Source organism: Antrostomus carolinensis, unplaced genomic scaffold (assembly GCF_000700745.2).
Source record: "Antrostomus carolinensis isolate BGI_N321 unplaced genomic scaffold, ASM70074v2 scaffold2944, whole genome shotgun sequence".
NCBI lineage: Eukaryota > Metazoa > Chordata > Aves > Caprimulgiformes > Caprimulgidae > Antrostomus > Antrostomus carolinensis.
The window spans coordinates 82,925-139,454 of NW_010310315.1; the positions used below are offsets into that span (position 1 = coordinate 82,925).

Below are 56,530 nucleotides of genomic sequence, written 5' to 3' on the forward strand. Positions count from 1 at the left end.
AAAAATTCAACTATTTCTTCTTTCAAAAGCTCTTCTTCCTTTAGGGTTCTACTCCTCCTTTTCTGTGTGCAGTCTTCTTTATTCCCTTTCCTTTCCTCAGCTAAAGCCAGGATAGTAGTCTCAGATGGGCTACTTTTAATTTAGCTGTTTTAATTGCAAACCCCATTCACTCCAATACTCTGAAATATATTACCTATTATAATCTTCAAAAGATGCTGCACTTTCTTAGCTTCGTCAAGCTTGTCTGCTTCATAGCATCAGTTAACACACAAAATATAAAGAAGTACTTCCAAGATATTTGCAGCCTTTTGAGCTTAAGAAGAAACATCAGAATCAGACACGTAGTTGAACATGTACGTTCGCACATGAAAGATGTTTGGGTAATATTTTGTCCTAGTTTTTTCATCCCTATATTCATGTTGAAGTCTACTCTTTGTGTTTATTCTTCTGTTCTTTGAAAATACCCTAGCTCAAGGATTTTGTTTTGAGGAACTTGAGATAAAGGTTAGAGAGAAAACATATCAATAGATTATATTATGCAGATCTATTTGACAGATTGCCAGTCACAAATACATTCAGTTAAATTACCTACAGGAGAAATTATTTTGTAACTCAGAAAGGTCAATAATAAAAAAATTAGCGCAAGCTATCCAAAACAATGAGCACAAAAAAGTGTTCCTAAGACTGTCATCTTTGGGGGAAAGATCAAAGGCCATTGTCATGGAAGGGAAAGATCACCCTTACTGTCACAGCAACAAATGCCTCCTTCACATATATGGGAAAAAAGGAGCTCACAAGTTTTCTTCCCTTTCCAAGATTTCTAAGGATTAGAAAAATGTATGGTATTTACCTACATCTGGGTCCAGATCCATACTTCTGTCCTATGTATGGATCTGTCCTGTGCTGTATCCTCTACCTAACAATGTCTGGAACTGTCTATCAGGAAATGGTTAAAGCAAAAAATAGCATGCCTGGTGGATTATCCAGGGCTCCAGAAGTAGGGAATAATGCTTGCTGCCATTTGGTAACCACCTGGCCCTCTGGAGCATGCTAGTCATCTCCCGGCACGAGGGCTGTTGTGGTGTGGTACACGCTGGCCAAGGAGCCCTAAAAGGAGTTAGAGATGGTTCATTTTCTAGTGTTGCTGGAGATCAGTTAGAGATTAACAAAGAAAGCTTTGCCTTGCCAGTTTATTCATTCCTATCAAGAAGGCAAGCTGTTATTTTGAAAGGAGCTAGCGACACGATGGCGAAAACCATATAAGCCGAACAGAAACTTCCCCTGCATTCTCCAGCCAACTGTAAAGTCAGCCAGCAGAAATCTTGGAAATGGTACAAGTCCTCCTGCATTGAGAGCACTCAGGTTTGGATGCCAAGAATAAATCTCACTCTGAGGGAAACCTCTGAAGTAACTGCTGTTGACTGAGCTGTTACTGGCTGCGAAGGCAGAGCTGAGTGTGGCAGACAGTGTCATGCCATACCAGATGCTGTGTTCCTCTGGCCCCATTTACACCAGATTTTGACTTACTTGTCAATGTGGGAAGAGAAGGTGATGGTACAGTTCCCTTTCCTTTGCCTTAGACTGGTACTCTGGACCTCTCTTTTGGTTCACTCCAGCTACTCTGTGATGCCCCAGAAAGCTGAGACAGTCATAAACACCATTTAACTGGTTCATTAAGTCAGATCACAGCTGCTTTCCATCACCAGAAGTTTGCAAAGCAACCATTGGGTCTAGGCCATTATTTTAAGTCCCTTTACCAGGACAAAGCACTCAGTAGCACAAAGACAGCTTTGGGACTTACTGGCATCTTAAAGAAGGGCACAGCACTGGGAAGGTTGGTGCAATAACCAGGAAAGCTCTGATTTGCAAATAATGCTCGGTAGTGATATCTATCAGCTGTAAGAGAGGAGAATAGATTCTGTAATGCTTTCTGCATGCTTCATACCTGATTTTCACTAAACAAAATGGTCCTTAAGATATATCATACCTTGAGTCTGAAATTTAGTTACTGGAAAAGAGCGGGAAATATACAATTCATGAAAGAACCAGAGTTTTAGTCAAGACAATTCATGATAAAATACATTGAGTCTTGTGCAATGTCATAAACTCCTCAGCTAACACACACATCATCTAATAATTCCTATCCTCAGATATTAGGAAAGATCCAGCAAGTATTTCCTTGAAGACATATTAAATTGCAGCCCCGTCCAATGTACTCCCTTTCTTGGTTTCTTAAGCCAGATTCTTGGTGAAAACTCCCACTGACGTTAGTGGCTCAGCATGGATGAGTGAGGGCTGAATAAGGCCTGTGGGATTTGGCTTTCTGAGAATCATGCTCAGCCTCCTTTTGCCTGTGTCCAAGGCCTTCTGCATTTGGGATCTTTCTCACCACCTGATTGTGGGTGCTCTATATCTTCTCTTCATAAATTAATTCTAGGTCACTGAGAAAAACACTTATTTTCTGTTTCTATTTATTTTCGGTTACTATGGCTATAGTAACCATATACAAAGTCAGAATATTGCAAACACACAGTAATGAGAAATTATACATAGGTATATTTTAAAAAATAAATAACCAGAGAAAAATAAACTCAGTAATATTAAGAAAAAATCAAAACCAAAATCAGAATTAAATAATCCCCTACAGTTTCTGGCATTATGGAGTAAAAGAGAAATTAAAATGCACCCCACTGTTGATTTTATTTGATGAATCTCAGTCATAACTGTTACAATTTCATTCCTCTCCATCATCTCCATACCCCAAACCACTCAGATCCCCAAATAACTAGATTATTTCCTCCACACTGAATAATAACTAAGACAGCTAAACAGTTTCTTCTTCTTCTTCACTGGAGGTCCTCTCTTGTAGAAAGAACTATATTTTTTCAGGAGTGGATGCAGCCTTAAACCAAACCCTGACTGTCCTGTAACTGTGCTGTTTAGTCCACCAACTATACCGAAAAAATTGATTGCAAGTTTGATTATAAGTGACTGTCAGGGCCTGTTTGCTGACTTGAAGTTGCCTTTGAAGTTGACTAGATGGTGCTAAAATACACTTCTGCATTGCATTAATGAGCATATGGCTCATATTCTCCTTACTGTTGATCAGAGAGTACTTAAAACTTGGTTTTACAGTGTGCCTCCACACTCAAAAATTGTAAAATGAGTCAATTCTACAGTCCAGCCCTGGACCTGAAACTATTAACAGTGCCCCCATTAACTAAATATTGAGTTGATTTTAAGAATACAAATTTAAAAAATGTAAATTTAACAAAACTCTTCCATTGTCATAGGGTACAGTTGCTTGGCAGTATACTGGTGCTTTGCATCTCTGAAGGTTATTTGTCTTCCTTAACATAGGAATTTGTTTCATTTTCATTGCTGCTACAAATCTCGACCCTTCTTCACCCTAGCTATCTTTGCAGGATGGTTCTTTGTTTTTATTTGTTTATTTGTTTGTAACTCATTTGGGTCCACCACTGGAAGAAACATGTGATGTAATTAATATAGTAGAGCTGCAGAGACAGTTGAGCACAGCCTGGATTTATAGTTTCATTTGGCTGGTCAGAAAATTGGTTGCAATTCAAAATGAATGTGTCATCCCAGATCTCACACTCCGTTCTGTGGACAGCTACACATGCACAGCAACAGCTGAAATGAAAACATAAGTCTCAGAGGATATTTAACCTCCAATATTTTCAACTTCTCTTATCACCACTGACCTCAAATTGCATACTGGGCTTTTCACAAAGATTAAAAAAGGGTTTGAACTTCTGAAAAATAAGTTATAGCAAATAAACACAACGTGTACCAACACGGTCCTCATACGCTGATTGTAAGTAAACAGTTGCCGGTACTTTATAACTAATCTTAGGAAGATGAGTTGCACCTTTGCAGATATGTGCTAGCTGACTGCTGTAAAGCCTGCAGGAGCTGCATGCCTACCACCGCACAGCAACTTCCAGCAACACAAGAAAGCTGATCACAGCTCAGCCATTGCCATGAAGGTGGTTTCATGTTTGCAAAATAGCAGGAAGTTCCCTTTCCCCTCCAATTTGAAAACTGAAGAAACAAAGAAATGTTTTTTTGCAGGCCACAGTCTGGAAAAAAAGGAAAAAAAAAAAAAAAACCAACCACAAAAAAGAAGGGAACTGATACACCGAAAACAATTTTCTGTTAAGGTAAATATTGATGCAGCTGTTTATTACCCTTTCTACTGAGAAAAACAGTACATCTACAAGGTCAAAGGGCTTTCAAATAAACATTAACACACTTTCTGGCATAGTAAGTTTCAAATTAGAAGGACCTGTAAAGTGAATCCAGAACTTATTGATTCATTCATACAGGTTTTGCTTCTGTCAGTCATCCTTCTTGAGCAAAAGTGATGTTGAGCAAGTCTCAGACCATAACTTTGGGCTGCTCCCTGTGGTAGGAACTAGACAGAGGCTCTAGGCTGGACTTTCAGTGTAATCTGTACAAAAGGGAGATTTTTATGCTTAAAGAGAGCAGAGTGTTGGTTCCTCCACCAGGTGACAGTCCTGAGCACTGCACTATTGAGGTTTGTGAGATTTTTTTTTTTCCTTTCTTCTCTTTTCCATGCAAAACCAACCAATGTCAGCAAGAGGGCCTTAGATATCCCTGTCCACAATATAACGAGGGAGCTAGCCTCAAGTTGGTTGAGGGAAGTAGATTAACATGTCTTCTGGTTGGGGAAGAGATTGGCATTTGAGCTAGCCCCATGACCTGTGACAGAAAAGGGAAGAGGGCGGGAGTCTGTCTCTGGATGTGTTTAACTGTGGCTGTACATAGTCAGAACAACTACAGACTCGTGCTTTGTAATTGGAATAATATCTGCTGTGGAAATCCTCAAAAATTCTAAAAGCTTAGGTAACTAATGTGCTCACATGTGGGCAGATGAAGCTTAGCTGGTTGTGGCCAGGAGGTATCACTTAGGTCAGGTGAGAGTTTTGATTTAGGCATCCAGAGCAAGACACAACATATGGTAGAGGCAGTTCCCCTGAAGCTAGATCCCATGGCATACATAACAACTTGAAAATTAATTCCAACATAAAACCCCAAACCTTCTTTATAGTGCTGGGCAGCCCAAAATGCATCAAATATCATGAGGGGAGGCATTCATATAAGCTACTTGTTTCAATTCCTTGGTCAAAGGGTTAGAAATAAGCCTTTGTCATTTGTGGTATTTCACATCACAAGCCTTAAGCACAGAGGAATCATGACTCACAAATGCCTCTTTTTGTCCATTAACTAGGGTGCAATGTGCTCATATAATATCTATGGTAAGGACACTCGACAATAGATGAGATAAGCCTCAGCATAGCTGCCTCCTGGGATGACTGAAGAGTCAGGCACTGGAAGGGAGGAAGAGCAGAGACAGCAACACCATGGATCAGCTGAAAGACTTCATACATGCCAGCTCACTCAGGGGGCATGCAATGGGATGTGTGCACAGCAAGTGCCCTGGGTTCATTCCCCTCTTCCCTTGGCTTTGGGTGAAAGGCAACGTACTCTAACTGAAGCATCAACCTCCTCCATATTGCATTGTAAGAGTGCTTAGAGGCCTCAGGCCAGAGCAGTGGTATTTTTCTCTTGGCCTTGTTCAAATACATAAGTGACAGCTTATGTCTAGGTCAACAAGGCAGACAAGAGGCAGAAGGAGTCACAGGGAAGGACAGTTGAAAGGCTACAGTGAGGACTGAGTTGTTTGACTCTGGTGGATATACCTGGATGATCATCGACCTCTTGATGCTGCTGGGGAGCTGCTTCCAGGAACTGCCTCCTCCACCCTTTCCAGCTTCCAGACCACTACAAGCAGAAAAGATGTACAACCCCAATATTCTTTCTGACAGAGTAACTCAGACTGCCCAGCACACACCTCTATGACCACAGCAACCCACCTGATCTAACTTGATCTTAAATTATCTAATTTGATTGTAGGAAATGGCCTTTGGCCTTCTGCTTTTAAAAGGATTGCTTCAGCTCCACTCATTATATTTATGCATGAACCACCCACTTTGATATGGAAATTGTTGCAGCCCAAGGGGATTTAATTAAGTAATTAGGGAGGAGGGCATATAATGTCATTTGCTGTAACTGGATCTACAGAGGCAATCAATAAATGACCATATGTGCATGAGCCAGGAACATTTCAATACCCTTAGCATCCCTGTGAAAAAAACAATACAAGTGGACGCTCCTTTAACTGTGACACAATCTTGTGGTCTCAGGCGTATTTTCATTGCTTAAAAGAATCGCACGAGCCATGCTGTCATATCAAACTGCACAAAGCAGGCAGATTTATCGTCTGCCTGGAAAAGCATGGCAACCAAAGAGCTTTGCAGTTCCAAGCTGAGGGTTTGACAAGCACTGTAAGAATAAAACCTGCTTTATATCAGAGCTTTCATAATCAGGTCATGTTTTGCATTTATATTCCAAGTTTGCTACTCTTAAAGGTCAGTTTTGTTCTGAGTCTGAAAGAAATTCACGATATTAAGTGCTAATGCAGCTGTAAATACAGCTTTCTATCTTATTTTATTTTATTTTATTTTTTTCCTCCTGTTCTGTTGGCTAAAACCTTAAACAGCTGGTGTTTGCTAGATTGCATTCTTAGGGTGAAGAGTTTGTCCTACACACACAGAATGTGTTCATTCCTCAGGAATCAAGTGACCACACCAGAGCTAAACAATATGTATAGCATATGATTTATTTTGGACTATGATTTCTCCAGATGCTGAAAGCTGGTACGTTTATTAATTTTTGACTACAAACCATTTTTCAATAGAAAAATGCATACAAAAAAGAATAAAAACTGTTACTGAAAGGCATTATTTGCAACTTTGATAAGTGTTTACTGTTTTCATACCTTCTGGTTTGCAACACAATCTCTGAACACAGAAATGAGACAAAGCAGATGAGTTTTTATTTGCAAGAAACCTTTTATTAAGGCAAAATGTCTTGAACCAACACTGACTGCACTAATGGAAAGATTTCCATTGTATTTGTGGGAGCTGGGGTGGACCACCTATTTGAAGGCAGACTAGGTCATCATTTGCAGTAGCTCACGCATGGCTTGCAATCCGAACCTGTACTGTTTAAATGGCATCCATTATAGTCTAACTTTGGGTTATATTTATCAGTTGCTGGTTTTGGTTAGGTGGGTATTGATAGGCTTTGTGATCGATCACCCTGGGGTCACATTTTCAGAGCTCTTTCCAACCAGAGCAACCTAAGCCTTGGGCCCAGGGTCCAGGGGTAGCTGACTAATTGTTATTTGAGACTCACTGAAATTAATGGAAGTCGTAAGTAAAAGCAATACTTCAGTGATCAGCTCTCTTTGAACATTTGGGTTTTAAATGCCCTATATGTGAAGGTTTAAGCTCTGGAAGACAGGACTGCTGCCTGAGGGAAGTGCAGGTCTGAGGCCCTCCTGTGACCACCAAGAGATGGGACGGTGGCCTGGAAAATGAGTAAAAGGTTTTTATCCTGTGATATTACAGTTATTAAAATGCCTAAATCCTGCCAAGATATCTGTGACTCTTTTCACATCCTTTTCCTAATCCTGTAAATCTCAGGAATCGATGGCACCTGAAAAAGCCTGTGCCCTTCTCCAACGGAGGGCTTGGTCCTAGCAGGCTAACAGCACATGGAGGCCACCCGGCCTCAAGCTCTGCAGCTCTCTGTGCTGACATGTTGCTCTGTGCTCTGAGCAAGATGCTGGCACACACTGAGTAAATCACTATTACTCAATGTATGTGGAAAAGACCTGGACATGCATTTTTGAAACAATGGAGTTCTCAAGCAAAGAGGCTGGCGGGTACTTAGAGACATTATCAGTCTTATATACAGAGCTGAGTTACACAAGAAAAAAAGACAGAGTATCTCCAACATGTGTTTGTACATCCTTTCTCATATTGTGCTCACGCTCACTTTGTTATGATGGGAAAGTTTGTCGAGTGTGGGGCTGTGACCAGCTGAAGGGTCATGGTACATGTTATGTTCTCAAATGCATTTCTGTTGCCTCACTGCCAGTTATCTGACTTTACCACCCCAGTAGCTGGGGATTTCAGGTGTGGGTTGCACACGGAGTGGTAAAACTGTCATTATCAAAAAAAATGGATGGTTATCAAAGCAGAATAAATGGGTAAGGTGGGTGTGATGCAGTGTATAATGCAATGATGCATTTTACAGTTTATAGAATCACAGAATGTTGTGAGTTGGATGGGACCCACAATGATCATCGAGTCCAACTCTTGCCCTAGCACAGGACAGTCACAAGATTCAGACTATGTGTCTGAGGGCACATGTTGTCCCAATGCTTCTTGAATATTGTCAGGCTTGGTGCCATGATCGCCTCCCTGGGGAGCCTGTTCCAGTGCTCCACCGCCCTCTGCCTGAAGAATCTTCTCCTAATGTCCAACCTAAACTTGCCCTGGCACATCTTCCTGACATTTCCCCTGATCCTATCATTGGTTATCAGAGAGAAGGGATCAGCACCTGCCCCTCCTCTTCCCCTTGTGAAGAAGTTATAGACTGTGATGAGATCTCCTCTCAGTCTCCTCTGTAATGAAGAGTTCTAGCCTTATCAGGTGGTGCAATTTTACTTTTTGTTCTTATTTATGTAGGTATGCAGTAATGATGTAAAGTATGCAGCAACTATCTGCTTCACAATACAGCTTTCTGCTTGTTTGCTAGTTGACAAAGCCTGTCTGGAGGAATCATCAGCAGCCACTGCTGAGGGCTGGAGGAAGCAGACCAATGGGGACAGAAGTAGCAAAAGGCAGTATTTTAGATATCAGCAGCTGCATGTGCTCCATGGTGATCAGCAGCTGGAGATGAATTCATGCTATAGCAGCTGCCTATGAAATCTTCTTTGGCAAAGCTAGTAATGGAGAAAGTTTAATAGACGTTGCATATCTGTCATTTTAATACGCCTCCGCCACTTCCTCAGACCTGGAAATGCTCTCCCTGCCCTTCAGGCACTCAGCATGAGGGCTTAGTCTTCAGCAGGGACACCAACCTACCATGCGCCAAGCTTCAATCAGGCAAGACTTGCTGCAAAGTTCATTTAAAGAGCTAATTTGAAAAATGGATACAAGTTTCTAATTCAGCATTTAAAACACAACAACACAAAAGCCTTCACTACGGTACCAGCTCCCCGCGGGATCATCTTTGTGCCAAGTTCAGTTTGTATGGGTAGAGCTATTTAAAAATCATTTTTCTTCAGTGAAAGGCAAGTGTGCCAAAAAATAATTGCAGTCAGTAGTCGAAGGTACAGATTTCTTATTTGAAATATATTAAAAGACCAATTTGGTAATTATATATATGAAAAGGCCACAAGAGAAATTTTATACAAGATTACTGTAAAATTTATGATGAAATCCTCATCCTAAAATTCTTACCAGAAACTTCCATAACATAGTGATGACTGGACACACTTAAATCCAATATCCTCCTCACACCAGATGTAGACCAGTCAACAGAAACTGTATCTTCAGGACATCCACACATGCGTGTTGCAAATAGAAACAAAGCAGGAAACTTGAACAAGCCCAGCATTTGGCACCTTGTCTGTTTAGCAACACAGATAACATCCGATGTAACATCTTGATCCTTATTTCTCTGAGGAATAACTTAGCGTCTAGTTCTGACTCTGTCCATATAATTCAAGCTGTTTGATTTTGAAAAATAAACTGATCATCCATCATTGTAAGGGATCTCTTGAGTGTTATGAGAAGTGCTTTCCCCTAGGTATTAGCATGTCATCTCACTGGAATGAGAGATCATAGACTCATCAGGCACAGACTCCAACAGGTCTCTTTTGGTCGGTAACTGTATATAAAAACATACATATATATACATATCTCACTCCTTCGGCACATCGCACATCCACATCCACATCCACATCACATCCACATTCCATCCTGGAAAAAGATGTGATCAAACCCAACAAAACCTTATTTTTCCTTCTTTGATGACATCCTAAATTTTAATGTGATTGAATTTCAGAGGGAAGTCAGAATTTCTCATCTCTTCCCTGAATTATATCAATACTAAAAAGTTATTTCAAATTATTTAAAAAATCTTTTGAGGAAAACCTATTTTTGATAAATCATTTCAATAGTCTTCTCAAATACCTTTTATATTTTTAATATTTTTAGCTTTAAAAACACGATTGTGTAAGGAAAAACATACAACACTTTTTATAAGTTTGATTTTGTAGATGAATAAAGACAGCTATCCAATCTTCATAACTCCAGGAAGTATACATATGTCATGATTAAAGACTATAAACACTCACAGATGGGTAAATACTTTATTTCCATAAATAATTGCCAAAGGTGAATAGTAGGCTAACCGTAATTTCAACTAGACCTGACCTACCCGTCATCTAACTTTTAAAAGCTTGCTGAGGTGTTGGTTCTCATCTGGGCTTGTACAATTAGATTGACAATGGGGATCAGAAATGGATCATATCCTGCTCACTCAGTAAACTCTACAGAGCACCTTATAAACTTGTTTTTTAAGATGGGTTACAAAGTCAAGTCTGCAGTTTAGATTTTTCTCCTTTTTTTAGTTCTTGGCACTCAGGATTGCTATCATGGGCACTTTATTAGTTGGATACTATTATTATTGGTGCAAATAATAACAACTGTCTATCAAGCCAGTAATTTCATTGTAATATGTATGTCCTTCCTAAATACAAAAAATAGAAACATGACCTCCGTTCTCTACAACCAAAACATGTTCTGCAATAAAGGCAGTATATCGATTAATGGTTAGAGCCTTGATAATGGTTAGAGCCTTGATTTACAACAGAAAATCTGGGAGAGATGCTTTAACCATATTTGAGCAAATATTTTAAATAAAAAAATACACAAATACATACAGAACCATTTCTAGACATGTCAACATTGTAAGTAAAACTGAGCTCAAATGCTCGAGCTGGTCATGGTCAGAGGTCCTCATAGCCACAGGAAGCAGAGAGAATCAGAGAAGGTGAGTTTTCTGGGTGGAGAATGGGGATAATAAAAAGGAGAAGTCTTGGAAAGTGGGAGTTGTTGCTCTGACGGTACGGTAAAGGGAAGCATTTGGGTTTGTGGAGCATGAAGGTCTTGCATTCACTCTCACATTCTTCATGGGTCTCCAATCAGGCACCATGGTCTGCAGCAGCTGGTAAACAGCAAGTGGACTATCTTCTATGTTGTTCAGAGGCCTGAGAGCATGTGATCTCTCCGAGTTCAAACATTTCACCATTCCTTCACAAGCTGAAACACAGCTTTGTAAAAAATCCGTTCTCTACAATGTCTATTTCTTGTGGAAGCCATACAGTAATATATATGAAGGAATTAGGTAACTATTGCAACACCACTGAGCTGTCTGAGGCGGTGTTGCAATGCTTATTTTATGCTCCAGATTAATGTGGGGGGAAAAAAAAAAAAAAAAAAAAAGAGGCCTCAGCTGAAGTCTGACAACGTCCAAGTGTATCCACCCAAACCCCGGTGCAGGGTGAGCCGCCCTGGAGAGGAGATTTGGAGAACTTGGGACCGTCAGCCTAGATATTGCATTGCCATCTAGTGTGCATCGCAGACACTGCATGACGAGGCCTGGAAGTCAAGACGCACAGCACTAAACATGTATAAAAATCAGGAGGGTTTTAAAAAAATGTTCATTTGGAAGGTTACTATGTAATGGCAATAGGAAATTCTTTATAGAAATCTCCAGTGTCATCCCTCCTTTTCCAAAGGAACAAGAATCAACGTTTTGAGGGAACAGCAAGAGAAATTTGAAGCTCTCACCCCCTCCATTTTCTTCTTCTGGGTGTAGAAGAACCCAGGGAAGAGCTCTCTGTGCCCTGTAAATACAGAAAGGACAAGCTGCAGGTAAGCCTTACACAGCATTTCCTCTTTCAGCTCAGTATTTGCTTGCAAATAAAATGCAAATATGTAAGTCTCATTTCTCATTCAAAATTATTCACTGTTTGCCTTTGGGATTGCTCCATGGTTTGCACATTACTCCTACACTGTAAACAGTGACTCAATGAGTTGTAAAGCATTGATCTCTGCTGATTCTGGCAGGTGTGTTGCATTCCCAAGTTTTACTTCATGAGCACATGTGAATCAAAAAATTAAATATTGTCAAAATTGTAAAATACACATTTTTATAGTTGAACGTACCATTCAGGGTTTTAGGCTGCAAAAGAACATTTCTTCCTAAACACTGTTTTTGAACATCTAAGAAGTGACTGTAAAAAAAAGTTTAGAAGAGATTAGCAAGAGGAGTTAGTAGAAATCTGCTTATGAATTATTTAGCTGGATATTATTTTCATTCATTTCTCTCTTCTGTCTACAAAGTGCTTTAGGGGAGGTTCTGTGCTTATGTGTGAATCAAGAGCAGCAAAGGATTTAAGTCTCTTATCTATGAATAAGGTAACTTGGTTGCTCTGCAAGGGAGAATTGGATCCCTGACTTGGGGATGTGCAAAGGCCATCTGTCTCAGAGGAACTCTGCTGAAGCTAGCCAAAATATCTTGGTGAGTAGCCTCTTGCATTATGTTTGTGGCCTCCTGTACTCATTACCTCTCTTTCTGTCTTGTTTTCAGCCCAGCAGCTGTGTTAAAGAGCCCAGTCCTAAAAAATGTGGCTGTGGAAAGAGATTATAGAATGATCTGGCAAGATTTCTCATATGACATACTCCGGAACATTTGAGGTATCCATGAGGGATATGCAAGTGGTATGATACTAACTCTATGAGAGATCCAGGCCTTCCTAAACTATCTGCTAATAAAAAAAATAGGTGTCCCAAGATATATTGCACGTATATGGTTAGATAACTAAGACTGTTCACAGCTTTCTTGCTTTCCCTGTTTTGCTTACACGTGTGTGTGTCACACCCACACCCTTGGTAGGGCATCAGCAGCGAACAGTTTGCGGGCTGGTGTCAGCAAACTCACTAGTGAGATGATGTTCCTGATGCCCCAGCCTGTGCAATGCCCAGGTCCTGCTGTGTTCAGCCTTGTAGTCCTTCTTGTGGAGCACTGCAGCCTGCCTTTCACTTTATAGCCATCTGCCTGCACAACACACCTGCATCTGTGGCTGTTCTCCCTGTCCTGGTCTTCCAGAGTGTTCATATCCTCATCACCTTGCATGGGGGCACTCAGAAATTGCTGTTATGGCTGCTCAGTTGTGTTTTGTCAAAAGTCATTGCCAGCACCATGTCAGTTGCCCTTCCTTCCTCCCTCCCTCTACATTTCATTACCCATTTCATAATTTTTACTTTAAAGCCTTTTAAGAGACTTTAGGGTGAAAGTAGAGCATAGTAGATAAGAGTTATTCAGCTAGACAATTGACATTTCCCAGTAATGTATACCCAAAAGGCTCAGCAGCCAATTAGAGCTGCAAAATCTGTTCCTGATTGAAGCATGTGTCTGTCAACTCTATAGCGCAATGAGGGAGGCAATGCTTCGCTGGAGAGGATGCCCTGAAGAGGATGCTCATTTGGAGCATCCAGGCTGGCCACTGATGGTGTATTCCCTTTTTTTTTTCCCCTTCTCTCTTTTTGCCTTCCTTCCCTTCTCTACTTGTTTGGTGGGTTTTTTTGCTCAAGTGGAATAGTTACTGTTAGAGTTGATGTAAACTATGAGTTATGGACTCCACAAATAAATCTTTGTGCCTGTAAACTTATTTCATCATCCTTTATGCAATAGTGAGAACTTCTGGTCTCTTTCGTATGAAGACCAAATAGGTGAATTTAACGACTTTTCAAGGATTTAAACATTTATAATACTATTTAACAGGTTTCAGCTCTGATCTAATTGATCAGATGTAGTTGCTTAAACTGTCTGCTGTGTGTACTACATCAGAGAGGTTGAAATGCAAAGTCAAATCTATTAGCTTAAGGGAGTGCTGCCACAATTGTTTTAAATTCATCTGTTGGACTTGTTCTGTCTCAGTCAAATGTGAGAATTTTAAGAAGATTCAACTATTAGTGAATAAGCAGCTACTAGATGTTACTGAATAACAGATATCACTTGCTATCTGGGATGCTTTGATGTGGTGTGATCTACCCTCTGCCACTGCATCCAGGCCCACTGACCACTCTCATGTTTGTGGAGTCATACAAAAGAGCACACACATGGCTATATGTAAGTTCTCATTTGTCCACAAATCCTTGGTGTTACACATGTGATGCTGGACAAAAAAGAGAGTCCTGAAAAATATGGATGCGCCTGGTTACTTCAAGCACAGATTTCATGAAACACCAGGTCACAGAGCTCTAGGGAAATCCTGGTTTTAACAAAACACTCCAGAATATTAATGAGCATCAAAATTTCTGTTTTAGTGCTGCATTCAACAATATGTCATTCGGCAGACGCTTAGGATGAGTTTTTTCTCGCACTGCTTTTAAAATGATGTAATTATTTCTGGTGATGTCAACTGGCAGAGGAAGCAACAAGGAATTTTAGCCAGCACTATTTTTGACTGCCTATGCCAAAATGAAGCAGGAGAACTTGTGAAAAACCGTATGTCCTTTGGGTGGCGCCTACTGCAAAGCATTTGGTTTCTTTTCTCAACACAGTAGAGCTGAGAAAGGTCCCGGCCTGGCGCTAGCTGGGTGGGATTTAAATCCCTGATTCTTTTGGATACTGCTGGGAGAGAGTGTGACCACAGAGCATCAGGGATATCTGGTATGCAGAGAGGGAACAGAGAACAGAAAATTAATAGCATCTATTCATAAATGCAACTTGCATTTGGTAAGTGTGAGTCATTTGCTTCTTTGGTTTTTGGTTTTATATGGCTACTGAAAAAAAAAAAAAAAAGTGCTGTAAACATATTTTATTAGTTATTAAATTTATTATTTTTTTAAAAACCCTTGATATATACACCCATGAATAAAACAAGTCCTTGCCTAGTCTGACAGTTGAAATAACAGAGAAAACAACAATTTTCTTTCTTTTTCAGGGTATAGTAGCATGTTTACACTACCTTAACAGACAGTGGTAGGCTAGGTGGGAAGAACAGATTTTAAGAAAGGCTTTGAAAGCATAATTACAGTTAGAGATCAAGAGCTGACTCACCTGCTGTGGAGTGTAAGTATGTGGGCTGTTAGATCTTGGGTCAGATCTGATTTTCACCACTGTATTTCACCCATAAGGACCTGGAGTGGGTGGAGAACATGAAGCGTGAGCGTAGCCAGACTCCTCTCCCACCCAACCTGCCAGGCCAGCAGAGCCAGCAAAGGATGTTGTAATGTGCTCTGGATGTGCTAACACCATCCTGCCAACACCTCCAGCTCAAGGGAATTGAAAGCAGGTCTCTCTCTGAGCTTGGTTTCCTTGGATTGTTTTGGAATTGCTTCAGTTTAGACATGCTGGTGCTCAGCTCTGTCCGTAAAGTCTCCTTTTTGCAGTCCAGAGCATAGATGTTGTATGTCACTGGTATTCATAATACATCATGTGGCAACATGAAACATGATATGCACTTCTAAGCATCTGTGATGTGCCAGAGTACAATGACATAACAAAGTTATCCATAAACTCACTTATTCATCAATTTATAAAATCAGTCTCTAGGAAAACACACCCAAAATACCAAGAAAAGAAATGAGGAGTTCATTATCCAACACAGAAGACTTTATTTACAATTAGACATACGGATTTCAGAAAGAAGAGTTTGAGTTTTATTTCATTTATATTAAGTTCATTAACATTTCTAATAAATGTTTATCCTGCACTGTTTGAACAGATGTAAATACTTAACATTAGCCTTAATAACATGAATTGACAATAACTGTAACCAATGCTTTGGAAAAAATAACTATTAATTATAATTCAAGTGTAGACTAGGTGATGAACATAGTTTAAAATTCCAAACCTGCACTAAGATAAATGAGATTATACATATGAACAAATGTATTTGTGTGCATGCAAAATTGGGCCCTGAGACATTTAATGGCCTGACTCGCTGGATGACTGATGCTGGACAACTACAAAGCACCAAACACTAATAGAGCAAACGCTAACTTGCTGACAATTGACTTGAAGCCAAAGAAAATGAAGCTGAAATGCTAGTGTATCAAAAACGATAGGAGCATTGCTGTTATTTCTTTGGTGAAAATATCTCACTTTTAGATTCTGGCAAAAAGGCTAGTTTTATTATAAAAACTTGGTGTCAGATCTTGAACCACAACAGATCTGTGCATGTTTCAGAGGAGAAGGTGACTTAATGACTTCACTGGTCTTTATACTTTTTTGACCAGGCCACTAGGGGTGCCTTCATTTGTGCCAAACTGTCCTCAGACTAATATGAGAACAGAACATCACATATGACACATACTGTTGTGACAATAATGTAGAGATGAGAAAAAGGTCTTATTTTTCATTAACTATCAAGCATCACGAGCAATCAAATGCATTGGGTCTCTAAGTGAGAGCAGAGCTTTCCTTGAGGGTCGTGCCTTCTTTAGATCTCCTGCCCTATTACTTTGCATTTCCAGCTCACCACTGGAAAAAGAGATTGTAGCCATGTACCACATAGATCTTGCCTTAAGAAATCTCTTGGGATTTCTTTGATTCATCAGCTCTATTGATAGCAACTTTGTCCACAAGGAACATGGATTAAAACAACAGCTTGTTTGGTTTTTTCCTTTTATTTCCAAAGGATGAAAACACCTTACAGAAGATACCTGGTGAAAGATATTGTTCTTTACTTGCAAGGTAAATCTTTCTGGTTTAAAGTCCATTGTAGCACTATTTCCAAACACCAGGCTGTGAGAGGCTGACCATTTTGATCTTCCTTTTTCTTTGCAGCTCTTATTGAAGGGAACAAAAGGTCCAAGAAGAAGTCTTCGAAAATAATGAATTTGGGCTCTTGTTCTGAATTCAGTGAGTCCATGGGAAAAGGAGAGACCCCACAACACTCAGTAACTGCCCCATTGACTCTCATTTCTAAGATATAGCATTCAGATTAAATTAAAAAGTAAACCACTTATGCAGATGGCAGTGGTTGCTACCTGTTTACAGGCTGATTCACCTCATTAAACAAATGGTTGCACAAATTTCCTTGTGGCAGATGGTTTATCAGTAAGGAATTGAAGCTACCTGTTTTCATTTATAGTCTTCTATAGCAAGGAAGTGGAACCTTCTGATGTTTGATCAAACTCATTATCTCACTCCTTCCTGTGTCTGAAGCATCCTGGAATATTTTCTCTTGACCTTAAAGGTGACATATGAGATCATTCCTTAAGGGAGGCCTTGGGCAAAGTGAAGTTAGGGCAGAGCAGGGGCTAGAGCTCAAGCAACAGCCAGAAAGAAAAGCACACAAGGGGCAACAGGAAGAGCAGTGGAGCAGGTTGGGGGTTAGGAAGTAGTTCAAGTTGCTAAACAGCTGTGGAGTCAAATGTTGATGTGAATGACTAGTGTATGAGCCTTGTCCATATATAATGTATAAACCACATATTTTAGTAAGTCTTTTATTAACTTCATGTATTACAGTTAGTAACTTTACATAATAAACTTCACATTCAACGCAATTCACATCCCTGAATAGAGGACAGGGAGCAGTTCTATTGCAGCAGCTTCCATTCCTTAAAGGAACAGAAAGAAACATTGCAATGAGAGCATCTAGAGCACAGCATGAGCTCAAAGGTGTTGTCATTCCCAGTCTGTGCTCGGAGACAGAACATCAGCAAATGGCATTCATTTGTCTTGAAAATCCCAGAAGAAAAAAAAGTAGCAAGTTGCATAAATGGCAGAAGGTGGACTAAAATCCAGCTGCACCTGAACTTCAGTGTGCCTGAATGTCATTTAAAAATTGTAACAAGGTTCAAATAATCAAAGTTATTTGAAAGCCTAGTTTCCATGGTAGCCTCTTTAGTGATGTCAGTAGTGTGGACCTTCAGAAACATCAGCTTATTTGGGTTAGTGAGTTGGTCTTCTCAAAATGGAAAAGCATGTTGAATTCCATAGCATATGGACTGACTGTTCCTTGAATCATACCTTTTGTCTCTGAAGTTTAACAGGCTGCTTGGCTGAAATTTCAATAAAACATTGACTACCTCTGAAGTCTTCTGTTACCTGTAGTGAAAGAAAATCAGAATTCAGCATGTGATGAGGTAAGTCTTCATCTTAAAAATGTCTGTTTACTACAGCATACTTTTTACCATAACATTCATGTTTCTATACTTCTTTTAAATCACCCCAAAAATTTATTTGTTTCCCTAGATGTCTGTCCACTAATCCACCACTTGGTTATTCTGCCCATTATGGGAGTATATTCAGTCTTGGTGGGTTAGGTATGTTCATGAGATGTTTAGACTAACCTGACAGTGATGCAAAACTGAGAGAAAGAAGTGAGAAACCCTATCTAACACTCAATAAAAAATATATACAGTGGGTTCTCTGAACCCTGGATGGGTATGTCCTGGAAAAGCACAGGAATCTGCAGCTGTGTGGCCTCTGTCCCAGAGAATTACCAGAGGGCACTCCTAAACAGTTTAGCAGTCTTGGATAAAATGTCCATTTTCATAAACTCACAACAATCATGTTGTGTTTTGGAATAAAAAAAATGTTGGTCTCCTGATATAGTTCCCAATACTCTCTCCTCAGTGTGTTAAGAGGTTAAGAGTGTCAGAAAAGATTAAGGCTGGGAAGAGAATTTGAAAACATTAACTAAATTATCTTCATGATTTCCCACAGAACAACTGCTGAATTTACTAGCACTTAAAAAATCAGAGCAGCTAAATAGGTAATGATTCTGAACTTCTAGAAAACTTGAGGAAAAGTTGCTGCTGAGGACTGAGCTATTAGTGCTTACTTACTTATTTTAATTTCTTTGATCTGCATATGAAAAAGGAGCCCATGAATGCGAGGAACAGCACAGAACCTGCAATCATTAACGCCAACTGCAGCACACTCAGCATCTGAACTCGACCGGTGACTTTATTTCTGAACATTTCTGCTTTGTCATCCCCAATAACAGCAGACTGAAACAGTGCAAGAAAAATGTCAGTAAAAGGTAAGTATGCAAGCTCTTACTTTCTGAACATATTTTGGTGTGTGTAAATCACAACATGACTTTAATTGCCCAGTTTCAGGACATCAGGGCTGAAAAAGCTACAGGGTTTTTTGTTTGGTTGTTTTGTTGTTGAGATTTTTTTGTTTGTTTGTTTTTTTAACAGTGAAGATTAATAGATAGAAGATATACTAACCTCATTTAGCCAAAGAATAGGAAAAACATAAGGTTTTTTAACTTTCGATAAAGCTCTGAAATGAGAAAATAAGTACAGCATGTTACCTTTAGTTTGGTGCATACGCACAGTCTCTACTTGAACATTCTCCTCTAACTATATTTCTACCTTTCAGATGGACCTTTTTAGCATAGTTTTGGACTGAATAAAAAAACAAGCCTCCAATTAATAACAGCTGTTTTACATATCAGGGAACCATCTCTTTCTGTCTTCCACATGTGGGTAGTCAGAAACAAGAAAGGCTGGACACAGCTATGTGTTGGTGTGAGGGTCTACAGATCTGTGTAGTGTTCACCTACTAGATGCACAGTATCCCAAAATGCTCGTCTGTACATGTATATTTGTGCCAATGAAGAGAAAAGAAACAGCTAGAGACTAGTCAACCTTTATGATAAAATCCATCTAGTGACAGAGCACATGTAAATTCACTCTCTCATTGGATTTATTATAGAAAATACATTTTGCCTTCTAGTTCGTCCTCATGGCCCCTATTTGGGTTTTGTAAGAATATTGTTTTTAAGAACATGTTGCCTTGTAAGCTTCTGTGGGAAAATTAAATGTGTATTAAAATACTTCTGCAGTGCCTTGCTCAAGAAACCTTGCTCTGTTGCTGAAATTTATGTTCTCTGAAAAGTCATGGCTGAAATTTTTGCAAGAAAGATGAAAAAGGTTTGGGAAAGTGCTTTTAGTCCTTCTTTTCCCAGCCATTTCTACTAACATTCCCATAGACCAATTAGCCCTCTTGAAAAAAAGTCTTTAAAAACAAAATAAAGAAGTAGTACTTACTCAATTTTTGGTGCAGGCCTCACAAGGAGGTTTACTTGCAGCCTTTTCGCAAATTGTAGTGTAAAACCAGTGATCTAAAACCAGAAAAAAAAACCAAAACACAAAAAAAACCACAAAAAAACCCAACAACATTAATTTAGATTTTAAAATTGAATGCCTAAGTCTGGCATATGGACTGTGTCAAAAAGCACTTTGGTATTATTTTATCCTTATGTTTTGAAGTATTCCACTTTTATGAAATTTTAATGTTTGTAAGAGTCTCTCATTTCTCATAGAAGTTCTGATTTTGTGGCTTTATCAAAGTTACTTTTGTAATTTGCAATTAAATCTGAAGGCAGAAATAGGTTAAAAAATACTAAATCAGCTATGAAATGCTTCATATAAAAACATGATTTAGGGCTTTTTTCCATGAGAAATTGTTTAAATTTTATTTTTTCAGTAAGAAAGATATTTAACTTGCATAGGGCTGAAAACAAACTTTTCATATCAAAACAAAGGTCAGAACTTTTCTTCATTTCTTTTTTTCCCCTCTCTCCTCCACAAAAATAAAGTAGGGTGTGATTCTTGAAAACTTCATATCAGATTTAGGAAATTCCAGTTGATGTCTCTATTCCAAATAAGATGAAATAAAGACTTAACTTTAGATCTTCTCATTAAAGTTACACAGATTAACTGTCATATTACACAATTAAAAATATTTTAATGAAAAGTACTGATTTTTACATTTTCATCCAAATTCAGAGCAAAATTAAATTTTGGAATATTAGAATTGATCACACAGTTCAGAAAACTTTGTTAAGACTCTGAATCACCGGAACAGAAATAGAGGTAAAACTGGAGGTAATCCAAAACAGAGCTGTCATAAATCCATTCGGTTTGGGAGCTCTGTTGGGTAATCCAAGTCACAAAAATTATATTAGATCTAGTCTAGACTAGTCTGTTCAGATTTCTAGATATTTTCTTGGAAATAAACTGATCTATATTTATTTAATTTCAGTTGTGATAGTAATTATACAGAAAAAGGCTAGTTATAGAAAATAAAAAAAATAAGTATAGAAGGAACAGACCTTTCATAGAAAAGAGTTTTTTCAAAGTAATGGAAGGTCATAGAAAAGCTACAGCATACTTCAAAGTTTGCAGAATCTATTTAATCCCACATTCCCAATGAAAAAAATAATAGAAGGAACAGACCTTTCATAGAAAAGAGTTTTTTCAAAGTAATGGAAGGTCATAGAAAAGCTACAGCATACTTCAAAGTTTGCAGAATCTATTTAATCCCACATTCCCAATAAGGAAATATCAAAACTTATTTTCCAAACTTTGAAGGTCAGAATGAGACAAAGTTCAGCTCTAAATTTCCCCTGCTAAAACCATAACATTTTTGTGAGAAGAGACTGCAATAGCAAGCATGAAAATATTATATCATCTGCTCATCCCTCTGGTAAAAGTCCTACTCTACTGCAATTAAATTTAAACATCACAAGTTTACTGGGTTACAATTATTAAATATTTGGACTTACAGGCTCTATATCTAGATACGTCTCGTGCTCCTTCTCATTTGGGCTCAGGCCTTCAACATTATGCAATATAGAATCACTTGCATGAAGAAAATGTGGAAGAGAGATAAATACTGGTCTTCCTATTTGAAAAAAACAAACTCATTTGAATCATCAAGCCTTGTTTCAGTGTTCATCTTTTGATGTTTTTTTCCATGCAAACAGTTTTTTATATAGGCACACAATGCTGACAAAAACATTAATAGTCCCATCCCCCCCCCAAAAATTGAGCATATCTGTGCCTCTACTGTTGTGAGGAAAATGTACCTGTTAAAATAAATTGCAGTTACAAATCCTGCTTATCTGTGTCTACACGGTGGAGCTGGAAGTGCTCCCAGTTTCATGCTGAGGTGAGGACCTGACTGTCACTGTTTGCCCCCACCTTATTGATCATTTTTTAGTAGAAAGCAAGCCCGAAGGGAGCCCATGCTGTTCACTCTGCACCAACTGCAGACTTTGTATATATATTTATTTTATTATACCTATGTTAAATCAAGCCAGTAGTGTCTCTCAATCTCTGCATGTGTATATAGTTGTATACACACAGACACATACTGTGTGTGTGAATTACCACAAATCCAAGAACTGTTACTACTTCTGGCTTTTATACAGTGCCCCTTCCTTTCCTTTTTGTACATGCATTCTTACAGTTTCAGTACACAATCTATAGTATGATTTTGCATAGCACTGTGCAAAATACAGAACTATTACATTTTGAGAAATGATGCTGCAGCATTGTGAAAGGTCTCATAGACAATCTGTTGAAGAATTCACAAACACGAATGTCCTGGATCTTAGAGGAACATCTCAGCTACAGGACACTCCCTAGTTAAATGGCAATACCATGTCACTACCATACCTGCTTTGCAGGCACTAATGTCTAGGACTCCAGCTAATGTGCAATTCTGTGATATGACTTCATCTGTGCAGAAGCAATAATTATCTCCGACTTCAGTAGGCGATGCAAATGCTTCACGAGGAACTGCGAAACGATAAAGTGAGATTCCCTTCACTTCCTGCTTGCCCTGGAAAACTCCATAGATAGATCTGAATGTAAAAGAGGAGAAACATGCTTCAGTCATTTGGATTAAAAAATCTGAATTCATGGCAATACTCCTTAAGGATTCCCCAGCTGTGTCTCTCTCTCAAAAGAAAAAAGTACTCCAGGAAACCAGTGTCCAGGCTCCCTTCACACTGTTCAGCAGTTTGTAGTGATGTTCCTCTCTAATGGAGGATATTCTGCACTTTCACAAAGTGATATACAAGCTCAGAGGTTAGCACAATACACAAAAAGACAAACAAAAATACTAATACTACTAATAAACAATATACACAAAACTAGCAAATTAATTAAGAGCTCTTTTCCCTATGCACTTCTACATCCAATGTTATGAAATTTTTGGCAGTTTTTGGACAACAGCAGAGTTACTTATCAATATAAAGCAGCTCTGCTACAGGTTTTTGCTGACCTGATGGTACTAATCTAAGCTTTATAATGCAGGCAACATTCTGCATGTAATTTTATTCCATTGGATATAAATCAGGATAACATTCAAGCTTCTTTTTGCCAATACACTATCAACTGCTGATACAGAAATTTGGTTGTTACACAGTAATGTGACCAGGGCAGCAACACTTTGTGTTGCAGCCAAACAAAAGAAGGGTTCTGGGTTTTGCAACCTGGACAGAACCATTTTGCATGACCCCATTTCAGCATGACCTTTGGGCAATTTTTGCTGTCCTTCATTGTTCATTAATTGTGAGAATTAAGTGGCCAGGCAGATCTCTAAAACTGCATGCAACTGATCCAAAGAATTTTATCATTTCTCCTCTTCATAGAATTCCCTTTTCCATTACTTGAAATGTTTTCCAGTTTGAGGATACAATTACTTCCCAAAAAAAGAACTTTGACTTCATATAAAAACACTGCTCTTTAAAAACAAGCAGTCTGCAAAGCAAATGGCCCACTTTAAACCTAGTTAAAAGGAAGAAGCTGTTTCCAGGCAGCACAATAAATAAAGAGGTCAAAGCTCCCAAAGTAAATACGCTGTGATGCACTTTAAATCTTTTAACATTGCTTTCAGCAATCCCACTGGAGAACTCAGGAACACTGGATAGCCACAACAGAAAAAGCAGGCTTAAAAGCCATCAGTATGGGATGTATTAAGCAAGTTTGTTTGTTTGTAAATACATAAAAATAAAATACATAAAAATATCCTGTGAGAAAACATTTTTGAGTATCTAGTGGATGACAGTAAATCCTGTTCTGCATAGATGATGTTCTGCAGAAATACCAAAGACAGGCTTAACTGTCCCCTGCTGCACCTATGGCCTTCTCAGACCAAATAAGGCAGGTTATAGGCTGCATCCTGATCTTAGAAGAAGATCAAGACTTTGAACCCTGTGACTCAATGTCTTTAATAGATCTGTAACAGCTCACAACAGTGTTAGATATTGCTGAATTACACACCTGCAACTGGCTGAAATAAAGTACACCGTAAATAGCTTGCTACTTGACATAAATAAAAGTAGTAGAATCAGGTTCTGAATTATGAGCACATCCCACGAGTTTACTTGTGATTAGAAGAAATGTTTATGTTGAATTGCCTCAGTAACCTGAGCCCAAGCAGAGCCACTGCAGCTGTCCTCTGAAATGAAAGAGCATTCGGGTGGCACACACAGGTGTGCACACACACCAGGAAGGGACCAGCCTACCTGCAAATGTCGGAGGAGAAGAAGCGCAGTACCTCATCCTTCTTAACAAACGGTGGGAATGATGCCCCATCTGCAAATAAAATAAGAATTTGAAAGCAACTCTACTTAGAAGACTTGATTTGAGTTCTAGCTGAATAATCAGCTGTTACTTTCCTATAAAGCTGTGAAAAAGGTAAACAAAATGAGTCATTTATGGGGAAAATGTTTATGGAAGTTATTGCACGGTGACAGGCACTCCACAGATAAGATTGTATTGTTTTTGAAAGCAAGCCAAATTATGACAGCTTTTTTTTTTTTTTCACAGATGTGAAGCTACATGATCAAGTCCATTAAAAACAGAAGATATGAAAACAATTCCTGCTTTAATATGAATCACAATAACTGTTGCCATTGCTTCAAGGTTTTTGCAATCTAAAGACCTAAACCTTTCTAGAGGTTGGTTCTCCTGCACATATGGCACTCAACACGACTGAAGAAATATGACTTTAGACTTCAAAACCACTTATTTAGTAATCAGTGCTAAACTTTTTTTCACCAAAGACTGCTCAAGTGGACCTCTTCTTTGTAAGCTAAGATCCTGTCTATAGCTAATGGAGAGAAGGTAGCACTCTAAGGCACAACTCATCTCACTCCATGGCAGACATGCAAAATCGATCAGAAGAATAGCACTTTGATGATGTCTTTTTCTCCACTCATTATAAAAAGAACACAGTCAGCCAGATCAGATACATATTTCTGCACTGCAAACATCCAAAGTTAAGTAAGAGAGCTCTGCCTTTTTCCCGAACAAGGTGTTGTAACAAACCTTTAACCAGTACATTTATTACTTCTTGCTACAATTTCTGTTTAGGTTCTTAGTCAGCAGCCATAACCAAGGGATGGAAAACATCTGTGATATCTTTGAATATAGTTGGCAAGAGCGAGGAAGCTAAATTACATACTGCCACTTGCCCACTGCTGAGAGAAGCACTTTTTCTTAAAGAAGATCCAAGATCACCCTAGACCCACAGTCTATTTCTAAATCTTGGCAGTCTTGGAGAGTTTGCAAACATGGACTCATTTCAACCCCACACAAGAATACTGCTTAATATTTATATCTAGATATTTACTTATACTATACATGCTGCACTTTGATGTGAAAGCTTACAGGATAAGAAGGGATTCTCAGACTTACTTACAAGACTTTCTAAACCACCTGCTTCTCTAAACACATGGTCTTTCCTGAGCATTCACACTGCTCTTGTAAACTGTTTGATAACCTTTGCTAACAAGAAAAAGCTCCATATTTTCACTGTTTTGGAGCACTTAGTCTAGTTGTTTATTCCATCAGCTGTGGAAGAAGAAAAAACAAAAAGCTGACCATGGGGGAAAAAAGTATTCAGGCTTCAAAAGAAAGAAGATATGTCCCAAAACCTAAGAAAATGTTGCGTCTTATAAAATTAATTATGTAGTTTAAAAAGGAATAAATCCTTCCTGATTGACAGACCTTTGGAAAGTCTCATCCGTGTGCTGTATTTGAAATACTTCAAAATATCTTGCCATGTGCTCTGAGTTAGAATACTAATTATCTATTTCAGGTAAAGCAGCACAGAAAAGGAAAAAAAAAGCCAACCCAAAAACCTGCTTGTTTTGATACTCACTCACTGAAGGCCTACAGCTCTCTGCAAGAGCCTCCACCATGACATCTGCCAGCCTCAGCAAAACAGATTCTGGTGTCCTTACAGCAATGCTTTCACTCATCAAGAAGAAAAATACCATCTTGAGCAAATGTATTTTAAACAACTCAACTGTTTTCATATGCATTCCTAAAGCAAATTCAGAAATATTCCTCTCTAATTTATTCATCCCAAACTTCTTTTTCTGCTTCTCTTCTTCATCCCTTTCCACTTGCTAGTGGCCTCCAAACCACCTGTCTGACAGCCTTTGTCAGTTCAATTTCTTTTCATATCTCAGTAAGAAATATTTCTATCTGTTCTGATGCATTTATTTTTATTTTCCGACACTGTAAATGAATATACATTATTAGAATGCAAAGATAATTTTCAACTACTATAGCAAAACAAACAAACAAAAAAGATTCTTAGTTATATTATACCATAAATATAACTAGTAGAAACAGAAAGCTGGATGCTTTCGTTGTCTCTTCCACATCTACTCTAGCTGAAGAAGGTGTTTGTACATATATATATAAAATGGCATACAATATTATTATACATATCTATGTTATAATAGATACACATATATGCATGTATAAAATTAGCAGTATATATACATTCATATTTATAGAGATATTTAATATAGAGAATACAGAACTGTCAAAGCCCAGGGGAATTAATTAATGTGTCTCATTACTCCCTTGCAATATTGAGAAATGTGTTGAAGTTTTCAAAAGCTTTAACAGACTCACCTGTGCCATTAACCAAATCGCAGTGACCTTCCCAGTATGAAAGATTCCTTTAAGATAAAAAAATAAGTCATGCTGCATGTAGTATATCTTGTAATCCATTGCATTACCTGTATTACTAAATATAACTGCTCCAGTATAAACCTGATCCATTAGCAAAGTCAGAGAATAGAGGTGTTCATTCATTTATTCAGATAAACTATGTGATGCATTACAATAGGATAAATGGGATCTAGCTACTTAAGTATGCAAAACAGAAGTAACTGCTTGTATCAAAGCATCAATAACTGTCTTAAATCCGAAGGCCTAACAGAATCATTAATAGATTGAAAAGAAAGGAAGAGATGGTTTTGCTAAGCCCAGGGCTAGATCCAGCTTCCTTTGAACTGTTAAAGATTTTTCCATTTATCTATAGCTCTTAGTGAATCAAACCTGAAAAGCTATAACCTGAAAATATGTATGTTTTTTAGTTATACAATGCTGTGATACCTTTTGTTTTTATAGCTTTCAATTATTGCTGTTTTTTTAATATCTTCTTTCCCAGTATAGACTTTGTAAAGTCCATCGAAGGTCCCATTATACTGTAACAGACACAAGAAGTAATAAGTTAAAAACACCGAATCAGATTGTAGCATTGTCACAATTCCTTCCTCACAGCAGCTGCCTTAATTTTTATTCACAGAATGGTAACTGAAGGATTTGCCTCCTCATTGGTTTCACTTACTGGGTAGAAGACTCCCAGAACTGGGTCCAAGGGGAAGGGAACCTTGTTTAAGAAGGGATCTTTGTATCCCCACAGTAATTCTTTCACTGTTCTGTTCTGCAGCATGGATGACTTAGAAGATTTAATCCAAGTATTTAATAGTAGTTGTATAAAAGTGTTTGTATACAAAGCAGGCGCAGCCTACAACAGAAATAAAAATAATGTTTAGCATAAAATTCTGCATATGCTTTGGATCAAAAACACAGAGACCAACTCCAAGAAACCTCTGGCAAAGCCAGTTTCCAGAGTTGCCGCTCACTGTTAAGTTTCTACTTAAAACTGACACTCCTTAACAGAATAATAACTTACACAAAGGCAGGTAATTTGTCTTTACTGCCTACATGAGTTCACTAGATCATCCCTAATCACAGAATCACAGAATAACTGAGGTGGGAAGGGACCTCTGGAGGTCATCTGGTCCAAACCCCTTGGCTCAAGCAGTGCCACCAAGAGCCAGTTGCCCAGGACCACTGCCAGATGGCTTTTGAATATCTCCACATAATAATCTCAAATCGCTATTTGTGTAACATGGGTTGTACCACTTTCAGCTTTATACCTCTTTTCTGTCATTTCCATATATCATATACTTCAGATTCACTTGCACTATAAAGATGTAAGTAAAAATATACAAGCTTTGTTACTTACGGGCTTAGATGAGCAGTTTAGATTTGCTGTTACGCTAGCAGCAATACAACTGTATCCTGCATAAAACTGATCAAATGCTGAGTCTCTGTTATTTCTCTACTTAGAAGGAATACATATTTGCAACAAATAAGTCCTTCTTTTTGAACAGCTTTAATTCTAAATAATGGATAACTTTTCCTAATTCAATGAAGAATAAAGTAGATTTAGCAGCAGTAAGTGTAATGAACATTCCCAGAGGCATAAACACAAAGTCAGGTCCCTAAAGGCACCGAATACCTTGTAGAAAGCAAACAGAAATGATCTATGTTGGCCTGTCTGGTGAAGTAGGAAATTGTAATAATTTTGATAAGTGAATCTGTGTAAAAACAAGTTATTCTCTTAGAGCAAGCACTCAGCTGTTTAGTAGAATATCTCTTTGTACTTAGTGCTATGGGTATAGCAACGGAAGATTCTCTTTTGCTCTCATTTCCTGCCCTTCTCAACCCCATGAATCTTTCACTCTTGTCTGAACTTGAACACAGAGGAAGCAGGAAGCATGGATATCACAAGATTATAAAACAGAGTAGATGTGAGTTCAGTCCCCTCAGGGCTAAGAAAGTGTGAAAAACATCTCTCTGAATTCCCTTGTGAGTATTCTGACAACAGGGTTATGATATAAAAGGTGGGCTCTACTAGATTGAAGTCAGTTCTGTCAGACAAAATGGTAAGAGTCTCTCTGGGACGTTGGCTTACACCAGTTTGTTTCTGAACAGCAAAATGGGGCTTGGATCCTCTGTTCCCATTTCCCCTGACAAAGCTGCTTCCAGGCATGAGCCTAGGCTTAGACCCATAAAGAGCTACATGGTCCAAAGTGTGAGAGCTGAGCAGTGATAGTTAATAGCGTGACATGAAGAACTGAGTACAGGAAACAATAATAGTTTTCCAAAAGAGAGATGCTGGCCTAAATTAGGACACAGGCAGAATATATCTGGTCTGAATAAGGTCATTTGCCTTTATTTATTAGGTCTTTTCTCCCTAGAGAAAAGAAAACTCAGGCCGACTTCATCACAATATTCCAGTACTTAAAGGGCAGCTAGAAAGGAGGTGGAGACTTTCTTCACAAGGAACCACATGGAGAAGACAAGAGACAGCAGGTACAAGTTGCACCAGGAAAAGTTTCATCTTTATAGAAGAAATATTTTTTTTACAGTGAGAACAGTCGATCACAGGAATGTCGTAGAGTCCCTGCCTCTAGAGGTTTTCAAAGAGCAATTGGACAGGGTTCTAGAAAATCTCATCTGGGCTCCCTTTCTCAGAAAAAGATTGGATCAGATGATCTTTTGAGGTCCCTTCCAGCACAAGTTCTTCTATGACTCTCTGATTGATTCTATGTTTCTGTATCATGTTAGCACCAAGCATCTCTTCACTCTGCCCCTAGCACCCACCCTCTCATAGTGATCCTTATCACTCACATGCAGACACCCCAAAGTTAATGCAAGTCAATTATGCAACACAACCAGGGCTAAATATAAATATGAAAACTGTAAACATCAATCAAGGGCAAACAATCTCAGCCTGTGACAACACAAAAACATCTGGACTGAAAAGGCTCTAGCACTACTCTATGTGGAGACCCTTGTGCTTTTCTTTGAAGGACTAAGGTCACAGTAGGATGGAAGAGCCCAGGGCTTGCCATTGCAGTGGTGTTCAGGGGCACCATGGGGAGCAAGTACTGAGGCAGTGAGGCCACGCATGGACCAAGCATGGTATTTAGTACAGACTCCTCTGCAAAGCAGGACTGAAGATATTATGGAAATAGTATGGTAAATCTGTCTTGTATTGTTCATGTTGTACTTCACACAGAAAGGGAATCCATCCACAAACTCTTGATTCATTTGCACAGTAAAGTTGACTAGAAGGATGCTTTTTGATATATCCCATCCAAACTGATGACTTTGCTTCCATTGACAGGAACAAGTCAATTTTAATTTACTGTTAAGATTACCCTGGGAATATAAGGGAACTTTAACATATATGCAATACGCCCACAGTTTTGGTTTGGTTTTTTTTTTAAACAGTAACGCAGCTGTCCTCAGTGCAGCTGACACTCGTGTCATCTGAGTTCATAGAAAGAAAACCTATCCTGTGGCAGTTTCAGTTTTACTAATGTTAACTTCTCCTCTATTTTCTCCAGTATCTCATTTGAATGTGGACATTATGGTTTTGTTTCTATACTTACAACAACAGCAAGGTTGAGACACGTGATGGTATCATTTTCTGACCCAACAGACATATCAGGTTCAAAACGAGCAACGTTAGGCAGCATGTAGGATATTGTGCCATCAGAGTTTTCAGTTATATTTTCTTTGGGTAAATACCGCACCCTTAAAGAAAAAAATAAAAACACAGAGTGTTTTTAACATTTGATTTTTGAGACAACATATAACCATGCCTGGCTGAAGTTTTTTGAAGTGTTGATGAACATTTTTGTAAATTAATGTTGAACATTTTATAGCCACTGAAAGCATTCTAAACTTTTCATGTGAATATATATAAAAATACCATTTTCTATAACTTATTTTTCTTTTGGAAATATTTCTTAGTGCCCAATGGATTTTTTTTTTTCTTGATACTAAAATGAAAAGAAATATTTCTTTTAAATTTTTATTGCAATAATGGACCTTGTGTCTTTTTATATTTTCTTTTAAATTAATTATATTTTGTCACATTTTTTCTAAGCTTTCTTATGGTTGCATGTAATTAGAAGGGGGTGACTCAGAATGGTTAGTAAACACTCATAAGGTTTGTTTCGATAGGCCTGTGTTGCAACAAAACAGATTACAGGTTAAATTAGATCACCAAAGCAAAAATCTCTGAGCTGCTGCAGTTGTAGCTTTAGCTCAACTCTTCAAGTCCCCATCCTCTTGCTGACCCCTCTGTGGGGTCATCCAGCAGGTACCATATAACAGTGGGTCCACAAAGCTTGTCCAAGCTCCATCCCAGAAGGGATCTTCAGGATACTTCATCAGATCTTCCAGCCTGGGCATGGGAGGACCAAAAGGTTCAGAGAGCATTTCCCCGTGGTACAGATGTAGCCAGTGAAGGTGGGCCTTACCCCAAAAGCAGATGGATCTTGGCTTCTCAAGATTGTTTTCTGTGCATGCTATTTTAATTAATAGCCTAATGTGTAGAGTACCTCCCTGAAAGCTGGGAGATGTGTTTTCCAATTAGTGTTCCTTTTAACAGAAAACAAAAGGCTTAAAACAAGGTTTCCCAGTTCCCAACACAATCTTGGGGACAGCTGCATTTTCAAGGCCAAAGATGACTGAGAGAGAGAGACCCAGTGTCACAGTGATGCAGGTAGACCAAATATCCCAGGTGAGCATGACTGAACCATTGAGAAGATCAATAGTCATCATCTCTTACACAGACTCATCTAAACTTCTGCCAGAGATCTGATCCCGAGAAAACAGGCTGTTTGCTGATTCCTGTGTAACCATTTCCTATGTCTCCCCAGCCAACGTATTCCAATGAGAAATAAAAAATCTTTTTGGCATCTTTTTGGCTTTGCCCCTAGGTTTTAGATGCTGCAATTCAATACTAACTTGCAAATACAATAGGCATTCCCAAAGGTATATAAAAAAGAAATAACTCTTAATTTTAGGAAAGCAATTTCATAACAAGGGTGCCAGTGATATCTGGGTATTGGGCTTAATGACTCAGGAAGTATCAAATAGTCCTATGTCAATACCACATTAAAATAAAGCAACTGATTAAAAGCATCTCAGAATGGAGATGGACTGCTGTATCTAGGTCCTAGTTAGTACATTCAGAAAAAACAATGCTTTTCGGAGGGAAAAATTGATAAAGGAAAAGCTATAGATTAAAATAAGCTGTAAAGGGGTGAAGAAAGAAAACATTATTAAAATCAGTATGAGAGATACATGGGTGATAAAATAATCTCTTGGTTTGAGGGCATCTGGCATATTTTATTCTACATTAAAAAGTTGGCAAGCACTGAACGTGCCTCTGTGTTATTATGGCAAACACCTTGCTAATGAGGAAATATTTTTAACAAGAGCAAACAGCTTCACACCCAATTACCTATTTGTCTATGTGTTTCCCCAGTGTGAGGCCCAAGAAAGAAACTGTGATTGCTGTGTGTAGCTGCAATTTAGGCATCTTTGTCAAGTCTCACTAAAATATGATGATGGAATTTCAAAAATAAATTTTTATGCAGCAAAACTTTATCTGACTTTAACAACATTTCTGATAGGACATGTCACTTATTCAGGGGGCTTTTCTTACCTGTATGTGTAAGGTCCTCTCTGTTCAAGTTTTGGACGTGCTCCTTGCTCTAATACCTCTGAAGGATTTTGCACATGGAAAACCCAAAATTCTCTGTAAACTGAACTTCCGGGCACAAGCCAATTTTCAAAAGCAATGGTACCATTTGAAATGACAGCTTCCTAAAAGGACGAAAATCAAAGCTAAAATTAACCACAAAAAAAATGAGTGACAAGCTGCATTTACTTTCCAGATGATTGTAGAAGACTCTTAAACTAACAGGAAAAAAACCTATTTTATCATCATTATAAGGTATACAGCACACATTTTTGGCCAACGTTTGGAGGCAGCCTGACATTCTTGCTCTGTGAGAGCAAAAGTGAGTCCCCCTAAAATAAATGACCACAAAGCTGATATAATCCCTGCTGTAGCCAATAGCAGAAGTTTCCTAGTGCTGTGGTCAGGCATTACCTTAGTTCCCAAATACTTTTCAAATCCACTAATTTTTTTGTAAAAAGGATATGTTTAAATGAATAAATGATACCCAGCAGTTTTTAGAATCCATTAACTATTTTTCATACATTTGCAAATACCCCAGGGGAGGAAAGAAGAGTTATCTCTGAGCATTACTCACCCAGAGAAAGCAAATAATGTTCTTGAAGGACTGTTTTTTGTCAGAAAACTCTTGTCACCAAAACTGAGAGTTTCTAAGACATTGGTCTAGTTTTGATAACATATTGTTGGGCAGGTTTTTCAGGTCCAGAAAAAAGGCAAAATATAGCTATAAGGACAAGACAGGACATCAGGAACCACTCTAGAGTAACCAACAGCTTTATGTCTGTGGCACTCAGCTCTAATACGGTAAATGTCTACTCAGTCCTTGGAACTGTACAGTGAGAAGGAGAATTTGAAGATATGTTTCCTGTATTGTAAGGGGAATGCCTGCTTTGCCTGGTCTACATCAGACCTCTTTCTTTGTATATGATTTTCCCAAAGCCCTGGAATAATGTAATTTTTCCCCTTGGTGGTAAGAATTCAGAAAAGTTTTTTTCAATAAGAAGAAAAATCTAGGCTACCTGGCTCCAATATACAAAATGTTGGGGTTTTTTTATTAGAGTGGTGCAATACTAATTAGTTAATTAGTCCCAGGAATTGCAAGGCTGGAAAGACATTTTAAATTACAACTTTTAAGATTTTCTTTCTACTTTAATTTTCTGCCTCCAGAGTTTACTTAACAAACACCATCAACAAAAAAAGGCACTACCAATTAAGAACCACTGCAGTTAGAAATGAATACTACGTCTTGGAGAACTTGTAACACAGACATGGTCTTGTCTGTGGAAAGTCTGTATGGTGGATTGCAAATGCCTTGCTGGTGGTGTAAAGCACTGGGCTTGCTGTCTGAATATCTGCTATAATTTATGAGCATTTGTGTGAGAGGGGAAGGAAACCTTGCCACAGCAAATGTGTTATCAGCTGGAGGTCTTTCACTCAGACCCGACTGCTAAAATTCTCTTCAGCCTAATTTTGCAAATCTCAAGAGTCCGAAGACTCTGACACAGCTGTAATCCAGTGTGGGGCACACAATCTCCTTGGTGAAGAGAGAAAGTCTTACATGATTTGGAAATCACCTTTTCAGTTTCCACAGATAATTGCTCAAAGGATCTGCGAGAAGCCTGCTGATATAAAGAAGCACACGACTCACAGAGTCTGTCTGTGATCTGTACTCAGCAGGGTCCTGGGATGGGGGAAGATGCCAGGATTTGACCTCCTGCCTCTGTGTAACTGGGGTAGGGAAATGGTTAAGGATTCCTGAGAGTTATATGGTCAAGATGACAAACAAATCTCTCTAGAATTCAACACACAGGAGTGAACAGAGAAGTTTAAACCTTGTGACAGTAGATTTTAAAGCAGTGTTACTTACTCCTTATAAGAAGTTTTGCCCTCTATCCATTCCTCCCTCCTCTTATAACCCATTTCTAGGGGTTATAATAGCACAGAATTATATTCTAATTCTTCTGCCACTGCAGAGTTTTTTCAGAATGCCTCAATCCCAGAGAGGCACAGAAATAATCCTTAACCTGCCGCCAGCTTTAAATATTTTGAGCACTTTGAAAAATGTTTATTCTGCAATGATGACATCTTTTGACTTTGTGTTGACTTGGAAGAATATATAGGAACGTGCTCCCTCACATCTTTCTCCATGTAAATGATCTTTTTTTTTTTTTTTTTTTCCAAAGGGTGGATCTTTGCCTCTAATCCTCTCTGCTATTGCAGGGGAAGCTGGGTGTGCAGGACTTTATACCAGCTTTTTAGTACAACCAGAACAACTTTCCATGTAAATTCTAAGTTATGTGACAAATCTTTTCATGTACTTTCTCTACTGCCCCTTACTGTACTTTGCTATTCTATGTACTTATCAATCTAGAACAAATTTGCTGTCCACCTAAAGAGGCGGAGTGGCTCTCCTTTACTTTTCATGCAAGGATAATTACTATGTCCATATTCTACTCTTAGTAAATGCCAACAGAGAAAAAATACTTTAGGCATCATGCAAAGAGGTGCCTAGGACTACCTGGAACAGCCAGGTCACAGTGAGCTACTGTGTGGATTTGCAGCCCACCATTTACTCTGTGCTAATGTCACCGTGGACAATCTTGGGGGATGCTTCAAAGGGACAGCTGATCCAACCTGACAGTGCTGCAGCCAAAGGGGAAAGTTGGCTCCCACAGCCCCCGGTACCTGATCCACGCGCCTCCCCCGTCCTCTGTGCCAGCTCTCATTCCTCAGAGACCTGTTTCTGCCTGCTGGGCTGGTGAAATTTACTGGGTTACCTTTCTACCAGTGAGCCACTTGGCTTGGTGGTGTGGGTAGGGGGAAGGACCAGATGAGAACCAGAGTTAAACAAGGGAAGCAGCAGGACAAAAGAGGGAGGGGGAGGAAGGGAGGAAGGCCATTATTTTTGGTGGCATTCAGCCATCATTGTTAATAACATTTCTCCCACAAAGGAGGTGTGTATGATTCTCTGTCACATACTTGGAGAGTACAAACGGTGGGTTAAAGCAGAAGAATATCTAGAGCTCTGTCCTTATTCATGTGTTCATTTAAAAAAAACCCTAATATCGTCACACCAACAAGCCCTTGGGTTTTGACTGATCACTGCTGAGGCTAGCCCTAAATATTACCCCTGTCTCAGGCTGGGCACTTGTATATTCCCCTAGTAACATGCGACCACACTTCATGATGTTATGAAAGGTAAGGTAATTTGGGAAACTACTAATTTACAGTTGATAATATGAAACACTTCTCAACTCCCTAGTCAACCTACATTAGCTCTAATACCTTATGCAATAGTTAACTATTGTTAGCTAAAGTAGCTATACAATATGTTATTGCCACATAGTCAAGCTCATCTCATGACCTAACTGCAAGACTGAGTGAAATCAATGAGAACTTTAACCCCTTTTGTTTCTGACACAATTTTGCCCCCACTTGTGGTGGGTCAGCTGGCAATATATAAATTCAAGAAATCCTGAGCAGTCAGCAACAGAAGCTTGCTGTACTGTTTTTCTGACTGCTAAATTCAGACATCAGTATTTCTGATGAAGAAATACAAAATGTAAGAAAAAGTTGCTGTCTTGACAAAGGATCTGTCCAGATGGACAAAAGATGCTATTTTCTAGGAACTGAGATATACCATGAGTACTTTATGCTGTAACAAAATTGTTACAAGTTTATCTGTATGTGTTATATGTGTTGGGCTGCATATGTAAGCTGGAGGAAATACAAAATAATTCTGTAAAACTGAATAAGTTAAGTTCCAGGAAAGCAAGTAGTCTTCTTAAATTTTGCAGCTTAAAGTACGAATAGCTACTTTTTACTTTCTAAGTTATTATTATTAGCCTTTCTATTCAAGCTTTTTGGGATCAAAACTTTTCTTTTTCAGTCCTTGAGCATAAAACATTTTGAAAGTTAATCAAGTTCACCATTGGTAATGCTGGAATATGTCTGATTAGATAACATGTTCTGCTGAGAGTCAGCAGTTGCTTTAGTTTCACTAGTTTAGATAAAGAAGTGGCATATGAATGTCACAAACACAATTTTAAATTAGAAGTGTTTCCTATGTCTCCAGTAACTAAGAAGATGTAATCTGTCCAGTCACAGATATCAGATATGTAGAATGACAGATGGCAAAACATAATAATAACTAAAATTGAAAGCTTTATTTCTAAAAATAACATAGACTAACCCTGAGGACTCCACAGAAAGAGTACAGCATTGAGGTATTGTGGCAAATTATACAGCGTTCTGTATTATCTATTCATCAGGAATTCAATATATTACATGACACTATGTGGCTTCTGTTAACCTCCTGAGCTCATGCACTCAGGTAGAAAGCAAAAGCTCTTAGAGAAGCAATGAGGAAGATTTTTTTGGCAAATGAATCAGCTATCAATGGGTTTGAGTGGTTAGACCTAGCTGGCAAAAAAACCTGATCAGCCGAAAAAAAAGTTTTATCATAACTGAACTTATGGGAATCTTCCTTAAACAAATAATATTATTTTAAGAGAGGGAAAGGCAAAAAGTAGTAATTAAGCCATGTCAAAATATCTTCTTTCAACAATATCAGATGCAAGCTTTCTGATTTGTTGTTTTGAATTCACCTTTCCTTGTGATTTCTTTTTTTAATGTTAGAGATGATAATTTCTCGTAATAATGAAAACAGACGTGATAATGTCCAACTGAAATGTGTGCAGTCAGTTAAAAAGGTACATTTTTATAGCCTTAAGCAAAATATTTTTTGGTAAGATCTCTGAAACTTTCATGTTTCAATCCTAATTCTACAATGGACAGTTTTCTAAACACCTAAGACCTTCATGGAGAGAGATCTCTCCCCTCTGGATAGATTCAGTGTTTGTGGATTTTTGCCCTTTGGTACTGAAATCAAAGGCAACTTTTATGAGGGAAGTCTCCTTTCCCTGAATAGTATCAGAGCTGAAATAGCTTAGCACTAATCTCGTTCAGTGGATCCCTGCCAAGATGCTGCTGTTGGTGTCATTTTGAGTGTGCTACTCAAGTGACAGTTTTTTTAAAGAGCCTCTAAGAAGATTCAGAATATATATATATATATATATTTTAAATTCTTTAAAAACCTATCCACCCACCCCCTTCAGTCCCCCACTGGAGGCAGGAGTGGAAACAGCTTATCCAAATATCCAAAAAAGATCCGAGACACAGGTAGAGCAGTCTGGGGTTAGAAAACATAGCAGTTGAGCTTTATGTTGAAGCACAGATATAAGTTAATAAACTGGAACACATGAAGAGGTGACATCTTGGTGTTCCATGTTACAGGCATTTTGTTTACGTTGTCCACCCATGGACTGCTCATGGGTGCAGAGCAACACTCCTATCTGACTGATAGGAGATAACAGCCTACACCCTGAGAGTCTCTGTTAAATTTCTAAGGGTAGATAAGATTGTCTATACACTTGCAGATGCTTTCTCTTTGCTGCAACAGTATGCAGTCTTCTAGCAAAATATGTTCTGCAGTGCTTGCTCAGGCTAATCTCTCAATAACCACAGTAATGGAGAAGTGGGACTGATAGGGTTTGGTAAACTGCAAAGGCATCTGCTTAAGGGAAGCATGCACAGGATTCTGCAGCTAGCAGAATAAGAACAGTAAGAATTATTGATTGCATTTATTTCTGAAATCAAAGTTGTCCCTATTTATTGGGAGATGCTGAGAATTTCAGATGGACTTGACTTGCTTGGGAGTAAAATGATGATAATGTGATTTGACCAAATTGATAACAAGTTTATTTATGACAATTTGACTTGTTATAGTGTGAAGAGTCCTAAAACCATTCGTTCAGGAGAAAAAAAAAATCAATAGTTGTTTCTCTATTTGGACAAAAACATTTTATAGTAACATTCACTTCCCCTAGAAATATAGGTTTAGTCCTACTGGGTTGCTGTCAGCTTGTGTAAAGAACTGGGATTTATTCTGAGATAGGATTGGCAGAGAAAAAATTAGGGGTCTTTTTTCAAGCTTTGGACTGTGCAGAATTTAAGACATTATTTTGCTTACAATGGTGATATCTGAAAGAGTTTTTCCCTTTCATTGAAAATATGGCATTTTGACATTTCCCACCCAGTAGGTAAGAACCTAAGTTCAGGCTTTGCCTCATCTAAGTCCAAATATAAATATAAATATAAATAATAGCTTACAGGCCATAGATAGGCCATTTATATAGAAATATAAATAAAAGCTTACAGGCCATATCTGAGTGAATATCTCACTCATTAGGTTTTCTACTGTCCTTGAGTCTTTGTTCTCAAGAAATTCCAAATAAAACTGCCATCGAAACTGACCTGTTTCTACCAAACATTTCCATAAAAAATTACATTTCCAAAAGTGAAAGATTTCAGAAAAAAAATATTTTTAGTATGTTTTGCTCAGCAGACTTTTCCTTTGCAGTCAGCTCTATATTTATCTTAAATATAACTGCAGTGAATAACAAATATTTGTTTTTATTACTAGCCCTCTGTAAGTAAATCAGAACTAGATTCAAGTACTTCTTTGAACATCTGCTGAACTGATCACATATTTCAGCTGTTGTACCTTGACATATCTTTTCTGAAAAGGAATTGTCTTAAGAAGTCTCGTGGTCTCACTGATTAGTCAGTATACTAAATAGAAATAAAATAATCTAGTGCTTTTTTTGCTTAGGAGAAAAGTATCTGTTTACTTGTATAAATAAAGCTGCTACAGATTTATTCTTTTATAGTTTATATGAATACTGGTACAAATTTTCCTTTTTATATACATCAAAAAAGATGCCTTGACATAAGTACAAGAATCTGAAACATTATCACAATGCAGAAAATTATAAAGAGGTTGAAGAAAAAATTATTCTGTCTAATACTTTACCACTAAGAACTCATGCATGGAGGTATAATTTAATATGTAGACATTTGCAAACCATGCCGTATAACTGGTTCATTATTGTAAGTAAACAGATGAACACATAAGTGCTAATATGTGTCATTCACTTTGAAAATACTTAATGGCATAGGAAAACACTCTAGATTAACTCAAAGTAACTATTTAATGTGAGGAGATACACAGTTTTTAAAGTATGCACTTTCCAGAAAACCTGCCATTTCTTCAATATGGCAATCAGTAAAATTATTTGCAAATACAGAGAGTATGATTTTTTTGCAAAATGCTGCAAGGTTGGCGAGACATTATCTAGTAAGAATTATTTTCTTTCCAAAAATTTGAAAATTTCATGAAAAATACAGTAAGAATTGGAAAATTCCTCTACAGATAGGTTTTCATTGAGTTTGCTGACAAAAAGTGTTATATAGAAGCCATTTTTTTCATATTTTTTAAAAAGCGATGCTAGAATCTAGGCAGGGCCTCAACAGATATTTCAACATTTCCTGATAGTTCCTGTATCCACCTCCTCAATTTACTTCAATAACTGTTGAGTTAAGGGCAATCTTCTAGAAGAGCCTTTGAATAAGTATCTAACTCCAAGATCTCCAAAGTCTTCAGCACCACAGCAGACCATTAAGAAGACTAACCAGCAGCCAAATACCTTAAGATTTCTAGATTTTTAACTGTAGGAGAGCCCACCTTGTCTACAGTGACCCCAAGGAGACTCCACATCTCCATGGTAGACACTCCAGGGTTTCCATGGTCTTTCACTCCAGATTACTCCATGATTTAGACTCTCAGTCATACATTCTTTTCACCAAATATTTAACAAACTAACATTTCATTTTTATTTAAAGACAAAACTAGATTTGAAAGACATAAAATCATCTAAAAAAAAAAGAAGAAAAAATTGTCTGCCAGGTCTACAACACTCTACTTCAATTACTCTTCACACTCTGTGAATCAAGAAGATGTATATGATCAGATCCTGCAGTGTTTTGGAGCACATTGACTTGGATCATATAGTCACAGAATGTGAGCTGAATGCGTGTAAGTGTAGGATTAAATTCTGCATCAGAAGTTTGTTTACATTATTTGCAGTAGGTAAGTAAATGAGAGTGCATGGAGTGAATACCAAAATAAGAAAAAAAATAAGAAAAATAAATAAGTGGATCATCATGGGGGAAAACATAAAGAAACTAGAAAAATCATAATTACAATAAAAATAAAAATGCTTACTTCTAAATTACATTACTGAAAATATATCTTGAAAACAATATTTTGTCTTCTCATGTGAAGTATGGAAGAGATCAAGCAAGTAACCATGGCAATATAATTAATATATTTTTAAAATATTGATTCAGCATTTGTTCCCAGAGAAGTTTGGGTTGCACATATTACAAAAAAACAGGTTTAATAAAGAAAAATAAAAAGGGAAAAAATCACAAACAGAACACAACATTTATAAGTAATGACTATTCAATAGCCAAAAAAAATTGTACCTTTTTTATTGCTTTGCCTATAAGGTAATCTCCAACCGGTATCAAAACTCCACCGAAGATAGCCAGCACAGCACCGATGACAGCCCCAGTGAGGAGCCCACAGTTTCTGTTACAGCCCATTCCTCTCTTTCGTCAGGGTGAAGGCAGACAATGTAAAAATTTCCTTGTTGGAAGACCTGATGTTTTTTTCTCACTTCTTGGTCCCAATAGGCTCAATGATCTTCCTGAGAGAAGCTGCTTATATAAGAAGAGAGTGAACAAAAATCACATTCCAAAGCTCAAAGTACAAAGTGCATGAGGTGAAGCAGGTAGGAAGACAACATGTCAAAAACAACCAGCCAGTGCCAAACAAAAAAAAAAAAGTTGCATGTACTTTTGGCAAGCTAGTCACATGTGACATATCATTATTTTATTCCAATTCTCTAAAAGACTTTCGTTAGTCTTTTTTTTTTCTTTTTTTTTTTGGCTCTGTTGTACTGGGACAAACTGATATACTTATTATTCAGCTGACACTCTTCCTGGGGCAAGCAACTTCTCTAAAAATCTCTCTGTGCTAAAAGAGGAGGCTACAGCTCTCAGCTTTAATCACAGCCTGCAGTGCCCATGGCTCCTCCACTTCAGGCAAAACCAGGAGTTTACACCTCTAGTATGAGCTACCCAGGCTATTTCTGTGTTATTCCAGCAAGGAAGTCCTCAAGGTCTATCAGTGCCTTGGTAGGAATGGCAGCTTCTAATGGGAGGCACCTACAAGGAGCCTGTCTTTCCGGATGTCTGTCAGTCCACAGTCTACTGCTGAAGGGATAAAACTTTGACAACTGGATTTTCCTTTTAGAGTTGCATTCTTGTTATCACCTAGTTTCATCAATCCCAATCGCCTTACAGAAAGGCAGTCTTCTTAAAATGAGTCTAGATTTTGATCTTTGAAGGATATAACACCTTATATTTAAAGATCATTCAGTCTCAGAAAGAAAAAAAAAAGTCTGCAATTACTCATTGGAAAACAACAGTTGCTGGTAATATGTGCTAACGTACCTTAAGATCTGGCCTCTAATGAAAGGTGTTGTAAAGAAAAATCAGTATTATACTAGTGCTGAGAGATGCAGTAAAATATAAGCTCCTAGTGACATTTTTACCTATTTATTACTGTTTATAAATAACTGAGACAAAGAGCTGCCTAATTTGCAATTTATTCTTGCTCAGGAATTAATCACATCCACAGAATTTGCAAGTTTGTTATTTGCTTTAGAACTCCAGCTAATGGAAAATCTGCTGGTTTTTGTTTTAGATGTCATTGTCCATATCCTTTTTATTCTTACCAATTCCTGTTTGTTAACATGTTGCGATCACCTTTATACCAATTTTAAAGCAGGTATTAGTTGAAGAGTTAATTACGCATTCAAGGACAAACACAGAGAACAAAGTAAAACAGATGGAGTGGTAGAACAACTCAACCTGAATTCCTACTTTACTCTTGAGGATTAAAGGGCTAAAAAATCTTTGTGTAATTCTAAATAGTAGAACAGGTGGAGGAATAGCATGCGTTTTATTTTGGTAAATGCAGTTATGTGGTCCTTCTATTAAAAAAAGGACACACGCAGTATGCACTGACATATAAGGTACCATGGTCAGCAGGCTAACAATGTGTCCTCCCATGTCCTATCAAACCCACAATTATATCATGTCCATACTTGAGCCCAGCCCGCTCCTCTTATCTGCACTGGAAACCCACCTTCTAGCTGCTCCTACACTAGCAGCAGTTTATGGCTCTGTTGCCATTAGCAATGACTCTTTCTATAAGTTTGAACTCATTCAGTACTTTAATAATTTCTCCTTGGATACTTGCAAGCAGAATGACCAAAAGACTACTTGCAATCTCAGAAAAAAACCTTCCTAAAAATGTCAGCCAGTCCATCCACCTGCCACCAGGTCATTCGTTGTGGTTCCCACATCAAAACTTTACCCTTTGATTGTTTTACCTTCACATACAAGAGATCAAGGAAAAAAAACAGATTTGACTGAAGTTTTTTACTTTCTCTGGGGCCTGAGAAGAGTCTCTTTACAGCTGTAAACATGTCTTTTCTACTGGAGGAGGTATACCTTATTTGAACCACAGGTTTACTTAGTTGCTTTCCTCTCTGCCAGCTATATTACTCTGTGCCTTTGTACAGAACAGCAATAGAAACCCATCAAAGGGGTAACATTAAGAAAAAAAATCAATTTTTCCAAACTTTTCATTCAACTTGTTGCACTTTTCACAAAGATAAGTGAAAGATGAGTTGACTGAATCATAAAAAACACCAAGTTATGAAGGTTCTTTGATATAGTGGATGGATGCCTAATGTGCCTAACAGCAAACTTCGAAGCAAACTCAAGTTAGAAATTAATTAGACCTGAAGAACTTGTAAGTGAAAGTCATAACTCTCATAACTTTGTAGATATGGTCAGATCAGGATCTTTAGTCTGGCAAAAGCAGAACTGTAACATAGCTGTGCAACTCATTGGATAAGCGGTGTAGGTATTTAAAAATCTAATTGCTGTTACACATTGTGACAAATCTAAGGAGTAGCGGACATTCTCTGTGAAATCTAGTTCTGAAAAGTACATATTTCAAGTTAACTTTTTTCCCCAATGCTATATATTCTAGTAGATATTTTTTTAAAGTGTAGAAATATACATTTCAAAATTTAAAATTGAAATTATCGCTTCCTTAAGTGTTTAAAGAGGGCTTTTAGACATCATCAGACTTTTTTTCTTGGTTTACATACTGGATCTTTTAAAATTCAACAGAAATACACCTTCCACGAAAATAAATTTCTACGTAAGTTTCTAAAAGCTCTTCCAATGGATTAGTGTGTGTGTGTGTGTATGTTAGGCAGACTAGGTATCTCTCATAAGCACTAAACAGCTAGAAAGCAACTGACTGCTAATAACTTGTGTCTATTCCAAGCTTTTGCAAATTGTAAGATATTCAACCTTTTCCCATCAAACACAATGCAATAGTAGTCTAGACATAGCTCAATTTATGCAATTCAAATTATCTATTACACAACTGCAATGAAGAGCACTCACCACACAACACTCAGTTTCACACAGAAGTCAACAAGCTATTCTTATCTATCACAACTGAATGTAAAATATGAGGGTTAGAGTAGAGATTTCCAACGAGAATGCAGTTGTGTCTGGGAATTAATATTCAACTGAAAGTAATTTACCTTAAGCAGAGTAGAAAGTACCATAACAAACTCAGATATTATCTATGAGACAATAGTATCATTTAAACTTAGAATTGACTACAGCATTAGTAATATTAACCCTGTTCCACAGTGTTGGCTATGTACTTTTTAATATTGTTTCAAATGTCCTTAGTAGAGTATTGACAGTGGAAATGGTCCAGTCAAATCTCTGAAAGGAGAATTTATAAGTATTGGAATAGGAGGAAAGCTGAAAAATGTTATTAACATTTTCATCCCTACTTAACTTACACTTCTGTACACACTTGTTTAAAGTAAACCCTTATAAAAATCGAATAATATTATCTGTATTTTCTTAATGATTTCTGCAGCTTTGATAGTAATTTTTAAGCATTGCTGGGCACGGCATTACTTTGATTCTGACATAGAATCAGATTTATTGCCCCAAATCAGAGCAACTACTTTGACATACTTTGAAATTATAATTTTGAACTTTTTATCTGCAATAGTAAATGATAAAAATATTACTTTAAAAATATACATTTCTTATAAATTCACGTAACTCCAGAACTGTAGTTTTAAAAACATGAAATATCAAAAGACAGAATGCAACTCAGAAAGCCAGCAATACTGAACATAAAATACCATTGCTAACATAGTAACAAAGCATTTCACTAATACCTGTAAAATTTAACTGTTTCTTGCAAACAACTTTGCAAAATCTTGCCTTTTTATGTTATTTTACAAATAAATATTTTGAAGAGCTTTCCATCAACTGATTTTAAAAACATTTCTGAGGAAAACCCTCTGATTTTAAGCATTGGATCATATGACTCACCTTGAATAAGGGCAAGTGACTTTTCAGCTGAGTGTACAAGCACTTAACACATGGCTTGCATCAAGTTACGAGAAGACAAGCTGTTAAATCTCCCCACCGAGCACATAGCCTCTAAACTCCAAGGGAGTGTTTATATATTCCAAGAGACGTCAGTTCCCTCTTTATCTTTTTGCCAGAAGAAAAAGTTAAGTTGTATTGGTGCTGGGGGGCACGTTATTTTTACAGTCTGACTAAAAGCCACTACCTACATCTCGTGGTAATATACTTAGCAGCTGCAATCTTTGTCAAATTTTGATCCAAGTGAGTCAAAGGTCAAGGAGACAAAAGGGTAAAATACTTATTTGGTTCCTGGTCACTTCTTTTCTAATAACCATTTGCTTTTAAAACTGCTCATATTAGCAAGTTCTGACTAACCAGTTCCTGACAGCTTCCTTAAGATACAGAATATTTTCAAATATTCTTTGCTATATAGCATGCTCTGTTGTATAATATAATAAAAAAAGCCTTAATACTGAGTCAAAATACAGACTAAACACCTTTGCAGCTTAATCATTGTGATAGTATATTTTCAAGTAATAAACATCAGGAAACGTCAGAATATTTTTAAAAGGGATTTTTTTTCACATTTGCATTACAACATTTCCTCACAAAGTGCTAAGGCTCTTCCTCTTTTACTGCAAGTTCAATGAACTTCATCCCAGAAGCTTCTTTTTCTTAGTGTATCTAATAATCAGTTATTTTTACACTGACATCTATGTAGACCAAAGTATCACCCCAGCACAGTGTCTACTAATAATTAATAATAAACAGTTTGGCAAGCTTTTGCACAAATATTTTTTAAATAACTCCTTATCCCACGTGAATTAAATGAATGGATTGTTTTAAAAGATTCTTCTGGCAGCAGCAAGCGGAAGTGATCTATATTTGGCTCACTTAATTATGAGAGAAAATATTCCTAAAAATAGATTCTTAGGTCTTGTTATTTTCTTAGGGAAAATAGCAAAAGGAAGACTATGGAAAATGTGGGCCCACTGTTGAATGAGGTGGGTGCCCTGGTAACAGAAGATGCTGAGAAGGCATATACTGAACACCTTCTTTGCTTCAGTCTTTACAGATAAAAGTGCCTCTCAGGAATCCCAAATGCTAAAGGGAAGAGAGAGAGTCTGGAGAGAGGAAGACTGCTCCCTGGTTGAGGAAGAGCTGATCAGAGATAGTCTAAACAAAATCAATATACACAAATCCATGGGCCCTGATGGGATGCACCCATGAGTGCTGAAGGAGCTGGCGAAAATGATCGCTACATGGCTCTCTATCATCTTTGAAAGGTCCTGGAGAACAGGAGAGGGGCCTGAAGACTGGAGGATAGCCAATGTCAATCCAGTCTTCAGAAAGGTCAAGAAGGAGGATCTGGGCAACTACAGGCCAGTCAGCCTACCCTCCATCCCTGGGAAGGTGATGGAACAGCTCATTCTTGATACCATCTCTAAGCAGCTGGAAAAGAAGGTTATCAGAAGTAATCAACATGGTTTCACTAAGAGGAAATCATGCTTGACCAATCTGTAGGTAGCCTTCTATGATGTCTTCACCAGCTGGGTAGATAGGGGAAAGCGGTGGATGTTGTCTACCTTGATTTCAGCAAGGCTTTTGATACCATATCCCACAACATCCTTGTAGCAAAGCTTAGAAGGTATGGGATAGATGAGTGGATTGTGAGATGGATAGAGAATTGGCTGACTGGCAGAGCTCAGAAGGCTGTGATCAGTGGCGCAGAATCTAGTTGGAGGCCTGTAACTAAAGGTGTTCCCCAGGGGTTGGTACTGGGTCCAGTCTTGTTTAACATCTTCATCAACGACCTGGATGTAGGGATAGAGTCCACCCTCAGCAGGTTTGCTGATGACACGAAGTTGGGAGGTGTGGCTGACACACCAGAAGGTTGTGCTGCCATTCAATGAGACCAGGACACACTGGAGAGTTGGGTAGAAAGGAACCTGATGAGGTTCAACAAGAGCAAGTGCACAGTCCACCTGGGGAGAAATAACCGTATGCACCAGTACAGGTTAGGGGCTGACCTGCTGGAGGGGAGCTCTGAGGAAAAGGACCTGGGTGTTCTGGTGGACAGCAGGCTGGCCATGAGCCAGCAGTGTGCCCTTGTGGCCAGGAAGGCCAAGAGTATCCTGGGGGGCGTTAAAAAGAGCATGGCCAGCAGGTCAAGGGAGGTTCTCCTCCCCCTCTACTCTGCCCTGGTGAGGCCATATCTGGAGTACTGTATACAATTCTGGGCTCCCCAGTTCAAGAGAGACAGGGATCTTCTGGAGAGAGTCCAGCGGAGGGCCACAAAGATGATGAGGAGCCTGGAGCATCTCCTGTATGAGGAAAGGCTGAGAGAGCTCAAAGTCTTCAGCCTGGAGAAGAGAAGACTGAACCAAAAGTTCCACACAAATTTAAGGAAAAACTTCTTTACTGTGAGGGTGACAGAGCACTGGAACAGGCTGCCCAGAGAGGTTGTGGAATCTCCATCTCTGGAGATGTTCAAAACCTGCCTGGATGCTTTCCTGTGCAACCTGTTGTAGGGAACCTGCTTTGGCAGGGGGGCTGGACTAGATGATCTCCTGAGGTCCATTCCAACCCCTACGATTCTGTGATTCTGTGATACTTCCAGGGTATAACATGGAATAGTTTATGTGATCCACATGTTTAGTATTTGGTATGTTTTTTGACCGATTGTTTACAGTTCTGTTTTTGATACTGCTTGATATAGTTATCCTTTTGGGGAAGAAACTCCTTTCTTCTAATATACTTCTGCTATGTAAATCTAAATTGGATGAAGATTAATGAATTTGAGCTTTTATCTCTAGCAGTGAAAGCAAGAGTGAAGTGAGCCTGGTCCTTTGAAAGCAACCTGTAGGACAGTCTTTGTACAAGGCTCATTGCCAGGGATGTTGGTGACCCTGACTATTCAGTTTCACATCTTCGAAAAGCGAAGTAGATTTGCTTTCCTCTTTTCTCTAATTCAAGAGTGAAGTTTAACTGCTGAAGAAGCAGTCCTCCACACTGGAGTAGTGCATGGTTTCCATGCACTACTTTTATGAATATTATCATTAATTATTTGTATTGGACATCTCCTTGTATGATGCTCTCTTGAGGATTGTCATGTTTGGGATCCCCCAGCTTTCTTCTGAGGATGCACTGCCTTCTTTACTGCTGATTTGTCTCTTCTAAGTGGGATTAATTGCAGTTACTCACAACTGCCCATGGAGATGTTCCCTACCATGCTAATTTTCTCCATTTGCAGTGTATGGGATTTAATGTGCACCATTCATAAGGGAGGAAAGTATCTACTGCTGTTTTTTTGTTGGAGTCCTAAAGGCACTAAGACAAATGTAATGAAGTTGAGTTTTCAACATATGCATGTTGAGTTTTATCAGCTGATTTTATGACTTATGATATCCTATTATCCTCCTATATAAACAAAATCTCTTCTAACAGGCAGTGTTTGGCAGTGAAATGAGGACTTCCAGGTTCAACTGCAGAAAACAGCTTAAAGGATTTGAAGCTAAGAGAGAAGCTGTGCTCTTTTGAATATCAATCATTTCTGTTTCTTATAAACAAAACAAAACAAACCCAACCTAAGTACCTAATGGTTCTTCTGTGTTCTCTGGCTTCGTATTGGAGTTCAGAGGTTATGGAGAAGAAAATACAGAGACAAACAGCAACAGAACAATGACAGAAAAAGTGAAAAAATATGTACTTCATCTGGTGCAACAGTGGTGCTATGAGAAAAACTAGCCCACAAGGAGAAACTGTCAAGAAAGAGAAATGGTGTAAATGACAATCATATGCTTGATGAAGACACAGAAAACCACAGGAAACAGAAAAAGACAAATGCAGTTGTTAACTCCAAATGAAATCTGCCCACATTTCCTGGAATAAACATGCTACTGACAAGAAAATGCTGAAGAGATTATTGTGATTCCTGGCTTTTCTAGAAACATCATAGCAGGGCCAAATAACTTTCTTTGGGGTGATTTCTAAACCCAGAGGGAACAAATGAGGAGAGTTATCATCTTTCTACACTCCCTGAGGTCCCTGAACATTCAGTGAGTCCCCTTTTTATTTTATGTTAAGATCCCTTCCGTTAGAGGATTTTATACCTTTATGGTACATATAATACAAATTTTGAGGATGCCCACATAAATGTTCCCACATTCCTGTGGGAATTCTCTAATGTAAAGTACAGCACAGCACAACATGATTTTATATTCCCATGTTTCTACAGTCATGGCAATTGCAGATTACTTCTTCACCTGCCTATTATGAAACTTGTAAAAACTAATTTTAACATTAATCCCTTGTCAGATGTGGAGATGTTAGCAGATGTTAGCCGAGGTTAGCAAGAAAATGAGAGAGCTCCAGGAAACTCCTGTCTATATTTTCATACCCTCTGAATTTTTCAGAGGACACTAACATTGAAGAAAACAAAACAAAACAAACAAACAAAAAACCTGAAAACCAACACACACAAAACCAACCTTCTAGTTGTTAGGCAAAGTACCAGGCCCTGGGGCAGAAGATGAGGTTAATGTTGTCAGCATTCAAAACACGATTTTCTATACTGTTTTGGGTACTCTTCCTATTTTGAAATAAAGATGTAAGGAATTATGTTTACCTCTTTTCTATGATAAGTGAAAACATGGATTTATTTTTTATCCAGTTTATTCTATTAATATCATCTTATGTGGTTTCTACACTCCCCACCCAAAAACCCATTGCCATCACTAAGTAGTCCTCTGGCTTCTCCACAGTTATTAAGTTCCACAAGAAGGGCAGTATCTTTCTCAGAGTGTAAGATTTAAAGCATTCAAAAAACCCACAAAAATTAAAATGTGGCTCCTGTCCCCAAATAAGCTCTTTTGGACTCAATACACTCATATTCACTCGTGCACTTAGTCCTACTGAGGAGGAGAACAACAAAAATGAATCATCTACAAAAGAAAATGTGCAATATGCCACCAGCTGGATGAGACTTTTGCCCTTCTGCATGTATTAGAGACACTGAGAGGTGTTCCTTTATAGAGAGTGAAATTTTGTATTCATGAAAGGTGGTTTGACTTCCTACAGAAATGAAAATCTTTTGTGTATCACATCATCACATAATTCATAAGAAGCAGCACGAGCTATCCACCCAGACCAGTCTCAGCAATTTACTTCACTACTATTGTAAAAAAAAATTAAAAATAATAATATAGAATTAATATCTTTTTCCTAAATTATATGTTCACTGTCTTTGTCTTAGCTCCTCTCACTGTCATTGCTATTTTGTACCACCTCATTTTCCAAAAGCCCTAGGATAGAAGAGAGTTATATGTCAGGAGTAGTTATCTCACTTTAAAAGAAGCAAATATCAAGATATTTCAGTTGTTTCAGTTTTGCTTTTGATATCTTATCTGTAAGGAGCTAAAAGAAAAGAAAGACATAGTTTCATAGCAATAATTATTTTCTTGTTTAAAGTTAATTGTAAATATTTGTTGCAAATAATTTTATCCAGGTAAAAAGTAGGCATCTGTCCTAAGAAAGATGAATATGTTTCCTCCCCTCTCAATGGAGAGGTACAAGCACATCCACAGACTCATCTCATCTACCTTAAATGCTTATCTTAAGACAAGGATATATCATGCTCTTTGGAGGTACTGATGTCTCTCCTTTAACTGCAGAGGATCTAAATGACTCACTTAAATTAGACATCTAACTTTTAGAAAGTTAATATTAGAACAATTCCACTTCAACTCCCCAGAAAAGTCTTTCAGATCTTCCCATCATCAATGCACCATCCCAAGAGTACCAGAACAGCTATACAAGGTTCTGGTAAGTGCAAACAAGTTGTGAAGCAAGAAGAATGCAATAAGAAAACTTCAAAATATTTACCACCTGACATTAATGTAAAGTTTGGCCAAAGACTGCAGATGTTGTGTAGCATTTTTTTGCCCACTTCACATAACAGACTTTTGCTGCAGATTTATTGGCCTTCAAGGCTTTCCAGTGTATGTATGCCCTGAGGCTTACTCCAACCACTCATACCAAGCAGACTTCAGCCCCCTGAAAAAAGATCCTTCCAAACATGCATTAATACCTGATTTCTCATCACAAGAGCTTGGAAGGCTCATTCCAAATTGCTGTGTAGCTCCTTCATTACCTACCAAAGACTCCCAGCTGTAGTTTTCCCAGCTCTGTGAAGTGTTAGGACCTAAGGTGCTGTCCCTTGTGATTCTCAGTCTGTTCTGATGATACGGAAAACATCCTAAAATACCATTGGCTCAAGCCAACTTGGCAACAGTACAGTGGAAACAGCGTGATATATTTGGCTTCTGCCAGGGATGAGTTTCTCTGTCAAATTGTAACTAAGTTCTTTAAGGGAAAAATGGGTGATAGAAGACATAGGAACTGCAACTGCTTCAGTTCTTTTTTTTTTTTTTTTTTCTTTTTTTTCCCCCACAAATATTGATTCTGAGTTCTTCTTCACTGACTGTGACAGGCATAAACTGTTTCCTTTCTCAGTCCTCAAAATCACTTTTAAAATTTATTTTCAAGTTATTCTAGCAAGGAAATCAGGTGAAGAAAGCACAAGAGAGGCAGGGATAGGGTGAACTTCGATTCTTTCAATCCTGTGGGCTCATGTGAGAGTCACTCAGAAAATAGATAGGAAGGAACTTTGTAGAACGAAACCCAATTCAGAAAATATAATAAATAACTTAGGCTTCTGAGTGAGTCCGAATCAGGAAAGAGCTATAAAAATCTGTTTCCTAAAGGATTGGGTCAGTCTATTAATGCTAGAGATGTTTCTGACTGAAATTTATGGAGAGCACAGAGAAGATGCTCCAATGGTAGGGGAGAAAAATGTTAAAAACGGACATTTTTTGAAAGCCAAGAGAAATTTAATAAATCTTGTCCCTACTTGGATATATTCCACTTCTTGCAAAACTTTTCTCCTTGACTCAGAAGTCACAGAATAATGGAGTAATTCAAAACTCCTTCACTCGTGCAATAACTGGTTGAGAAATAGTCACCATAATGAATCATCCCAGACAATGGCAGTGGCTTTGATGAATGATTGTGCAGTCTTTATGACAGCTTTTACCTACCAGCTAAACCATAATTTTGTCTGTGTAATAATTAAGAACAACACACATGAAGGAGATTTTTCCAGTTAATGAAGAGGTTAAGTTTAAGGTCAACTTTTCTGTGACTTCTCAAGAGTTGAAGACCTGTCAAGTAATTGACACCCTTTTCTTTCAGTTCACATGTCCCAGACCTTGTCCTTGATCTGAGCAACAGGTAGATCTTCCCTGAGACTTCAGTTCAGCTTCAAACACAAGGTATTAGAGCCAAATCATGAGCCTACTTCCAGAAAAAAAAAACCCTGTTCTTCATCAGGCAAGCCCAAGACAAGAGGAAAGCTCTACTTAACTAACCCCATGTCCTGGGACAGTTCCCCAGCCCCACTTTGAGAATCAGAATTGGTGGCTGGGTTAGTAGCAGGGGGTCCAGGCCTCCGCCAGCGAGACATATGTTTTCCACCAAAAGAAAGGGCAACATAGAAAGTCATGGAGATAATTAATGCAGGCCAAAGCCCTTCCTGATTAGGCTTTGTCCCTCGAGGGGAGATCTCGGAGACTTCAGCAGTGACAGCATGGAGCTGATGGAAGCACTCTCAGAAAAGTAGATTTTCCCCTCCAGCTGGCAGCGGAGGTGCAGACCCTGTGGGTGAGGAAGTCACTTATCAGGCTGGGTGAGGAAGCAATACTCTGAGAGTTTTAAGAAAATGTGCGCCAACTGCATTGGAGTTTTTCACCTTTTGTAGCCTTTCCCTATGGATCTGGCAAGTTAAGTTTTATTTAAACTAATTTATTACACAAATTTTCTTATACCAAAGGATGCTTTTTCTCCTCTGTATTCTAAGTACTAATGTGCTACTCTTGTATGTGTGACAAAAAAGGAATTTTTCCTTTTTACATATTTTTCTTGAGAAGATACTTAATTACTGCAATGAAAGTATAAAACACAGATCACACATGAAGAAAAAAAGCCTCTGAAAAATAAAATCACCTTTGCTACAAGAGATACCTTGGTAGCAGTGAAAGAGTTAAAGAGACTAGGAAAATTTGTGTAGTAGGATTATCACATAATAAGAAACATTAAGAACTTTGAAGAACAGAGCAGAAGAAAAAGTATTATCAGTGATTTCTGTGCACTAGCAGTGAATGAAGTAGGCAAGTAACAGTTACTCTGAATTTCTCAGATCATGTAATCTTCTGATTGTAAGATATGGCATTATTCTTTCAGATTAAACCATGCTATATGGTTATGTTACATGTATATAACTATCAGTTACAAAAAAGTAGTTTCCAAAAAAAAAAATTAACTGAAAAAAAAAGTACATTTCTGACAATTTTCCTGGTTGTACTAGTTTTATAAGTGCTTCTGAAGTCTCACTTAAGGACAGAAAAAAAATGGCCAAAACCAGACAACTACAGACTATATTTTTTTTAATTAATAGTATATTTTTGCCAAGTTAAAAAAAAAATACAAATAGCTGTATTAATATCACAATTATTGTATCAGTTTTTGAAGAGAATCAGGTCACTAAAATAGCACAAGTTATTAGTATTTATATGACTATGATATATTTATTGAGTTGATCTTAGGATTTTCATATCAAAATTAATTTTTGTTACCATCAGCATCTTTGTTAGGCATGAATTATAATTTTAAATGTACACAGAAATGCACATATATGCCTTTTCCTATAATTAATAATTACTACAGTATTTTCAGATTTTAATTTATAACACATTTATAAAATATATGCATTTTATGATCAGCCATACACTTGATGTTTCTCTTTATTCAGATTTATTTTTGATAGTAAATGTATATAATCCTTTAAATAATAGACTTTTATATATAGGATAATGATTCACAGAAAAAATATTAAATTACATATTACATATTAAAATATGGATACATGGATTTTTAATTTCAATGTACAGTGAAATATTATCAATATATTAATATGTAAGTGAAATAATTTGATTATCAGTATATTTACTCTTTCTAAATTTTAGTGAATGGGCTCTCCTTAGAGTTATAAACAGTCAAGAAATGGAGGCTGAATGGCATCTGTCTGTTCTTTTAATAGTTTTAGTATATAAGAGCATTTTGCTAGCAACAGGATAAAATAATACACTCACAAAAAACGAATGCAATGTCCAAATGTGTGCTGAGAAACTGCATTTAGTCCAGAAGCATGGTCACATACCTGTATGGAGGGAGAGCTGCTCTCACTACTCTTGCCACCAGGAACTGGCGAGCTGCAGAAAAGCCTGCTGAATTAGCTCCTTATTCACAGAAAAATCAAGTTGCTGTAGCAACCCTATAGCAACCCTGGCTGCCCAGTGCCCTACGACTCAGTTCTCTTTCATCAGCTGCAAAGAGAAATAGAAAGTTGTACAGACCTTTTAAACTCCTTGGTAGCTAAACTGTCTCAAGTGATAAGGAATTGTAAAACCTCTGAGCCAAAGATAATACTCTTTCACACTTAGGCTTTGCAAGACAGACCAGCTCTAAGAAATCCTTTCAACACCAGCCTCTGTCTCGGATCTCTTTCCCCTCCACTATAGCCCAGCACCTGGAGGTGGTGTATCAGGCCCCTGTTGCCAATACAGAACAAGCTCAATAGACTTTGCTCTTTGCAATAACTCTTTGCAAACACAGTCTAATCCCATTTAATCCTCACAACACACTGGAAGCCAGGTAAGGTGTTTCATGTTAGAGATACCTCTTCAGATTTAGGCTTATTATACTTTTTTACACAAAGCACAGAGGCAGTTCAGAATGAGGAATCACAGCTGTCAATACAGCTGTTCAAATTCCTGGGACTCTTTCTAATTATTTCCACAGGCTTTGGTTCAGAACTTTGTTGTCTAGATGCACATCTGAGCCAAATGACAGTGCTATTGCTTCCTCTGCCTGTCCTTTTGGATCTTTGCTAGATCCTTTTATCATAGCAGTGACAAACTATTTAAAATACTTCTAAAAAGCTTTTAAAGTTTTAAGCACTGTATTCTTTTTTTTTATTATTTGAACCGGGGATTGAGGCAACTCCTTCCAGACAGTTACAGCAAATAGCAACAGTGAGCAGTCTGTCTGCTGAGGCCTTTCATAATTAAGATAAAAGCTGTCCCAGAGGGTTAACAGGACCCCGAGGTGGGTCAGTATGACAGGAGCTATAGAGCTATGTCCTACAAGTATTAACTCAAGAGGCATCCCATGGCATTAATCTCTTTGCCGGGCTTTCTATGATTTTTTTCTTTCTCTAAAGTTAGTCAGAAAATAAAGCAACAAGGGAAAGGAAGGAAACAAAAATATTCCTGAAATTTCCATTAATCTGGATTTCTGACCTATCCTCTTATGTAGATGCTGTTGTTCTACCTTTGGTCTTCTTGGAGTCCTTTTGATTGCTTTCTGTGTGGCTTTCGCAGCTGCAGCCTCCAGCTTGGTGCCACTTCCTTTCTGCCTTTCTTTCTACATGTGCTTCCTTTTACTCCTGTTTCCTCTCCAAGAACCTCCTCCCTCCTCCAGCTCTCTGTATAGCTCTCACACCTTCCACCCTATCATTTCAGCAGTCACTCCTCCTTCAAGCATCTCCTCTGGTCTGTCTCCTCCCCCATTGAAACATCATCTAGGTTTTTTTTCTCCATTCCCCAAATTTACACCTTTACATCAATTCTGTCCTTGTCCCCTGCCATTAACATTTATATATCTTAAAATTTCCCATGATATGTTTTTCTTTCTTCTCCTACTTCCCTTTTTCTCCTTCTGCCTGAAGTCATGGTATATAATATTCTTGTACTATCAGTTAATCAAAAAGCTGTTGCAACTGAAAGCCAGATTCATCAGTGCTCTTTGGTACACAGATTAACGTTACCTGAAAGGTTAATTATAAATAATAATTTAAATTTGGCACCTTAATCCTGTACTGTGTTCTTGTTTGTGTTCCTTCCTAAAGCCTCAGAACAGTAAAGCCCATGGAACTTCTGCCCATTATCTTTCCCTGCCCAGCTGTCATTCAGCAATCTTTTTGAAGTCCTCCCACTCCTAAGAAAATTAATATTGAACAGCTTTGCCCATACACAAAGAAGCAGATGTGCCTGGTAAGGAAAAGTAAACCTAGTCCTCAACTTACCTGCACCAGAACTGAGAGAGGATCTGAGAGCTGACCAGGAACAACTCACACTTCATGGAATGAAGGGTCAGACAGTTTCAGTGGTGAAGCAGGCATATTGGGCTACCAAAACCAGTGCTGTTCCCTCCCTTCCACCTCACAACAGCTAGAAAGGAAATGGGATGTATCCTTCACCTCTTTCTTATGCTTTGAGAAGTCAGAGCAGTCATTAGTGTTTCGCATTTAAAAACAATCCTTAAAATTACATAGTGTAAAGATTACAGAATTGTAAACACGCCATCACAACACGAAACACCCCAGGCATGTTTGTGGCAGAGCGCACACCCTCCATATAATTATACTCAGGCTTCTCTGTTTTAGGCAAAAAGTAGCAATAGCAGCTTATCAGATCCCCAAAATGGTATTGGAGAGGATTCAGCA

At 38.1% G+C, this 56,530-nt stretch overlaps 1 protein-coding gene across 5 annotated transcripts; it reads right to left on the minus strand.

Annotated features, from left to right (window-relative positions):
- Positions 1 to 17,472: 17,472 nt before the first annotated feature.
- On the minus strand, positions 17,473 to 54,199 carry CD36 (CD36 molecule (CD36 blood group)). Of its 5 annotated transcripts, none has more exons than XM_010166392.1 (14): positions 54,185 to 54,199; positions 40,843 to 41,076; positions 32,419 to 32,579; positions 30,350 to 30,494; positions 27,448 to 27,627; positions 27,213 to 27,304; positions 26,727 to 26,773; positions 24,320 to 24,389; positions 22,464 to 22,651; positions 21,569 to 21,687; positions 20,049 to 20,122; positions 19,224 to 19,278; positions 18,834 to 18,998; positions 17,473 to 18,090 (listed from the first exon to the last, which is right to left on the minus strand). In XM_010166392.1, the coding sequence occupies exons 2-13, from the start codon at positions 40,960 to 40,962 to the stop codon at positions 18,834 to 18,836; spliced, it is 1,416 nt and encodes a 471-aa protein (XP_010164694.1). In that variant the 5' UTR covers positions 40,963 to 41,076; positions 54,185 to 54,199; the 3' UTR covers positions 17,473 to 18,090. The 5 variants fall into 5 exon arrangements, with proteins under 5 accessions (XP_010164694.1, XP_010164696.1, XP_010164695.1 ...); XM_010166394.1 differs by having other exon boundaries at positions 17,474 to 17,950; XM_010166393.1 differs by lacking the exon at positions 54,185 to 54,199 and adding an exon at positions 44,872 to 44,975 and having other exon boundaries at positions 17,478 to 18,090.
- Positions 54,200 to 56,530: the final 2,331 nt, after the last annotated feature.

Bases quoted from the DNA above. Each gene is read 5' to 3' on its own strand.
- CD36 (XM_010166392.1), bottom strand. From the start codon at position 40,962: ATGGGCTGTAACAGAAACTGTGGGCTCCTCACTGGGGCTGTCATCGGT. The intron at 32,580-40,842 runs GTACAATTTTTT...TCGTCCTTTTAG, and splicing joins TAGGCAAAGCAATAAAAAAG to GAAGCTGTCATTTCAAATGG. The intron at 27,305-27,447 runs GTAAGTGAAACC...TGTCTGTTACAG, and splicing joins TTCTGGGAGTCTTCTACCCA to TATAATGGGACCTTCGATGG.